This window comes from Elaeis guineensis, chromosome 2, assembly GCF_000442705.2.
Source record: "Elaeis guineensis isolate ETL-2024a chromosome 2, EG11, whole genome shotgun sequence".
Lineage (NCBI taxonomy): Eukaryota > Viridiplantae > Streptophyta > Magnoliopsida > Arecales > Arecaceae > Elaeis > Elaeis guineensis.
In genome coordinates this window covers 88,864,908-88,936,996 of record NC_025994.2, presented here as the reverse complement: position 1 = coordinate 88,936,996, position 72,089 = coordinate 88,864,908, and the positions used below count along the sequence as shown (strand labels likewise).

Here is a 72,089-nt window from a genome sequence, read left to right as displayed (position 1 = left end):
TTTAATGCTAACAATAAAAGTTCTAGAGGTCTCTAGTGCATATTATTTTAGGTGGAATGTTGTGTTGGTTGACAAGACCATGGATGGGTTGTACATTGAACAGAGTTTATTGACTTCTTTTGTAAAATTGGCCAAAATTAAGTACATAGAATACAAGATTTGGTTACCATTTGGAGAGAGATTTCCCAAATGCATTACTTGAGGATCTCTTCCTCAAAGGGTGGAGAAATAAATAAAAATGCCTAGCAAAGACAACTTAAGGTGAATGCAGTGATGATGGAGCTGTTAATTGTTGCTCAATTATCAAACATCTTTGAGATTCAAATGAAAATTCTAGAGATAGTTATGACTGAGTGTATTATTCAGAATGTTGGGCAGCAATGAGAGCTCATGTCTACAAGAGAATGTAGCCAACATTAGGATACATGATAATGATGAGCATGATAGGCTTAGACATATGTACATGAAGGGTTATGACTGGAATGGCATAAGATATGATGTCAAAAGTTATTTGTGGTGGGTTGGAAATGTGCATTACAGTCTATAGATGACTGTATCGCAGGATGTGAATATAAGTTGAAAGGTTAGAGAGGAGGTCCAAGGCTTGTTGACTATGTTTATACTAATTCTTCTTGTTTGCCTTCACCTTTAGCTCTTTTACTATTTTTTCAGAAGTAAATTCAGTTCTGTTAATGCATGTGCCCCTAATATTTTAGTCATTTCTTCTTCTTCTTTTTTTGCCTATTATTGCCATATGGAAATTTGCTTCCATCTGATAACCTCAAAGTTGCAATTGTCCCTACAAATGTTTTCTAGTTACCACTCTAAAACCATCTCTGTTGTTCGAGTTATGTATCTGGCACATGATTATATGAGCTTTCTTCTCTGAAGTTCAAGTAGAGCTGTATCTGTTATAAGAACAGTGCTTGTTTCCATTTAGATGCTTTAAGAGCAATGTCTTTTTTGTTTTCCATCTTTCTTCTGAAAACTCTCTGTCTTGTGTTATGCTGAGTGAATTCATGTGAAAGTTATTTAAACATTACAAATGCCTTTTCTTCATCTCAGAGCATCCTCAATCCTCAACTTTAGTGGAAAAGTGATGCAAACCATATGCACCAGCAAATGGCATGCGAAAAGGTAACTTTATATGCTATGATGCTGCTTTATTATTGGTCAATCTTTTCATATAACTTCTTGCAATCTAGGTTCAGTATGGTTTCAAGTTTCAACTTTAGTTTCAATGCTGTCGTTTTCTTCAAAAGGACCAAACTCGTTGGACAACAAATGGTAGAAGAGTTACTCTAGAACTAGGTTCTCTGTAAGGCTGTAGAGGGATGTTTAGTTCTACAAAATTGTGTCAGTTTATGCCAATAGGATTAATTCAATTAGACCTTGGGACATTTAAAAATTATGCCCAATAAAGAAATTTCAATGCATACTACATACATTTGCCTGCTTGGCTTTCTGAAACATATTCAGTTTTGTATGGTTTATCTATTCATCACAAGCAGCCTTCTTTCCAATCTCACCTCACAACTACTATCCAGATTTTGTAGGTTTCTTTTAGCTGGAAACAATTCTTCCACACAACAGAGCTCTCTTTTAAATGGAGCATTTGACCATTTAATTTCTGGTTCAAATTTCTACTTTTGCAAGAAATGAACTTCCAATAATTCAAATCTGCATTTAGATGTTTGAAATCTCTATCTCAACTTTATCATCTGTGATTTGCTCTTGTGCTTGTGTCGTCTTTGCTGCACAATTTCAGATTGATAAGGGCCTAAGGCATTGCCAGATACTGCCTGCAAAAAAATAAGGTTTGAAAAGACAAGCCAATTACAAAACTAACTTACTATTTTCCTAGGAATGCGATGTTGCTTGGTACTGGAGATTATCGTCTATTTGTGCTATCAAGTGTACTAATATACCTTTTATGTGTTTTCAGTCTTGGCATACTTAAAATAGCTTTCTTGAGACCATGTTACTTTAGCTATGTCATGTGTTTTGCATGGAAGAACTTGCTCCTCTTTTAAAAGGTTTTATTCTAGCCCAGTATGGACGTTGTCCATGTGGGAACCTTCTATATTAAGGGTTCAGTAAACAACTTTGAAGGGAAAAGTCTCTGATGAGCTAGAATTTTGTTGGTTGTTCTTCGTAGAACTTCATTCTAACCACTAGCATAAAAATAGTTGATATTTTTGTTAGATTTTGATGCCTTGAGATTCGGTCTACATTGAGATCACAGCAAGATCCAGGATAACGAATGAAGTCCAACGAGCCCAAGATCAGTTCAAATGGAGTCCAGATGGAGAAGATACACGTGAAAGAAGGTGGCATGATCCATGGAGCCACGGAGGCTGCAGCAGAGCGAGCGTGCGCGGCGGCGTGCGGCACACGGATGCGCGGGCGCGGCGCAGGCCCAGGCATGCTGCCTGCTTGGATTTCTCATGCGGTCCATGGAGAGGCTGCATGGATCGGAAGGTGCTTCCCAGCGGTTTCTCGCGGTCTACCATAGATCGAAATGGTTTCTCGGCATTTTTCGGGGTATTTGCACGATCGGACGGGTGCAGTTGGTGCCGGGTATGATTGCGGTGAGATCCGACGGTCAGGAAGGTTTTTAGAGTTATGATCGGACTCCTGTCTCGATTTTGAACATAGGTTTTGGCCTTTAAAAGGCCTGTGGCCAAATAGAGAAGAACGGTGGTGTGCCCAGTCAATAGTGAACCGAGACGAGCAGCAGTCGTGAGCAGAGCCCGACAGCAGGAGCAGCAGACCCTGGAGAGACGCCGACAAAGAGTAGAAGCAGGGATTTCAAGTAGACTGTCAAGCAGCGGACAACGATCATTTCAGGGGTTCAGAGGGTCTTTCTAAAGAGAGAGCTTTTGTGAGAAAGAGCTTCTTGTTGAGAGAGAGAGATTGGTTGTACGAGAGTTGAGGGTGTGATTTTTTCTTGTAATTTTTTTTTCATAGTGAAGCTTGTATGCCCCATGGAGACGAGTCTTTTGGCTGATCCACGTATTTGATTATGTTTCTGTTTTATTTCTTCTTTCTTTCTGCTATGATGCGTGGTATCGAAAAGGTCCTGTGGAGGTGGTGTCCTGGCTAGATATCCTCAACAAGTGGTATCAGAGCAGGTGATATCACAACAAGTAGTATCAGAGCGAGGCGGTATTAGGATGCAGGTTGTCGCAGTGGTGATCAAGATTGAAGATAGAGAAGACAGGCTCAATCAAGATGGAGATCAACAGGTTTGATGGAAAGAGCAATTTCTCTTTGTGGCAAACACGGGTGAAGGACACACTTATCCAACAAGGGTTGATCGATGTTCTCTTGTGCAAGGAGAAGTCAACTACCATAGAGATGCAAGATTGAAGGCGGCTCCAGATGCAAGCGGTGAGTACGATCCGCTTATATTTAACGGATGAGGTGGTGATCCATATGCTTGGTGAGACTTTCTCGATGGTGCAGTGATCGAAGTTCGAGGAGTTGTACATGGCGAAGTCTCTCACCAACACTCTCTTTGTCTGAAGGCAGTTCAATCAGCTGTAGATGACTGAGAAACAGCGCATGCAGGAGCATCTCAGTCACTTTCAGAAGATCCTCACCGACCTCCTCAATGTTGGCGAGAAAGTTAAAGAGAAAATCAGGACGTTAGTTTTGCTAGCATTGCTTCTTCCTTCTTATGAGTCCTTGGTAACTACTCTTCTAATGGAAAATAGCACCATCAAGATGGATGAGGTCACCATGACGATTCTCCAGAATGAGATTCTCAGATGGAAGAATCCAGCTTCGAGCTCAGGCGGTGGCAGTTCAGCTTTGACAGTTTCTGCAGCAATAGGAGGCGGCAAACGGAGCAGTAGGAGATCGCGAGGTGGGCGGTCTAAGTCCAAAGCAAGGGACTTGAGCAAGACCATATGTTCTAATGTGACTAGTTGGGACATCTAGCTAGAAATTATCCTCAACTCAGGGATCGGACGAGAGCTATTACAGCGACAGCCAATAGCGAGTCAGAGGATAATGTCTTGGAGATATCTAATGACGTATTTATTTCTTTCAAACATTAGATTTTATATTCTGCATGCACCTATCATGTATGTTGCAGTGAGGAGATTGGAGAAGGTCCGATACATATCCGATTTCAGATAGAATCTTTCTCACTGAGCAGACTAGATTCGAGAGGCTATAGGACGGTAGCTGATGGAGGAATCCTGAAGGTGTTACGCGGTGATAGAATTATTCTGGAAGAAAAAAAGAGGACGAGAGGATATTACTATATGGTGGGGAGTTCAGTGTGAGGTGGACCTTCAGGAGCCAGAAGGAGCCCAGAGTGAGGTAGAGCTCTAGGTAGAGGTGGATCAGATACGAGATGTGAGATTTAGAAAGATGAGAGGCAATATCGCAGGATGAGATTCTTGTTGCTGCAGAAGAATACCCCGAACAGGTCTCAGATCAGGAGCACAGCATACGATGGAGATGGGATCGAGCGGCCTGGCTCGACTCTCATATTTGCCCATCATGATCAGCAGACATTTGCCCAGGGCATGAGGACGAGGAGATCCAAAAGCTCTCAGAGTTAGGAGAATGTTGAATATCAAATCGAGATGGAGATTGTTAGGATTTGATGTCTCAAGATTTGATTCACACTGAGCCCACAGCTAGGTCCAGGATGACGAACGGAGTCTAACGAGCCCAAGATTAGCACAAATGGAGTCTAGATGGAGAAGATACGTCGAAAAAAGATGGCACGATCCACGAAGCGGTGAGCCGGCAAAGGCTGCGGCGGAGCAAGTGTATGCAGTGGTGTGTGGGTTGGCTACAAGCATGCGGCCCAGCGCGCGGATGTGTGGGCGTGCACTGACACTACCCAGGCCCAGGCCCAGGCGGATGCGCACTGGTGCGGCTTGTGCGGATTTTTCATGCGATCCACGTGCGGTGTGTGGACCGATGGTCTATGGAGAGGCTGCATGGACTGGGAGGCACTTCCCAGCAGTTTCTCATGGTCCACCGTGGACCGAACATGATTTCTAGGCATTTCTCAAGGTATTTGCACGATCAGACGGGTACATTTGGTGTCAGGTATGATTGTGGTGAGATCCGACAGTCACGAGGGATTTTAGAGTTGTGAGTGGAATCCTATCTCCATTTTGAATATGGATTTTAGCCTTTAAGAGGCCTGTGGCGAAATAGAGAAGAACGTTGGTGTGCCCAGTCGGCAGTGAACCCAGACGAGCAGCAGCTGTGAACAAAGTCCGGCAGCAGGGCAACAGACCCTGAAGGGATGCCGATAGAGGTAGAAGTAGGGGCTTCAGGTAGATTGTCAGGCAACAGACAGCAGTCGTTTCAGGGGTTCAGGGGATCTTCCTAGAGAGAGTTTTTGTGAGGAAGAGCTTCTTGTTGAGAGAAAGATTGGATGTACAAGGGTTGAGGGTGTGATGTCCTCTAAAAATTTTCTCTTTTTCATAGTGAAGCTTGCATGCCTCGTGGAGGTGAGTCTTTTAGCTGATCCATATATTTGATTGTGTTTCTGTTTTATTTTTCTTTCTTCCTGCTGCGATACATAGTATCGAAAAGATCTTGTGGAGGTGGTGTCCTAGCCAGACATCTCCAACAAGTGGTATCATAGCAGGTGATATCACAATAATTTTTTATTAGATCAGAGAGCACAGGTGAATTTGAAGATTCTAATGGTTTTTCTTGTTGTTGTTGATAGTATTTGTTTCAAGTAAGCAAATGGATAATTAGGGTTTTTATCAGGTTTTAGAAGGCAAAGATGAATATGAAGGTTTTTATGTTTTTTTCATGTATTTAAATGTTGAACTCCTTATGCAATGAGATATCCTCGGTTTTCCCATGTTTTATTTCTCTGAAAAATCCAGTTTTACAAATTAAAAACAAGTGTGACTGCTTGGAGCATACCTCAGTCCCATGCATCATTATCTGGAACCATGAAAAAATACTCGGACCATTTTTAAAATTTTTCTGCAAGAGGTAATAAATGATATTGGTAGATGCTGTATGATCTGCTGCTGGAATTTGTTTGCTTTGTACAAGTGTTGAAAATTTTTATCTCCTAGTTATCATGCAACATACCGTTGTCTATCTTGGTTCGTGAAATTAGTGTTGTGCGGTTCTCAGATCCCGTGTGACATACAAGAATGCTGGTCACAAAATAAGTCAGTCTAGAGATCAGTCATTGGTATTTGGTATGTCTGAGGCATTGTATGGCATCTGTCTCAAGTCTTTGCTTAATTTGTTAGACAAGGAACGTGTACTATTCTGCTGACCTCGAGATTTATAGCCAGAAAAACCTTATTGTGAGTTGGATATACATAATAAGAAACATCATTTCTAAGCTGCAATTGGATTTGTGGTTGCATTTTTCGTTTTCCTTTTCATTTAACCTTGCAAAATACTATTTATGGTGCTTAAACGCAACTATCTTGGAGTACTTTGATCTGATTGCGTTCAGGCTTTTTTGCCCGTGTTAATTAGTTTATGCTATGATCTCTGTGCACACCTCTGTGAATTGCCAAATTCCATATCCAACGGTTAAGAAGTTAAAATGACCGAGAACCGGACTATTAGCTTTCCTTGAACCTGTATATCTTTTGCTTCGAAAGCATCGGTGAAACTTCCTGTGATTGAGTCCGAGGGTCTCTTTAATTTCTGAAAAGCCCTGGTTATGTATATTATGGTTGTAGCAGACCATTTCCGCTGGAAATTTGGCGGCAGTGGATATATTTGCCCTTGATGAAGGGGACATTTCTACTGCTTTCTTGTACTAAATGGTCTACAGCAGGTAAGATGACTTGGAAAGAGGAATAACTTTTAAGTTGCATTTGGTGCATTGCCAGGTAGTGAGAATCTGAATTATCTGATAATCTGGATAGATTGTCAGTAATATTGATTACTATATTTAATACGTAAATAATATTATAGTAAAATTGCTGAAATTGTTAATTGACATGTTTGGTATGACAACCATATTATTGGTAATGTAACATCAAATTTTCAAAATATTTTTAAATTAAATTTATTAAAAATTATATTTTATATACAAAATTTTTAATTTTTTAAAATAAAAAAATAAAAATATATTATATATTATAATATATTATATATATATTATATTATATATATAATATATTATATATTATATTATATAATTATTTTTATTACTATTTTTTTCTTTCTTTTCCTTCCCTCGCATGCTACAATCCCCCTCACCACCGGCCACTCCACTCCCAGCCCCCCGGCCGTCCACCGTCGGTCCTTTGGCGATCGCATCTCTAGCACCACCTCCGGCCCTCCGGCCATCCGCGCCACCTCTCGCACCGTCCCCTGGTCTCTCGGCAAACCCACATTCTGCACTTTCTGCAGCCGCCGTCACCCACCCATGTCGCCGCCTTCATTCCTGCCGTCGGTCCCCCGCACTCCACCCCTCGCAGCCATCTGGCACGGTGCTGCCGGTGATGACTGGCGTCACTTGATCCCCGTCGAACCGGATCTTCTCCTTTCTCGCATCAGACAAAAAAAAAGAGGGGAGAAAGGGACTACCGGCTCCTACATGCCGTGTCCTTCTCTGTGCAGTGATTGCAGGCCGCTGTTCGGGGAGGCGGCGGCGACTCCAATGGCAACATCTGGGCAGCCGGTGGTTCGGTTAACCAAACAAACAAAAAAAAAAAAGAAGGAGAGGTCGTCGGATCCTATCTTGACCGACATTTTTTTTCTTGCTTTCCAATGGCTACCGATGATCGATGATTGGAAGATGACGGCGACCTACCGATTCATTGATTTTGGAGCCACTGTCGATCAGATTTTATGGAGGACGTCAGTTTTGGCCCCTCCTCTTTCAGCTGCCCATCATATGGAAGAAGATCCTCCGAATTTTTGAGAGTATTTTTGTTCAAAAAAATTATTACAAGATTATCAAATACATGATAATCTGGATAGCCATCTCTCTTCTTGATAATTCAGATTATCTCATAGATTATCGATCTAAAAAATATATTAAATATAATAATTTGATGAAATTTTTTTAAATTATTAATAATTTGAATAAATTACTAGCTATCAAATAAGTACTACTGAAATGTCAAATACAAAGCGGTCGGTGCACGTCGAACTCGGATCCAGCAAAACTGCACGACTTTCCTCCTGGCCACATGGTGAAGCGTCAGCTTGAATGCCATCATCAACTCTAGAATTTCTCTTGCAAGGTTCTCCTTCCAAGTTGACCAATTTAATGGTCTATGCCCGAAATCTAATAGGATTTGTAGATTAGGCCCATGAGCTAGATCTATAAATAATTCATGAGGTGGTTGGAGTATTTCAAGAAGAATTATAATAAATCTAGATATTTAGAGTTACGAAGGTATCGTAGAGGCACATATTGTATTTTCTTGCTTGTGCTTTTTGGCAGCTATCTGTCGTTGGGTGTATTGGGATGTAAAAATATTCTATGATGAGCGTACGGAAAAATCTTTAGATTTGTTGAAAATTTTTGGAATTCATTTATTTCTCTCAGGGGTGGCTTGCTTTGGCTTTGACGTATTTCATGTAACAGATTTGTATGATCCTGGAATATGGATGTTCGATCTTTATGGACTAACTGAAAAAGTACAATCTGTAAATCCAGCATGGGGCGTGGAAGGTTTTGATCCTTTTGTTTCCGGAGGAATAACCTCTCATCATATTGCAGCAGGTACATTGGGTATATTAGTAGGTCTATTTCATCTTAGTATCCGTCCACCTCAACATCTATACAAAGGATTATGTATGGAAAATATTGAAACTGTACTTTCTAGTAGTATCGCTACTATTTTTTTTGCAGCTTTCATTGTTGCTGGAACTATGTGGTATGATTCAGCAACTATCCCAATTGAATTATTTGGTCCCACTCATTATCAATGAGATCAGAGATACTTTCAGCAAGAAATATATCAAAGAGTTAGCACCCGACTAGTCAAAAATCTGAGTTTATCAGAAGCTTGGTCTAAACTTCTTGAAAAATTAGCTTTTTATGATTACATTGATAATAATCCAACAAAAAGAGCATTATTCAGAGTAGGCTCAATGGACAACGGGGATAGAATAGCTGTTGGATGGTTCGGACACTCTATCTTTAGAGATAAAGAAGGGCGCAAGCTTTTTGTACATCGTATGTCTATTTTTTTTTTTGAAATATTTCAGTAGTTTTAGTAGATGAAGATGAAATTGTGAGAGTCGATGTTCCTTTTAGAAGGACAGAATCAAAGTACAGTGTTGAACAAGTAGGTGTAACTGTCAGGTTTTATAGTGGCGAACTCAATGGAGTTGGTTATAGTGATCCTATTACTGTAAAAAAAATATGCTAGACGTACCCAATTAGGTAAAATTTTTGAATTAGATCGGGCTACTTTGAAATCCAATGGTATTTTTTGTAGCAGTCCAAGGGGTTAGTTCACTTTTGGGCATGATACGTTTGCTTTGCTCTTCGTTTTTGGACACACTTAACATGGCACTAGAACCTTGTTTGGAGATGTTTATACTGGTATTGATCCAGATTTGGATGCTCAAGTAGAATTTGAAGTATTTCAAAAACTTGAGGATCCAACTACAAGGAGACAAGTAGTCTGATATAACATTATTCTGGTATCTTTCGCCTCTATTTTTTTTTTGATTTGATATAAGGTACCGGAGAAATCTTGATTTGAATCACCATTTATTCTTTGACTCTTTACTTTTCTTTATATGGTAAATGATCCCAAATATGGTAAATAATTCCAAATGAATAGGTGTGGAGGCTATAATTGTAAATCACGATCGAATATATGGAAGCATTAGTTAATACATTCCTTTTAGTCTCGACTTTAGGGATCATTTTTTTCGCTATCTTTTTTTGAAAACTACCTAAGGTTTCCATTATAACTAAAAAAATAAAATAATTTGTTATTATCTTAATTGAAGGAGCCTCCCAATATGGGAGACTTGTTACTTCAACTAGTCTCCATATTCTTCGAATGGATCTCTTAGTTATTGAGAGGGTTGGCCAAAAGCAGTATATAAGATGTACCCAGTAAAGCTTACAGGTAAACCAGATATGGAGATGGCAACTAGGGTTGCTGTTTCCATTTTTAGATAATTTCAAGATCACAATAGATCTACGATAAGATCATTTATTTACAACTACAATAGAATAGTATACAAAGTCAACAGATCTCAATCAATGAATAGTATTTTATGGCTACACAAATCATTGAGGGTAGTTCTAAATCTAGACCAAGACAAACTACTGTAAGGAATTTATTGAAACTATTGAATTCAGAATATGGTAAAGTAGCACCGGGCTAGGCGACTACACCACTTATGGAGGTCGCAACGGCTCTATTTGCGATATTTCTATCTATTATTTTAAAAATTTATAATTCTTCCTTTTTATTGGATGGAATTTCAATGAGTTAGGTTCATAAGAACTAGAAAGTCTTAGTTTTTCAATCAAAAAAATTACGTTACTTAATACTTAAGAAAGACTCGAATTTCTAGACCATTCTGATAGTTCGACCGTGAGATTTATTTGTTTCGATATTTTCAGAATATGAGTGTGTGACTTGTTATAATTGATTCTATTGATAATACAGAAAATGGGTCTGTCATCTCCATCAAGATGATTCTACCTCGTCGGATATTTATTCTAGTATCTAAAGCATGGAATATATAAAATAGATCAAGAAAAGAAATACTTGAACTGTGATTCATACCTACTATTTGCTATTCAGACTTCGCAATCAGACTAAAAAAAAAAAATCAAATAGGTATTTCCTAAATCAAATGATTTTTCTTCTTTCAGTTTGAATAAAGGATAAATATTTCTCTAGATTTTGTTGAGTCATTACATCCATTCATTGAATAAGTGATCATCAAATGGTTCTTACTCATAGAACCTTCGAGCTTAGCTTGAGGCTTTGCTTGATTAAATCATCGTGGTTCTAATATGAATTTGAGGTTTCAATTAATTCATAGGCTCTCAACAAGGAAATTCCTATCAATAGCAAAACTATTGTTAATCTGTGTTACGCACAAAAAATAACAAATCAAATAACAAATAAAAAATAAATAAATAGAAAAGAGAAGATTCAAAAGGTCTGTAACGATCAACATAAAGAAAGACGGATGAGCCAACTTGATATTTTTGATATTATCATCACAAAGAAGATATTCTGAATTTTTGTTACTTCGTATCTTTGGGGCTATATTCATCAATATCCGATACTTTTAGAGTTGGCCGGCTTGAACCGTATAAGGAGAAAAAAAAAATCTATTGGGATCTTTTTCTTTCTATGAGATTCGGGTTGGTATGCTTCAAAGATATTTCTGAGTATTTAAAAATATAGATATAGTTCAAGTTGTGATTCAATGAATTTTGTAGTCTTATTGGTTTAATCTATAAATCCCATAGAGTTTTGGGTTCAATCATCCAAAAACAGTCCTATATTCTCTCTGTCATCATTAAATCTTATTACATGTTCTTCCAACAGGAAAGTGACCCAAATGGACAATGGTTTACCTTGTGGGTGCTGTCCAACATGCCATATTTGTCGTGAGATAGGTCTCATTTATCTTCATGAATTATGCCACTGTATGTTGCCTCTGGGGGTCAATGAGCTGAATGCGAGCTAGCTGGGCCTCAAGCTTGGCTAGTTTTATAATTGTGCCGGACTTGAACAGGCTCAGTTAACTAAATTTCAAGTTAAACTTAAGCTGTTCACAAACAGCCCATTTAAGAAAATTTATGGGGGACTAAGATATTACAAGGCTTTCATTTATATAGTTTCAATTATTAATTTTAATTTTAATTTAATATTAGAATTGAAATGCATTCTATTTTACATAACTTACATGATGAGGAATACAAAAATAATTTTATATAAATAATAATAATAATTAAAATTATACATGTATTATATTTATATTTTTAGACAAATCGAGCTGAGCTTAAATGAGCTAGGCAAGCTCTAACTTGACTTGTTAACAAATAAGCAAGCACTGTTTGTGCCAAATTTCGAGTTAAACCCGAGATGGCTCATGAACAGTTCACTCACCTCTACTTGCCACCTTGTCCCGCGTGCGGCAGCTGAGCTTAAAATTATACATGTATTATAGTTATATTTTTAGACAAATCGAGCTGAGCTTAAATGAGCTAGGCAAGCTCTAACTTGACTTGTTAACAAATAAGCAAGCGCTGTTTGTGCCAAATTTCGAGTTAAACCCGAGATGGCTCATGAACAGTTCACTCACCTCTACTGGCCACCTTGTCCCGCGTGCGGCAGCTGTACGTGCTAGGAATGAGTTAAGCAAGGGCAAAACAGAGACCTCGAACTATTCCATATTTTCATAACAGTAAATTATCCAGGGTGGGAGGAGAAAAAATAAAGTACTTATTTTATATTAATCTTTTAAAAAAAAAATCTCTTTTTTTCTTTCCAAGAAAAGTGATTTTTCCGAGGTGGTTCTGAAACGAGTAGTGGGAACTGTTGGCGTTATTCTCCCAAGAATTCAAATGTTACGTGGTTTCTTAGGATCTTTGGCTCAAAAACAGATTCAGAAATGGTCTCTACTAATGCCAGGGCTTTGTATGGATGCAAGAGCTGGCAGCCCAAGTACTTCCTAGCTACAGGGCCCTCAGGAAATGCTTTGGTATGACACATCCAATTTCAGGCAAAAGATATCTGGGTGGAGCATCTGCATCAACCATGGGTTGAGGTCTTCAGGAAAGTGAAACTGGTGGAAGCAAATATGTGTGTATATATGTGTGACTGTACGTAGTCCTTTAATAATCCAGCTTTAAGTTCCTCTTTTTATCAAAACAAAAAATATAGTAGTGGGAACAAAGAAGAATAAATGAGAAGCTGGAACAAATGGCATAACGAGCTTTTCGATCATCTTAATTATTTTCCAACCAAACGCGGCCTTATTATGTGCAACTCACTAGGGACATCTAATATCTATTACAGGAGGAACTTGTATCCTTGAATCAGATAACCGGGGCTTCATAAGCGTCTTCGTTTATCTTCAGCGGGTCCTTTGCTTAGCTGACAATGGATATGCCATCCAAGAATTACAGAAATTTTTTGTGCATTGCAGATGGTGTAGAAAATCAAATATGCAGTACATCATCTTATTCGATTGATTCATCACATAGTCATCATTTTTTAACACGCATTTAATACCTGCAGTTCGATTTTTTTGTTTAAAAATTTTGTATGATGAAAATATTCATATTCTTTAAAAAAATTATGGCATTCCGTAGCATAATATGATTCAGGATATCATAATATGACTTAAGATATCATAATATGAAAGAGATATTTTTGTTCAACAACTTTTCAATGTGCATTTAATGTCTGCAAATCGATTTTTTCGTTTGAAAATTTTAAATGATAAAAATATTCATATTTTTTAAAAAAATTATAACATTCTGTATATATTATGACATTCTATGTTATATTATCATCTCTCGTAGATAAAAATTATGATTTTTTAAATGTAAGATGTCATAATATAAATATAAAATATTATAATTTTTTTAAAAAATAAAAATATTTTTTTATATAAAATATTTAAATAAAAAATAAATTTATAAATATTAAAAATAATAATTATATAAATTAATTAAATCAGATGATATATTTTACGTTGGATTTTCAACGCCACCTGCGGTGCAAAATAGTTATGCCATCCAAAGAATTATTAGTCTTCGTTCATTCTGATGCGGCCCAGACTTTTATGTCGTGTCAATATTGTCACAATCGTCATCATTATTTTGCCATAACTTTTCACCAACATACTAGACTTCCCATTAATAGGCAGCCAACGACCACATGAGTTGATTTTGGACGTGCTTTGTAAAGCTGAGATAATCCCTGGAACGTGGCAGTTTCCATTGTGCCGCAACTCACAAGGCAGGATTGAGGTACGTTAGATTAGGACCAGGAACGACCAAAATAGTCCTGTTGAGAATGATACTTCCACTTGTAGGGGTCGATGCCCAGGCCTATCCATATATATAGTGTGGGAATAAAAATGGATCCGATGTACAGATCTGTTCCCATTTCTTCTACATTGATATTTTTAATTTGGTGACTTTTAGAATTTTGAATATCTGAATTAAATTTATATCTATCAATATCCTATTTATATTCATGTTTTATTAAAATGATATCTTTACTTTTATTGTTTTAATGCTAGAAAGATTTATACTATTATTGGCTTTGCGGCTGAGATGTCGTATAGCTAGGCTTAAAAAAAATTTTAAAAAAAATTATTTACTAAAAAAATGCCTTAGTGACTCAGAATTATAACTCCAGGAAATGCGCCACGTAATGAAGCAAAGTGAATGGTCTAAGGCAGGCATGTGACTTTTTTGAGTGACCGCGGCATTTTCCAAGGAATCCCAATATATAATGGGAGTAAAGAACCCGCGGATGTTCTCTAAATTAAGTGCAGGTCTCCTCAACTTTTAAAGCCTATTTGGATCTTCTTCTTTTTTTTTTTCTTTTTATGTTAATAGGAGGCAAGGCCTCACCCAAAGAAAATAGCTAGAAGATATGACAAATACTAGCTATTCCGAAGTAACATATGAGGCTTCTTCTACCGTGGTCTGGAATTGAAGGTGACAACTAAGATCATCAACAGATTGGATAGGTACATTCAAATTCAGTCGTTGGTCAAGAACGGTGCACAACGTATGAGCAAGGGAACAGGAGGTAAGGACATGATCCAAGTTCTCCATAGTTGTTAGCCAGCGATCGCTACTAATGGAACCCAAATTCATGAAGCCTTTATCATGCAGAAACACTTTTATTGCAAGTTTCTTCCACTTGGAGCCATGTTAGCTTTCCAATCCCACCCAAAGTTCTACAATCCATCTTTCATCCTCATGGTACATATGCCCTCCATACACTCCCCTTGTATGAGCAGCTGGGTTGGTATTAGCTAGGGCCCACCAAAAGTCTATCAGGCCAATTACCTCTTGGGATTGGGACTATCAAATTGTTTCTCCAGGGAAGCAACTCTTGAGCTTGTCATTGTCCCATTCATGTGTTTCACTAAAAAGATCAGCACCCCTAGCCACTTGAGCCAACCATGAAGGACTACGTATGAAGAGGTCGCAAATATTGAGTCTATCACGCATCTATTCATCAAGTGTCCTCTTGTAATTAGAATCCTCTGGTCATCCTTGAAGACACACCTCTAGTTTTCTAGGCTGTCAGCTAATCTTCACGATCTCTGGACTTCTTGGAGCCACCAAAAAATTAAAGCTCCTTTGAGAAGAGTCTGGGGTCAGCTTGCCATTGCGATGTGTCGGCAGGTTTGGTTGGAACGAAATGCTAAAATCTTTTTTGACAAAAAATCTTCTTCTTCTGTGGTCCTCCATTAGCAAATTCTTGCTCCCAATGGTATTGGAGAAATTTTTGTAATGGCAACTCATCATGATATTTTTCAGCTTTTTCTCTTTTACCTCTTGGACAATTTTTTTATACTTGTCTTAACAAAAGTTGAGGGAAAGCATTTTGCTCCCTCTCTTTTCCCTTCCCAAAAAAAAAAAAAAAAATGTTTGAAAAGATTAGCAACTCACATTACCAAATTAATAGGATTCATTTAAAAGTTGAAGAAGAACCAAGCAAAGAATCTAAACAGCCAAGGGCGATTAAAAAACACTCACTTGTAATCCATTATTCATAGATCATCTAAATTGATTCTTGATAACCGATCTTCCAGCGAAGATTACTTGCCAAATACCTAAAGAAACCTTATTTGAGAGTAAAGTCAAGCCAGTTGCATGGAACTTGGTTGCCCATAGCATTAGCTTGCAGCACCACTTCACCGGCAGCTTTCCTCATTAAAGCCAAGCGTCATGTTTTGCAACCCTGGTCCACCTCTTAATTTCAATGGCAAACTCTGTTTCAAGACACCAAATGCAAAGAATGGACCGTCGGAAAGATCCAATCTCCTGTCCAGATTGTCTAAAAGTTTAATAGGGGTGGCCCAACTTGATACACTGGGATAGAGGATTGAACACTTGACCTGCAAAATAGGATAAGCCACTTCCAACCATCAATTCTTGATCTAATCTTGTCAAGAAGTGGATTAAAAATCTGCAACATGAAGCCTTTGCTGGGACAATGTTGTGCCTAATAATTTCATGAACCATCAAAAAAAAAAAAAATCCATACAGATCGCCAAAATAATGTTATGCCTAAATAATTCCAAACACCATCCTTAATAGAGATTGCCAACCTTTGACTAACTTGTCTCTATAATTGAGTTGGTGCGGTTGGATTGAATTAAGTGTAGGATTTCCTCAAATTAACAGCTGGCAGAGTGTATACTATAGTTAGCCAAGATCCTTCCAAAACTACCATTTTCAAAATCACCATTGCAACAAGCAAGCAGTCATCAGCAAATAATAGATGTACTTTGGAACCCTCGTTACGAGATATGAATAGAAGGATGAAAGGAGGCAGTCTTGATGAAACCCAACATTAGATTCAAACCATCCAGATGTGATGCCATTTTCTGGAACATAGAAGAAGATTTTGCAGCACAACGCTTGATCCATTTGATAAATTGATCACGGAAACTAAAATATTATGGAAACCCTCCGGAGATAATCGCATTAAACTCTTATCATATGGCCTTTCATAAGCAGCTTCAAGTTCAGATGGAATCGGATGCATCGTAGCCTTGAATGAAGCACCTCTTTAACAAAAACAGTATTATCCTAGCAAAAAGGCACCTTGGTCCTCTGAAATCAACAAAGACATGGTCTCGGTCTATTCACCAACCCCAGCAGAAATTTATATGAAGTGTTGGAAAGGCTTATCGGACGATAGCCTTCCGGTTCCTTAGGTACCACCTCTTTAGGAATAAAACATAAAAAATGCAGCTTTCTAGCGATTGGATATGGAATGCCAAAGCGTTCGGTACCACAATGAGACTGGATTTGGAATCCTTTGCATTGCCCATTGCGAAGCATGTGACTGGGTGGGTGATGCGGGATTTATATTAAAAAAAATTATTTCCATTTGTCTATGGGCAGGTCATTTCTGCGATTGGACTTGGGGAATAAGAATCACTGTAAAGGAGAGATTTTACAAGAAAATATCGAAGTCCACATCTAATATTTATTTTATTAAATTTAAAATTAATTTTTAAGATCTCAATATTTTTTTAGATTTTATTTGGCATCATTTTCATTTAAAAAAATCAAAAATTTATTTTTTAGTTCTGTTTTTCAAAATTATGCATACATTCTATATAGATAATTATTTTTAAAACTTAAATATCAATGGTGATGGATACAATGAATAGTTGCAACAGTCGTAGTAATGGTGATGGTGGTGTCGATAATAACTAGTGTTGGAATAAAACTGACCTATCTGATGATATGTTCGACCTTTGAAGATATAGCAGACATATGACATTATGATGCGAATAATTAGACGTATGTGCACTGCGTAGCAATGGTGTTATCGACAGATGACCGACCACATGTGGTTGGATCTTGGACGAAGTCAACCTCATTGATAGTTGGAAGAAGTCAAAATCATCGGCTTTTAGCCGATCGGACCTTATCGTCGCCCCGGATCTCTATAAGCTATGCTGTGGTTCCTGCGAACTAACCTACGGATCGAGAACCACTGATAATCATTGGCGCCCAGACGATGATGAGTTGATGTTTTGTTACAATGGCCTTCTACTTTTTTAGATATGGATAACTGGCCTATAATAATCTGCTGACATCTATTACTTCGGCTTTGACAAGCACTACTCTGGCTACAACAAGTGCTAGCTACCTAACAATCTTTCCTATAGAAAGAAATGATGGAAAAAAAAGTGAAGATTCTTTACACTATACTCACTCTCATCATCTTCTTTTATTGTTCTCCCTGTTGAGAAAAATATCTTGAGATTCGATCTATAATAAGCTAAGAATGAGATCTTGGATGATGAACGGAATCCAACGAACCCAAAAATGACCCAAACGAAGTCCAGATGGAGGAGATATGTGTGAAGAAGCAGATCGGGAGCAGTTGGAGGGGCCCACGACCAGCGTGGGCTGGCAGCAGGCCCGTGGCCCAGCTGGGTGGAGTCCAAGCCCAACGTGCGATGGTCGACCGTGTGGGCATGGCCCAGCATGGGCACGCACACGGGAGGCCGCTCCACATGGTCCACGCCTCACCATAGACCGACGGGCATTTCCCGCCCTATTTCACACGATCCACATGGACCGGTGGGCGGTCCGTTTCTCGCGGCTCATGGTGTTATGGTGGACTGATGACAGTCTTGATTTGATGGCGCGAGAGGCTGTTTGACGTGATCAAAGAGGTGTTAGACTTGCTTTCAGATACAGAGTCCTAATAGGACTCCAATGAGGGCCTTTTGATACATTATGGATGAGGATTTTTGAGCTATAAATAAGTGCTGATCCTAAGGTTATTTAGTCACAGTTGGTAGTGAGAGATCCGTAAGGCAGAGAAGTCTTCCTTGGTTCTAGTGAGAGCCTTGTAAAGATAATTTCTAATTGAGAGAGATTATGTATAAAAGTTAAGAGTATGAGAATTTTCTCTTGTACTTGTTCTATTCTCATAGTGAAGCTTTGCATACCCCATAGAGATAAATCTTGGGCTGATACACGTACTTGATTGTTTTCTCTTGTTTTATATTTTTTTCTCTTCTTTCTTTCTCTTACAGTATCTACACATGATCGAGTGCAACGCGAGTGGTATCGAAAAGATCCTAGGTGGTGGTGTCCTGATCAGACTCCCAACAACTGGTATCAGAGCTTAGATAGTACCAGCACACGAGGTTGCTCAGATCGTGATGATATTGATTGAGATTGAAAAAGATGGAGAAGACAAGTTTAATTAAGGTGGAGATCAGTCGGTTTGATGAAAAGAATAATTTTTTCTCCTGACAATCGAGGGTGAAGGACGTGCTCATCCAGCAGAGATTGATCGATGCTCTCTTGTATGAAGAGATGCCGACTACCATGAAGGTGATAGTTTGGAAATGACTTCAAATGCAGACGGTGAGCACGATCTGCTTGTACTTAACGGATGATGTGGTGATCTATATACTTGACGAGACTTCTCCGATAGTGCTGTGGTCAAAGCTTGAAAAATTGTACATGACGAAGTCTCTCACCAATACTCTTTTTCTCTGGAGGCAGTTCTACCAACTATGGATGATCGAGGGACAGAGTATGCAAGAGTATCTAAGTAACTTTCAGAAGATCCTTACCGACCTCCTCAGTGTTGGTGAGAAAGTTGAGGAGAAGACTAGGGCATTGATCTTGCTATCATCACTTTCTCTCTTTTGAGTCCTTGATGACTGCTCTTCTAGTAGGAAAGAACACCATCAAGATGAAAGAAATGATTTCTGCACTTCTCTAGAACGAGGTTCTCAGATGAAAAAATCGGACTTTGAGTTCAGATAGTGACTCAGCTTTGACGGTGACTGGAGGACGTGATAGTAGAAGAGAAGCAACAGAAGATCACGACATAGGTGGTCCCAGTCCAGGATAAGGGGCTACAGCAAGATCAGACACTACCGATGCGATCAGTTGGAGCATCGAGTCAGAAATTACCCTCAACTCAAGGAACAGACGATGGTTACTATGGCGATAGCTAGTAGCGACACTGAGATCGTTGATACGTTTATGGTCTCAGATGAGGTATCTACTCCTTTCTAACAGTGGATCTTAGATTTTACTTATTCCTATAATGTTTGTTACAGAGAGGAGCTGTTTAAGTTCTTGGAGAACAGTGAGGGCACTATTTACTTACCGAATAAATCAAGCTGTGTGATCAAGGGCATCGAAACGGTCAGTATGGAGACACATGATGGAGCAGTGAGGAAGTTGGGTGAGGTCCGATACATACTCAGCTTTTATCTAATTTTTTTCAACAGACTGGATTCAAGCAGCTATGGGTGGAGAGCTGATGGAGGAATCCTAAAGGTCATGCGTGGTAATAGGGTCATGATGAAAAAAAAATATTATGGAGAACACTATCTCTTGGTAGGGAGCCCAGTGCAAGGTGGAGCTCTAAGAACAGATGGATCAGGCACGAGATGGAAGACTCGAGAGGATGATAGGCGACGTCACAAAGTGAAGTTCCTATTGCCACAGGAAGCTATCCTGAGAAGATTTCAGATCAGAATAGATACAGCCCATGAGGAGATGGGATCGAGCAGCCTGATTCGACTCCCATGTTTGCCCATCCATAAGTAGTAGACATTTATCTCATATTATGGGGGCGGGAGATGAGCTCTCAGAGTCATTGTGGAGGCCGAATATCTAGTCGAGATGAAGATTGTTGAGAAAAATATCTTGAGCTTCAATCCACGATAAGTCTAGAACGAGGTCCAGGATGATGAATGGAATCCAACGAGTCTAAAAACAGTCTAAACAAAATCCAAACGGAGGAGATACGCGTGAAGAAGCATATCAAAAGCAGTTGTAGGGGCCCACGGCCGGTGCGGGCTGATAGTAAGCCTACAACCCAGCTGGACGGAGCCCAGGCCCAGCGTGCATGGGCGAGCATGTGAGGCGACTGTGCGAGCACGGCCCAGTGCGGGTGAGTGCGCGGGCATGCATGTGGGAGGTCGCTCCATGCGGTCCATGCCTCACCGTGGATCAACGGGCATTTCCCGCCCCATTTCATGCGGTCCACATGGACCGACGATCGATTTCTTGTCCGTTTCTCGTAGCTCATAGCGTTATGGTGGACCGAGGATGGTTTACGAATGAATTACGGGGTCTATGGCTTGTTTTTGCATGATCGTGCAGTCAGAGTGGTTTGCGGTCTTGATCTGGCAACTAGAGAGGCTGTTTAATGCGATCTAAGAGCTGTTAGACTCGCTTTCGGATACAAAGTCCTAACAGGACTCTAGTGAGGGCCTTTTGACGTATTGTGGATGAAAATTTTTGGACTATAAATAAGTGCTGATCCCGAGGTTATTTAGTCACAGTCGGCAGTGAGAGATCCATGAGGCAGAGAAGTCTTCTTTGGTTCTAGTGAGAGCTTTGTAAGGATAGCTTTTAGTTGAGAGAGCTTGTGTATAAGGTTGAGAGTGTAAGGATCTTCTCTTGTACTTATTCTTTTCTCATAGTGAAGCTTTATATTCCTTGTGGAGGTAAGCCTTGGATCGATCCATATACTTGATTATTTTTTTTTGTCTTGTATTTTTTTTTTCTTGCGGTATCTACACGTGATCGAGTGCAATATGAGTGATATCGAAAAAGTTATATGGTGGTGGTGTCCTGGTTAGACCCCCCAACACTCTCTCTTCGATATGCTTTGACTTAAGCATCGAAGGGTTTCCTCCTAAAAACCTCCACCTTCTTTTCCAACGTGTGCAGACTTTCTTATAGATTCTCGAGGTTTGGATTGGCACATGACAACTCTAGTTTAGCGGATGATCCAAACTGTCCTGCCACCTCATCATCTTGTTGAAGAGGCACGGCAACAATAAAGTACATGATGAAATAGTAGAGATGGCAATGATGGATGTAGTAGTATAGTGAAGGTGTAGTAGTGCTTATGATCGATGTGATTGTAGTTGTGATGGTGGTGATAGTATTGATGGTGAAGGCACCAATGACATTATAAAGATATAGTGATAACGACAACATGGTAAAGATGATGATAGCAATAATAATACTGGAACAATCAGTGATATGGTGAAGTTGGTGATAATAGTAATGATCATGTAGCGATGTCAATGATAACAATGGTCGCGGCAATAATATATGGTGGTGGCTATAACAAAGATATGTTAGTAGAGATGGTAAACATTTGAGTTTTTTATTTTTAAAAAATTGAAGATACGCTTACTTTCATCTTCTTCAATAATAATGAAGATGGATTTTAAAAAATAAAAAATAGTATTGAATATATTTTTTATTTCTATAGTTTTATTTTTAAATAAAAATAAAAGATGATGTTATATATAGAGATTGATTTGGATAAGTTCGATCGAATTTGAGCTTAAATCTTATTAGATCAAAACTGGATAATGAGAGTTCTATATTGATGATCCAAGTCCTTGGATGTAATCTACTATCTCAAAACTGATTACACACTAAAAATCATATGATCTAAAGATCGTTAGTCTATGCATCAAGCAATCAAAAAATATATTTAATTTTATTTTATTTAAACTACTTAATATTTTATTATTTGAATATAAATTTAAAATTTTTAAATTATATAAATTTTTATATATAAATAATTTTAATTTAATAAATTATATTTAATAATTTAAATTATTGATATAAAATTTTATTATAAAATTTTGATTTGACCGTATTTGGGTTCAAAATACAATCAACCTGATTTAATCAAATTTTTTTATCTGTATGTGTGGAGAGAGGGAGAGAAGATGCGATCATGGGTGACGCATCCTCGTCATTCATGTAAACGATAAATGAATTCAACTGCTCCATTCTGTGTTCAAAATAATGGGATCCACTTTTTTCTTGATAAAAAAATTAAATAAAAACATGCAGTTCACATCGCTCACTATCAGTGTGTCGCTCAGTGATGGATACTTCGGCAAGTTCACAGCATATAATATATATTATATTCCGTCAAATTATCGACCAGAACTTTCGTATAATAAATCCCAGACCATCCTCAGTGACTTGAACGCACCCACACATTGATTGCACCTTATCTATATTCTGTCTTCTTGAAAAGATACTGCTTCAATCAGCTATCCATTTCGGGGATCGATGATGAGTGGGTGGTATCAGTCAGGCCGGATATTGTTCTCAGCCGGTGATGGGCGATTTTTAGCATTTTTTTTAAAAGTTTTCATATTTGTACACTCCTCATCATAACTATTACGGTATGAATTCTTGAGGCACGTCCCCAACTTACCAAAAAAAAACTCTATATTTTCTCTTACCAAAAAAAAAAAACACTGTTTTTTCTTACCCAAAAAAAAATCTATTTTGATAAATTTTTATATCATCTTTTTCGACTGCCATGGGCCCTGGGTCGCCGCAACACCCAGTTTTACCTCGATCAGTAATCTGTTGGTGTAAAATCTAGCCCGCTTGGTGGGCTCTCAGGCGGAGAACGTGAGAGAAACCGTTGTGCCCACAGCATGGAAATGCCCACCGCGTTTTTGGTGGAAACCGTTGTGCCCACAGCATGGAAATGCCCACCGCGTTTTTGGTGGCCACACGCGAATTCAAAGGACGAGATGACGCATGCATCGTCACGTGAATGCTTCGATAGAAATATTGAAACAAAACAGCAATTGAAGCATTTGCTGTTGTTTAATAAAACTTATTTCTGATCACACAATCATACAATCAATCAGACCGGACAGAATAGTCAAAAATTTGTATCCAACTCAATTCAAAAAATTCAGTCTCAAAGCTCCACTCGAGGTTGATTAAATCTTGATATTTTAAATTTAAATTTGATTCAATAAAAAAAATAATACATGTGATTGATTCGAATATCAACCAAATTATACTCAAATTCAAATTCAAATTTTATCCTTAATCTATTAAAAATATATATATTATAAATAAAAATAATATTATTAAAAATATATATATAAATCTGAATAGATTCATGAGCTTTCAAATAGAGTATTTTACTATTTAAATTTGATTGAAAAAACTATTCAAGTTGCTTGAGTTCCACTTGAGTTCGATACTAATCGATCAAAGTTAAGTTTGGACTCGAGTTGAATCTAAGTAGCTCACGAGCAGTTTGATCCGCTTACACCTCTAGAGGATAAATCTTTTCTTCACAAAGCCTCTCCTACCACATATTCGATATTAGTTGAAATAGATCCAATGAGTCATTTTTGAACCATTCAACCAATGCTCGATGCATGTAAAAAGGCCTCGATGGAGAAGGGGGGAAATTCTCGTTGTAAAGGCATCCTCCACCAATGATTTACCATGATTTATCTTAGCAACTTTTAAAAAATGCCATGTGCAAACCATGATGACATCGATGCTTACATCATCGCTTCGATAGAGAGTGCCTTCAACTGCACCCTTAAGAAGATCCTCTCCTAACATCTGTCGTTGAAAGAGGTCTTGGCCTCCACTTCACTCATCAAGATCATATGCCATGTCCAGTCCTCCTCGAATAACTATAGAGACATCCACCTCACCGCCGATCACCTCATTTTCGACCTGTCATACTTCGGATCCGATATCATGAATCGAGAGTCATGGTAACCGCCGCATACTTATAAAAAATTCTCTCTATAAGCAAACAAGGTATCTCATCATGATATCAATACATCACAGCAGAATAAAATTTAAATAGTTATTATTCAACTTTAATTCAAATAACTAAATCAAATATCTTACATCCAATAAAGTTTCACTAAAAATAATACAAAAATAAATCTAAGTTCAATGAAGTTGACAATGCTAAATTTCGCCTCTCAAAGTTTTGTCCTAATATTATTATCCATGCTCGCAATTAATTATCTGAATCTGAAAAAAAATAAAAAGAGAGGTAATGAGCTAGACAACTCAATAAGTAATAAATATCTCAACTAGATATTTCAAATATTATATAATATTCAAGAACAATACTGTGGATAAACATAAAAATATATTTTATGTTTATTCAATGCAAATCCAATCTTTTCAGATATTTATATACAATATAATCATAAATCTGATTCAAATCAAAACACTCATAACTCAACAGCCATAACTATGATCAACATTTAACCCTCTATTGGCGGGATCCACTAAATACCAGCACACAACCTCCACTGGTAGGATCCACTAAATACCAGCATACAACTCCTACTGGTAGGATCCACTGAGTACCAACGTATAATCTCCATTGACAGGGTCCACTGATTGCCAACATATAATCCCCATTGGTGGGGTCCACTGAAACATAGTTAGGCTGAGAGCATAAATCCGATCTGTATCAACATACTTTTGTATCATAACATATCATAATTTCTACTGAACATATGCATAATCAATAAATCATAGTATTTTAGAATCACTTTTCATTCAAAATATAATTTCATAAATCATACATAATTTTAAAAAATAATTATTTATTTTCAAAATAAATATAAAATATCTCAAAAAAATGATTCACTACTTATCTTTCACAGATCACTAAGCTAACAGATCAATTAATCTTTAAAAAATTCTTCAGTGCCTATTATTCAAAATTATATTCTTGTATTAATTCTAATTCTGAATTAGATCTAAATAAATTCTAAATCAAAATCTCACTTAAGATCGGATACTTCACTAAACTCGATCAAAATCATCAAAAAAAAAGTCCTTCACTGGGCTAATCTTAGAAAAATAACTTCGAGAGAGAGAAATCCATCAAGAGAGAATCAATTTAGAGAGAGAAAATTTTAGAGAGAGAAAATTTATAGAGAAAAAAATTAGAGAGAGAAAGTAGGATTCAACATAGAAAAAGAGGATAAAGAAGAGAGAGAAACTCTCTCTCTCTCTCTCTCTTTTTTCTTTTTTTTCTTCATGGAAAAATAAAGGACTACACGTCCTCTTTCTTTCCTCTTCTTTCTTCACGAAACAGGGGATCCTTTGATCCCCCTCCTCCCTGTCGGCGATGCTTGTGACTGGAGGGAAAGGTCACAGCGGTGACTGGCAACATAGATCCAGCAACTGGTGGTGGCAAAAATGCACTAAAAAAATTAAGAATAAGATATAAAAAAATAGGAGAATTCGGTAACTTCAATTTTTTAGAAGAAATCCGACAAAAGATTAGTTGAAATCCAAAATTTAGGGAATCCAGGAGAAGGGGAAGAGAGCAAGTCAAAGATTGATGGGTTCTTACTTGATTTTGAAGAGTATTGGTTTGATTTTCGATGGCCAAATCCACTTCAAACTAAAGGTATTTCAAGAAGAAATTAGGGAGAAAGAATAGCGATCTTGGATGATTTTTCGATGATGATGAATCAAAGGGGTTGAAGTCCTTAAATAGATCTCTAAAGGAAGAGTTTCAATTCGATTTCAATTAAACTTTTAAGCGATTTTTAGACTCTCAATCGATGAAGGAGTTCTTTCACATTTTTCTTAGTTCCCACTGAATTTCCAACTTCCCACGTATGTCTATCACGTGCAACGCACATGCTGGTTATTTCTTTTTTTTTTTTGCTTCTTCTTCATGGGACAGAGGACCCACGCAGTCCTCTTTCTTCTTTCCACAAAACAGGAAACTCCTTATTCCCTTGATCCCAATGCTAAGGGGGTCCACCTCCTGGCCGGCAACACTCATAGTCGGAGGAGCAGGTCATGGTGGCAATCGACGACCCCAGTCCGACGACCAGCGATGGCAACGGATAGTAGAAAAACTAAAAATGAAGTGGAGAAAAATAGGAGACCAAAACTCAGCTTTTTGAGAAAAAAATCTGAAGAGAGATCGATTGAAATTCGGGACTTAGGGCATACAGAAGAAGGGGAGGAGATAAGTCATACAAATGTTGGGTTCTTACCTAATTTTTTGGACAACCTGTGGCGATGATTTCCCACAGCCATAGTGCTGGTGGCGGCCGACGATTGGGAAGAAATATGGAGACTTCGACGGCTTGATGGGCTTAGGATCACCGATAAAGAGAATTAGAGAAAGGTAAGGGCTTTAAATAGTGCTAAGATGGCATTGGATTTTGGCTCAAATTCTTAAGAAAAAAAAGAAGAGTTCTATTCGGACTCACCTCCCTCCCATCCACCCTATTTCCAGCACATACGCATAGACCTGTCAATGGATCGGGTTTAGATCGGAACCTAGATATCCAGATCTGAATCTGATCTTAGTTACTAGTACCAGACCCAGACTCGAATATCCGACGGATCTAGCCTTGAAGTACTAGATCTGGACCCTAATGGGTCCCAAGTATCCAGACCCGATTTCGAGATCTGAAACTCATATTTAAAGTCTTAAAAAAAAAATTTAAAAATTATACAATAACTTAGGAAAATATCTAAAAATTATACAATTATATGATCATACAAATAAAAATATAAAAGTTATTCAAATTCAACAAGTAAAACTCTAATTAAAGCATCCAAAAATATAACAATATATAATTATAATATATATATATATATATTATTTAGATCTCGAATCTATCAGGTCTGGGTATTAAATATTCAGACCCTATCCGTTTATATGATGGTTTATCGGATTTGGATCCGGATCTGGATCCGGGTAAATAGGTCCAATACTAATATCAGATCCAGATCCATCAGATAAATACCCATGGGTCTCGGGTCTGGACTCGGTCTATTGACAGCTCTACATACGCAGCACATGCTGGCTATTCTTTTTTTTTGTTAATCGAGTTCAGGGTATTACATTTTCTCCCTCTAAAAGTAAATTTCGTCTTCAATTTTTTTTTGCTTAAGTTCTCAAAAATTCAGATTATTTTTATCATAATTATTTTTTAATTTTAAAATTGAATCTTTCAGCATGGTATCTTTCAGATCAAATTTTTACTTTGATCAATCTGAGAATAATTCAGACTACTATGCTTCCGCTGTGTATTTTAATTCAAATCTAATAATGTACTTGTGTCAATTTTAAGTTCCTAGATTATGTCATAATCAGTATAAGTCATTGTCTCAATGTCTAGAGTATCTACCTATCTACACTCATGTCTGATTCTGTGTATTATAATTTATCCACTTATGCTCTGATACTATATTAATTGTCATACCCCTGATCCGAGATCATGAGTCAAGGATCATGGCAACCGCTGTATACCTATAAAGAACTCTCTCCATAAGCAAGTAAGACATCTCATCACGATATCAATGCATCACGAATCTTATCTCACTTAGCAGACTGGATTCGAGAGGCTACAGGACGGTAGCTGGTAGAGGAATCCTGAGGGTGCTAAGCGACGATAGGATTGTACTGGAGGGAAAGAAGGGGAGCAGAGGACATTATTACCTGGCAGGGAGCCTAGTGAGAGGTAGAGCTTTGGGAGCCAGGTGGAGCCCAGAGCGAGGTGGAGCTCCAAGAGGCGGATCGGGCACGAGACAGGAGACTCGGGAGGACGAGAGGCGATGTCGCAAGGTGAGATTCCTATTACCGCAGGACGATGCCCCGAGCAGGTCTCAGGTCAGGAGGAGCACAGCATACGACGGAGATGGGATCGAGCAGCCTGGCTCGACTCCCATGTTTGTCCATCCATGATCAGCAGGCGACTGCCCCAGGGCATGGGGGCGAGGAGATCCAGAAGCTCTGGAGTTTGGAGGAGGCTGAATATCGAGTCGAGATGGAGATTGTTAGGATTTGATGCCTCAAAATTCAGCCCATATTGAGCCCACAGTGAGGTTCGCGGTAAAAAATGGAGTCCAACGAGATCAAGGTCACCTGAAACGGAGCTCGGATGGAGGAGATACGAGCTTTTGAAGTCGGCACGAGAATCGAGGTGGCGGAGGACCGCCGGCGGGCGACAGCGGCGCGGCCGCAGGCAGCGGCGCGTGGGATGCACGACCCAGGCACGCGCAGGCCCGCGCGCAGGCGCGGGCCGGCCCAGGACTCTTAAACCTAATCTAATTAGGTTTAAACCCTATTTAACCCTTTAAAAGGGTGGATCGATTTTTTGCGCCGTACGAAGCCCGTACGAACTCGAGAGGAGAGAGAGAGGCGAGAGCGTTGAGAGAGAAGGAGCAGGAGGCTCCTGGACAGCGGTCGCCAGGCACTTCAGGGGTTCAGGGGGGTCTTCAAGAGAGAGAGCTTTTGTGAGGGGAACTTCTAGTGAGAGAGAATTGGGTGTACAAGGGTTGAAGGTGAGGTCTCCTCTTGTAAAATTTCTTTTTCATAGTGAAGTTTGCATGCCCGTGGAGGCGAGCCCTTTTGTGGCTGATCCACGTATTTTGATTGTTTTTCCTTTTGTTTTGTTTCTTCTTTCTTCCTGCTGCATCACGTGGTACTGAAAAGATCTTGGGAGATGGTGTCCTGACCAGACATCCACCCAACATATCTCAACTAGATATTTAAGATATTATATAATATTTAAGAACAATATTGTGAATAAATATAAAAATATATTTCATGCTAATTCAATGTAAATCTATTCTTTTCAAATATTTATATACAATATAATCACAAATTCGATTCAAATCAAAACACTCATAACTCAACAGCCATGATTATGACCAACATTTAACTCTCATTGGCAGGATCTATTGAATACCAGTGCACAACCTTTACTAGCAGGATCCACTAAATACCAGCGTACAACCCCTACTGGTAGGATCCATGGAGTACCAACATATAATCTTCATTGGCATGGCTCACTGATTACCAACGTATAATTTTTATTTAAGGGTCTACTGAAACATAGTTAGGCTGAGAGCATAAATTTGATCTGTATCAAAATACTTTTATATCATAACATATCATAATTTTCACTGAATATATGCATAATCAATAAATCATAGTATTTCAGAATCACTTTTTATTCAAAATATAATTTCATAAATCATGCATAATTTCAAAGAATAATTATTTACTTTCAGAATAAATATGAAATATCTCGAGAAGATGATTCACTATTTATCTTTCACATAGCACTAAGCAAACAGATCGATCAACTTTTAAAAAATTCTTCAGTATCTATTATTCAAAATTATATTCTTGCATTAATTTTAATTTAGAATTAGATCTAAACAAATTCCAAATCAAAATGCTACTTAAGATCGGATCCTTCACTAAACTCGATCAAAATTGTCAAAAAGGAAGTCCTTCACTGGGCTAATCTTAAAAAAATAACTTCAAGAGAGAGAAATCCATCAAGAGAGAGAATCAATCTAGAGAGAAAAAATTTTAGAGAGAAAAAATCTGTAGAGAGAGAAATTAGAGAGAGAAAGTAAGATTCAACACAGAAAAGAAGGATAGAGAAAAAAGAGAAACTCACTTTCTCTTTTTTTTTTTTTCTTTTTTTTCTTCACTAGAAAATAGAGGACCACACGTCCTCTTCCTTTCCTCTTCTTCCTTCACGGAATAGGGGATCCTTTGATCCCCCTCCCTGTCGGCAACGCTAGTGACTAGAGGGGAAGGCCCCAGCGATGATCGGCGACATAGATCCGATGACTGGTGGTGGCAAAAATGTGTCGAAAAAATTAAGAATAAGATGTAGAAAAATAGGAAAATTCAGTAGCTTCAATTTTTGAGAAGAAATCTGATAAGAGATTAGCTAAAATACGAGATTTAGAAAATCCAAAAGAAGAAGAAGAGAGCAAGTCAAAGATTGATGAGTTCTTATCTGATTTTGAAGAGCATTGGTCTGATTTCCGATGGCCAAATCTACTTCAAACTGAAGGTACTTTAAGAAGAAATCAGGGAGAAAGAATAGTAATCTTTGGTGATTTTTCAGTGATGATGAATCATAGGGGCTGAAATCCTTAAATAGATCTCTAAAAGAAGAGTTTCAATTCGATTTCAATTAAATTTTTAAGTGGTTTTTAGATTCTCAACCGATGAAGGAGTTCTTCCATGTTTTCTTTAGTTTCCACTGAATTTTCAACTTTCCACGTATGTCCAGAACATGCATTCTAAAGAAAGAGTTTCAATTCGATTTTAATTATATTTTTAAGTGATTTTTAAACTCTCAATCGATGAAGGAGTTCTCCCATGTTTTCTTTAGTTCCAACTGAATTTTCAACTTCCTATGTATGTCCAGCACGTGCAACGCACGTGCTGGTTATTTTCTTTTTTTTTTTTCCTTCTTCTTCACGGGACAGAGGGACCCGCACGGTCCTCTTTCTCCTTTTCACGAAACAGGGAACTCCTTATTTCCTTCATCCCAATGCCAAGGAGGTCCACCTCCTGGTCGGCAACGCTCGTGGCCGGAGGAGTACACCATGGTGGCAACCGGCGATCCCAATCCGGCGATCAGCGATGGCAACCGACGATAGAAAAATTAAAAATGAAGCGGAAAAAAATAGAAAACCAAAACTCAGCTTTTCGAGCAAAAATCTGGAGAGAAACCGACCGATATTCAGAACTTAGGGCATATAGAAGAAGGAGAGATGATAAGTCATATAAATGCTAGGTTCTTACCTAATTTTTTTGACAATCTGTGGCACTGATTTCCCACGGCTTCAGTGTTGGTGGCGGCCAACGATTGGGAAGAAATATGGAGACTTCGGCTGCTTGATGGGCTTAGGATCACCGATAAAGAGAATTAGAGGAAGGTAAGGGCTTTAAATAGTGCTAGGATGATGTTGGATTTTAGCTTAAATTCTTTTTCCATGAAGAAGAGAAGAAGAGTCTTATTCGGATTTGCCTCCCTCCCATCCATCGTATTTTTAGCACATATGCAGCGCGTGCTGGTTCTTCTTCTTCTTCTTCTTCTTTTTGTCAACCGGGTTCTGGATATTACACGACCTCTATTTGGACTCCTAGATATCTGATGCCTCAAGGAGGCCGGTGTCAGCGCCACCTATGTATGCTTTGAGGTCGAAAAGCTTTGGGGCAAGGAGGTTAAGAAAGTAGAGAATGCTTATGGTGATACCAATTTCCAAATACTTAAAGACCCACAATTAGGATTTGGTCGAATAAGTGAGGAAGCGCAACCTGATGGCTGAGATAAGGAGATCCGATGGCTCGTGTTGGGATTTCAAAAATTTTCATTTGGTGGTTATTTTTTTCCTCTATCTAAAATTTTATTTGTGTCAAGTGATGGTTGAGTTGGACTAAAAATGACGTAAAAATAATATGACGAACCTGGTACAATAAATAATTTTTTTAAATGGCAGTGGGCCTGTTAACCCGGCAGGTGTACCTGATGGGCGCCCCATAAAATTCCTAATCGAGTGAAAATATTAAAAAAAATATTTCCTGACTTAACCGCCTGGGGATTGGGATTACTTGCCCCAACCTTTATCCCGCGACTTCGGATAACTTGACGCTGTCCGGTTTACACGCCGACACCGGGACGCGGTCCTACCAGATTTGGACCCTGATTAGTTCCCCAAACTCGGTTCGCTGGAACCAACTCCATCTGAACCGGGCCAAGAATATAAAATACATATAAACCAAGGAAAAATTCTTTGTGCGCCGAAAGAAATGAAGCCAGCAGTCGGGCGAGAGGAGAGGTGAGGAGAGCGAGGGCGAGAAAGAAAGAAAGTGAGAGAGGAGAGAAGGCGAGCGAGAGGGCGGGCGAGAGAGGGATAGCGAGAGATGGGGATGCTAGGGGCGATCATGGAGCACCCCGAGGACTTGTACCCCTTGGTGAAGCTGAAGATGGCGGCGGATCGGATCAAGAGGCAGATCCCGGGGGAGCCGCACTGGGCTTTCTCCTACGCCATGCTCCAGAAGGTCTCCCGGAGCTTCGCGCTCGTCATCCAGCAGCTCGGCCTCGAGCTTCGCAATGCCGTAACCTTTCCTTCTATCTCTGATCCTTCTTGCCCCGCTAACTTCATGGATTTCTTGTTAATTTCCATGTTTCCGTTCATCATAGTGTTGGATTGGTAGTCAATGTGGTTTCTTTATGTAATCTTGACATCAGAGGACTCTGTAACGTTGGTTTGTTGTATTTTTTTTTTCTTTTAATGATGCTCTGCGTTGCCGTAACCTCTCCCTCTATATCTGATCCTTGTTGCCCCGCTAATTTCTCGGATTTCTTGTTAGTTTTCGTGTTTCTGTTCATCATAGTGTTGGATTGGTAGTCGATGTGGTTTCTTTATGTGACCTTGGCATCAGAGGACTCTGTAACGTGCAAAAAAACAAAAAAGTTTTTTTTTTTTTAAATAATGCTCAGTAATGCCGGAACTTCTCTCCACTGATCCTCGTTGCACCGTTAACTTCTTGGATGTCTTTTTGATTCTCGTGTTTCTGTTCATTATAATGTTGGATCGGTGGTCATTATTGTTCCTTTATGTGATCTGGGCATCAGAGGACCTTGTAACGTGCAAAAGATTCGGTTTTGTTTTTGTTTTTTTTGTTTTATTGTTTTGTTTTTGAATGATGCTCCGCAATGCCGTGACCTCTCTCTCCATCTCTGATCCTTGTTGCCCCGCTAACTTCTTGGATTTCTTGTTAGTTTTCGTGTTTTTCTGTTCATCATAGTGTTGGATTGGTCGTCGATGTGGTTTATTTATCTGATCTTGGCATCAGAGGACACTGTAACGTGCAAAAACTTGATATTATTATTATTATTATTATTTTTTTTTTTTTATTATTATTAATGATGCTCTGCAATGTTGAACTTCTCTCTCCATCTCTGATCCTCGTTGTGCTGTTTACTTCTTGGTTTCTTGTCGGTTTTCATGTTTTTGTTCATTATAGTGTTGGATTGGTGGGCCTTATTGTTTCTTTATGTGATCTTGGCATCAGAGGACTCTGCAACGTGCAAAAGATTTGGTTTTGTTTTATTTTATTTTTTTAATGATGTCATGACCTCTCTCCATCTCGGATCCTTGTTGCTCCATTCACTTCTTGAACTTCCTGTGGGTTTTCATGTTTCTGTTCGTTGTAGTGTTGGGTTGGTCATCAGTATTGTTTCTTTATGTGATTCTGGCATCACAGTATTTTCATAATGTGCAAAAGTTTTCATTTTATTTTATTTTTAATGATGGGTTTTGTGTTTTTCTTTGAGTTAATTTGGTTTCTGGAAGTGACCTCTATGAGCTTTGGTGTGCTAAGAATGCTTCTTCCATTAGTGATGATAATTAGAGCCTCTTCTTGTTTATGGAGGATGAAGTTATCTCATTCAGTCACGTTTTTTTAATGGGTCTATATTGTTTATTGATGTTTAAAACGTTCTCTTCTTCCTTCTTTGCTTCTCTCTTTCTGCTATAGTATTGGACTGGAAATAAAAAGTTCTTTCTTGATGCAAAGTTGGCATAAAAGTTCCTTCTTGATGCAAACTTGGCATCCAAAGGACAACTGGAAGAGCAAAAGATTGTTTTTTTTTTTCCACGGTGATGGGTCTTTTATATTTCCTCAAGGTAATTTGAATTTTGGGAGTACTTTTGGTGAGGTTTGTTGTAGGAACAATAATTAGTTCATCATCAAAGATAACAAGATTCTCTTTCTTGTTTATGGAGATATCGGTAGCTAATTTTTTTCTCAATCACATTCTTTGTATCTAGGTGTGAATATTTCATTTGCCCTTTATTCAACTCCCGAATATTTGCTGGTTTATTTACATAGTGGCAACCAACTGATAGGGCCATCAAAGAAGTGAGGTGGTCATGCTTGGATCAAAATTTGGCTCAAATTTGGATACTTCATTAGAAACAAGCTAAGCTACGGTTAGATTTTGCTTGCTCAATTTTGACTTGTTTATTCTCAAATAAGAACAAATAAATTATTAACTTTTAAAATCTCTTGTTTTAGTTTTTAGTATGAACAAATTTTTAATTTTTATTTATTGAAAAGACATGATTTACATAAAAATGTATTTTATCTATATAATTGAGATAAATTCATAGTAATAAACTCCAAGTATATCTAAAAGCGATGAGAAATGTTAGATTCTCTTCAGGGTTATTAAATGAGTTGTTCGTGACAGCCTATATTTGGCTGGAAAGTAAGTTAGCTGTTTCAGGTCTGGCACAATGCATAATGAACCAAGTTGAGCTAGACCTGGCTTACTTGAGGTCAGCTTGTCCACAGACCCACCAGTGAAACAAGTTTAGCTACTTTTCAGGGGTCAACATGCTAATAGAATTTTTTTTTTTTGGCGGGGGGGGGGGTTGGTGGTGGTTTACATTTAAATACAGTAGCACTTCCTGGTAGTTTTTTAGTAGTTATGCCACCCCCCTCCACAAAAGAAAAAAAAATCTTTCTTTTTTATATTTACTTGCAAATAACTTTTTTTTTAGGGATTTACATTTAAATACAATAGCATTTACTGGTGGTTATTTAGTGGTTATGCCAGGAAAAAAAAACTTTCATTTTTATCTTTACTTGCTTCTTGTATCACTACCTTTTTCCCTATATGCAATTCTTTTTTGCTTTTCCATTAGACAAAAATGGGGAATGCTAAGACTTATCACTTTGTAAGTGAATTGATATAGACACTAGCTTCGACATCTATAAAATTGATGTTTCTTTTAGAGTAATGTTGTCACATTTTTCTTTTAAAGTGATGCCGTTACATTCTTTTATTATATTACTTTCAGTTTCTGCCATCATTCCCATGAGTTAGATATAGAAAGCATAAATAAATATGAGACTAACAACCCTGATTTGGCTCTTTTGTTTGTGTAGGTTTGCATTTTCTATCTGGTTCTCAGAGCCCTCGATACTGTTGGTCTGTTTCTGTCATCCCGACTCTCATGTTTTATGGTCAAGTCTATTTCTCAAACCAAGCATTAACCACAATTCATTTTCGGTCCTCACAGTTTTTTAGATCATTGCATCAGGTTACTTATATTGACATGTTTCTTTGGGATGTATTAATTTCTTCTTGCAACATCACAAGCTGAAGCACAAAACAAGTGCGCTAGTGAAAAAAAAAATGTACCTATATGTTGTAGTATTGTCACTTGGTTATTAACAACAAGATATAGTGTTTCAATAGATCTGTTATTTCGCAACTGATAAAGTGAACTAGGCCCGTGCTTTCTAAGTTTTCATTTAGATTGAGAACTTGAAGCCTTTCTTTGAAGGTAATATATTTTTTTCCTTCAAATTAGATAAAAATAAAGATAAAGTTACTGTAAAATCATTAAGGGGCTCAGTTTTCTGATTGGTTTTGCAAATCCAGAACTAGATATCTTAGCCCCCTAAGTAGCTATTTTAAGAATTTGGTTGATATTACTGTGAAAGCCCGGATTAGCATCACGAAACCCTGTAAAATTTGTTGAGTATAAGAACAAATGGCACACTATGAGCCCATAATTGGTCAATTCCCATAACTTAATATTGTACAATCAAATAGTATTATGAATGCTAAATAGGTACTTGGGAGCAGCTAGGGAAATAGTCCTATTGCTCTCAATGCAATTAAATTATCAACACCTGCTTCATGGCCAAATGTTGGAGATTTACTGGTCAACTTCATGGAAGGGTGGCCTCAAGATTGCCCTGATGTCTCAACTTCATTATCAACTTCTTGTTCAATATGATGTCAAGAAGCAGCTTAAAAGGCACCCTGATCTTAAAAATCAAAAAGGATCTTCAAGCTGATGTAAGCACAACAATAAGTACAGTCAAGAAAAAAGGGAGAAGCAAAAGAGATTCTTCAACCTGACAATCTCTTGCATAATCATTACATGTTTCGGATTGCTATATTTCTTGAGGAAATTATGAAGATTGAGCTTCTCCTCTAATCCTACTGTTCTTAAACAAATGGCAGAGGATGATACTAGCATACCTTCAGACATCAAAGTGCCAATTCTGGAGTCCTTTCATCGTCACATATATGACTGTGACTGGCATTTCTCATGTAAGGGATGCAGTCTTTTAAATGCATTTTATCTTATTTTTTTCGTGAACTTATTTTATATCTGTTTTACCAATTTTCAGCACATTGCCTGTAATCTTTCGTATTAGAAACCTTTTTCTTTTGTGTAGATCTCAGATTTGACTGCCTAAATCACTATGGAACAGATTGTCATGCATGATCATTTTTGGCACAATTGCATACACACATAAGCACCTATTCTTCATATCTCATCTTCCACACATAGTCCAATGAGACAACATACAAATTGTGTACTTTGACTGTTCTCTACCACTGACTAGTTAGAACATAGATTGATCCTACTATAGTAATTATTAACGGAATGTACCTGATAATACTGTGTGCAGAGTCATATCAGAATAGATGAATTCCTTATGCCTAAGTTTTTTATTAAGCAGTTGGTCCTCTGATATAGTTTTGCAAATGTTCTGGTGAAACATGAAAAACCATTAGTTTTGGGAAGTAAGATATCTGAATTAATATGCTGGGGCTGAAATTGTGGACAATAACATTATCTGTGAAATGAAATGTCTATCTCTAAAGATTGACATTAAACAAATGGGCACTTTACATTTAGACTTGATACAAATTTACTGTTATTCCAAATATACGAAAATTTTGGGTTAGAATAATTTGTAATTTTATCTTGTTCTTCATTCACTGTTATTCCAAATATACGAAAATTTTGGGTTAGAAAAATTTGTAATTTTATCTTGTTCTTCATTAATGGATCAGATGCCTAAAGTAAACATTGGTTTCTTCCTTGTAAAATAATCTTTGTAGTATAATTCTGGAAAGTAAACATAATCTTCTGCCTCATTGTTGCTTTAAACTGGTTGGTGTTGCTAATCAAGTTCTTATTAATTTGCCTTTTCTTTCTGTAGAATGATATCACTGAAGACTAAATATAGGAGTATATGTTGCATGTATTTTTTATGGATTTAATCAAACAACCAAACAGTGGGTTGGTTTGACTTTTGCTGGCTAAGAAAGAAAGCTTTGTTATGACCAAAAAGGTTCAAATAAGATCAATTTTCAGATAAAAACTAAAAGTAAAATTGGCAGATAATAAGCAACAATATATTATAACTACTGTAACAAAAAAAATGGGGAAAAAGAACAGAGAAATGAGATGTCGGTCTTAGATTTGGTGGCCAACATCACATAGATTGCAGACTCCAGGAGCGTTAAATGTGCTTTTTTTTTTTTTTTTTTTTTTAATGAAAAAGAAAATTCTTAAGTTTTTGGGGATTTTAGAGCTGGGATGGGTTTTCTGTTCTTTACGGTAGACCAGAACTAGTGCTGTTCCTCCACACATGAATAAATGATGTAAGCTGGAATTAGCAGTTACAAAGAGCAGCATGCACAGGTACCCTTGTGGACCAAAAAGACAAAATGATCTTGAAGCACATGTTGGAACTCATGAGGTGTTGCAAGAAACCAGTGCTAAGTATATGATTGTATCAACAGGATCATAGTGGACATAAGTAACAATATCTGTAAAATTTTGGTTGAACAAGTTACTCAAGCATCTGATGTGGTGTGGATGGCTGAGGCTTTGAAGATGAGCGACTAATTTGTTTTTGAGCTTATAAAAGTGGGATCAACAATCCAAAGCACTGGTGGTCGAAAATTAATGATCCAAAAATCTTATGTCCAATGTTTCATTAGTCGAAAATTCATCCTAAGCCAGAACATGGAAGGCCCAATCTGACGATGCAGAATCAACAATTGCAATACAAGTTCTATGAGCCATCTGATAACATCTCCAGACATGCATGATTGAACTTATTTGGAAGGTGATCAACTACCTTAAGAGTTAAGATTGATGATTGAGGGTTGTCCGGGCATCGATCTAGCAGGTTGATAACTACTCCTCGAGAAGGAACAGATTTGGAACTTTAACAAATCATGTTGACCCTATGGTGGAGGATGGACTTAAAAATCTTCCAGATAATTAGCTAGGACCTGAGCAACAGAAGCAAGTTGATGTAATCCATGGTTGGATAAGTCATTCATGTTAAAATTTAGCTTTAATTAATATATATTTGTATTTTATAACATTTGTAATTACATGGGGATAAGCCCCTTTTCTTGGCAGGTCAGATGTACCATGTGAACTCGTTTAATTACAATTATACTAGCTTAGGTTTTCTAATGGAATGATGGAGGTAACAGTTACATAGTTGCTTTGTCTGTTGGTAAGCATTGGTTAGGTGCTATGGTAAGTCCAGTTGAATCAATAGTTTGCATTAAATCTAGGTTCTGAATTGTTCAAGTCAAAATTGGCCTATATAGCCATCTCAAGACATGGAAGAATGTTGGATAAAAGTTTAGTTTGCTTTCCGGCTTTTTCCTTTGTTCTTGATGGTGGATCCTTGCTTAGATCTAGTCATTTTCTGGTTTAGGATTTGTCACTATGATCATGAATATTAGGTATTGAAGTCTTTGTTTTCTTAACTCTTAAATATATGGTCTTGATTTCTTGGAATGTGTATCATGAAGACTTGCTAATTGAATTCTTTTTTGTTCTTTTCTTTCCTAGGTGGAACAAAAGACTACAAAGTTCTGATGGATAAATTTCATTATGTTTCTACCGCTTTCTTAGAGCTTGGTCCAAGGTCTTTTCTTTTTCAGATACTTGTTTTATGCAACTATTGTCCTAAAGTCACAGACTATTTTATCATTGATACTAATCTTTTCTATTACATTACATGGATATATGTATATATGTTACTAGTTTTGGACTGAATCTGTTGTATGTACAATATAGACAGCTGGAAAATTTGGTTCTTCCACCGGTAGAGCAACAATATAACTGCATGTCTTTCATGATTGTAAGAATTAAGGCCTAATTGTTTAAGCACCAAAAGTAAGGTTGTTTATCCTTTTTAACTTTGTTTTAGCTGGGAATGCAAAGATGAAGTTATTAGGTCAAGGGTAGATAGAAAGAACACAATCTCCACAAGAGTAAGAATAGGGGAAGTCTCCTTATATAAAGCAGCAATTTTTCCACCCCACCCCCATACCCACATAGAAACTAAATGAAAGATAAGGAAATGAATCAAGTATGTTTCCTGTCCACTGAAATAAGTATCGTCACAAGTGAGCATTGCCATATGTAAGGAGTACAGGCTAATGGTGGTGCATCTATACCCTTTGCTGCTCCTTTGAAATGCATTAATTTCCTTCTGCCAAACACCTCATGCAGTGGCATAGGAACCTGTCCATGTACCATACAAATCTATACGATACACTGGAAAAGATATGCTATTTTAGTACAACTTCGGGAAAAAACCATTAGCTATCACTGCTGTGAAATTTAGGGTAGAAAGCAAGACAAATCTGTAATTTTTAGCTGTCCCTTCATCCTTCTTAGAAAGGGCAACAATGGATTCTGGAAACCTCAAACTCCTTCCGTCCATGTCGTTTTGAGTAAGATAAACCAATCAACAAAACCTTGCAATTATGGTGAAATAAATGTATTTCAATATTCTTGTATGCAAGTAAGATGTTCATCTGCTTTTGTATATGGAAGGATATCCAGTGATGAAGTTTACGGCAACTTATTTCTCATTATACCTGGAGGGTCCAACATGATCCTAATATTACCAGCCACATAATGTCACTAGACACTTCTTTCTCAATAAGGATTGTCCCTGTCCTGTGCCCATATAATCGGTTGGGCATAAGGTCAGTACGGTTTCAGGATGCTCGTGTACTGACAAAGGATATGCTCTTTCATCTTGGTACAGGCTCCTTTTTTTTTTTACCTATATTTTTCATTTGTTTGATGCTAGTTAATGTTCTTTAGGGTTTTTTATATTTTTGTTTAGGACTACATGAGGTTTCAAGCCCATGATTGGGTTTATTGTACTGGTGTTGATCCCAGCACAAATTGGGAATGGTTCTTTTTCTTAAGATTGTTTTTTGTATGGTGCTTTAGTTCCATCCAAGCTACTTCAGAAAAAAAACATTTCCCTATGTTTATTTTGGCATTATCGGGTCTTTTGAGCATGTCCCTGCTAGTCCTTGAACTTCCTGGTATCGGACTGTCCCAGTATCTGGCCCCTCATAGGTTGAATCTGGAGCACTTGGTATGGATCAGTACTGATTGGGACCTAAAACCTTGCTTTCACATGTTGCAATTAAGGCTATGGAGCTGCATATATTGAATTTCTTGATCAATTAAAGTATTACTTATTTATTATCTGCATGTAAGTATGTGTTAATCATAAGCATATGCATTTCTATATTAATCTCCAGTGCTTCTCTCTATCTGTCAGGTTGGGACCGGAAAATGGGTCATATACACTCCTCCTTATATATGTACCCCCTCATTTGATCCTCTCCCTTTCTCCAAAGAGTGAAACAAGAAGGGAATAAATCAACTAAACATTAGTCTATTGACATCCCACATAAACAAAATATAAATAAAATTTAAATCAAGATTTTGAAAATCAATACCGATGACCGTCTCGATCACCGATCGATTCGGTATGGTACCAATTTGGTATCATATTGACACACGGTACGGTGGCTTGCCAGCCAAACCAGCACGTCAATTTTTTTTTGCTTTTTCTTTTTTTTTGGGTGGGAGGTGTCCAATCAAATTTTTATGGATTATTAAATAATTTCTAGTCCAAATGATATTTAGTGATATTCATTAATGTTCGTATCACTTCGATACATTTTAATCGTGTGTGATACGAATCTAAGCATGACATTATGTTATTTATCATCCTAAATAATCAATACATGGACTAGATATCATTGGATTTAAAATACTTAAATCAATTAAAATATCTAAAAATACTCAATATGTACCGATCATCAGAATCTTATTGATCATCGATGTTCATAAATAGCAGGATCATCTACATAGTCATGAGAACATCAGTCCATGCCTCTAGCCATATAGCATTATAATCCTTTGTACTCATTCCATAAGGTAGGCGCATTGGATCATAACTCATCTTCGATCCCTCACTGAGGTCCTGACTCTGAGAGCTATCGTTGGGCTAATAGCTTGGTTGTGAAGGAGCCCATCCAAATATATCGGTAGCAAATTCCGATCCATAAGACGCTCCAGACTGCATAGGATATTAGCCACTAGAAAACGATGTCTTCGATGCACGATATCCATATTCGTAAGGATCATAGGTTGCTGTAGCTGCAGGTAAGAGGATCCAGAATACGAGGAAAATTTAATATATCTATGGATCCTACTCTATGTGCAAGACTATCTGTAGCTGTATTATATCCTGAATGACCTCACGGAGCTCGTCGTCTGTATGAAATCGTATCATCATGGGCTCTACCAGCTCGTACACGTAGTTCCTATCCTGTGTGGCGTGATAAATGAGACTCACCAGTGAACAGAAGATCACAACCGACTGTGTCTCCTGTCTTCAGTCCCTCCATGATCACCAGATCCATGAATAGTTGAAGAATCATCATCATTGCTTTGTCTGGTGTTTGAATCTGAGTGAACCAAATGCTTACTCTATTGGAGCTGCAACTGCCTTTTCTTTTCTTGTCTCTGTGCCTAGTAGGTCATGCCTTGCTCTGGCTACCTAGACTGTAGGGTGGATGCTGTGGCGTATCGGCTGGAGGCCTATGTGGAATGCTGCTATTTGTCCATTGAGAGGCATCTACCTTAGCCTCACTAGCAACAAAACTAGTAGGTCGTGGAGGCGATCCTGACTTATCAAGCTCTAGTTCCTGCCGCTGACTCATAACCTATCCGATCATTAGATCTTCATCTTCATCAACAAAATCACTCGTAGTCGGATCTGAGTACTTCAGCTTAACTTTCTCAGTGCATTTGAGACTCAGCCTCAAATTATAGTGTACATACACAAGATCATTGATGCGTTCCTATTTTAGACGGTTCCTCTGCTTGCTGTGGATAAGGGCAAAGGTCGATCAGTTGCGCTCACATCTACTCGATGAAACTGTCTAGGAGAGGATCTTGATGGCAAGATCTTTCAAAATTCGTGTGGATCCACCAAAATGCATCCACCATTCAGCTGCAATATCATTAAAATTTTGCAAAATCAAAAAGAAGATTGAATATGTCAATATGATAATAGATTTATTAATATATATCTGGATTTATTTTCGATTTGCTTTTGATCATACATTACTTCCAAATAATTCTGTACCCTCCCTAAATATTTTCGTCTGTAAAAAAATTATTTGTTATAAAATCTTAGTTGTTGAAGATATAGCTAAGTTAATAAACATCATTGAACTTAACCTGTTCAAGACACAAGCTGCGATGTCTGGATCAGGCTCTATTTTGTCTATTACATTTCGTAGGGCGAGCAAAAGATCTTCATCCATGCCAATATCAGGTATGAAGTACTGGAACTTCGGATTCAGATAATAAGTTGCACATAGATTTTCATGATTGATTAAGTTTATTTATACAAATTTTGAAAGTTTTTGATTTGCTGCTTACCTACTAAATGTAACTCCCTACCCATTTGATAGCTCCATCGATGGTTGATGATCCCGATGTACTCATTGCATGATGTGGATCTGCCCATTTGGGAGTATCGCTCACCATCTACGGCCCCAAGCACTTTATATAGAGGCTTGATAGCCGTCACTATCTTCTCAGCCCATTCTCAGAAGACTGTCTCGTCACTAAGCTCTCTACATTGCTTCCTTCAGTGCTTGTTCGGGCATATCTGCTTTGTTGCCACTAAGGACTGACAAACATCTGACGTAGATATACTTTCTTTTTAATCAACTATCAAGTGCTATATAATTAGTAGCAAATCGTATGACATCTGATCTCAATATATCACCCTCAGCAAACTGCCGCATCAATGATAGGACCCATGTATGGTTGTAGATGAATCTAGTGATGCTCTATGCTGACTCCACTATCTTCTACACTTACAAATCTTTTCAATATCCATTAACATTAGATCGATACAATGTGCAACACATGGAGTCCAGAAAATGTGGTCGCTGCTCCATCAATATCTCCCCTGCAGTCTTATAATGTGGTCTGTTATCTGTAAAAATCTGCACGATATTCCGCTCTCCTAACTGATCAATCACCTTCTCCATCAATTTGAGAATGTAGCTGGCATTGTGCACCTCAGTTGAAGCATCAACAGACTTGTGAAAAAAATGTTTTTCCATCATAATATGTCAAGTAGTTGATGATGCTTTGTCTAGTAGGACCAGTCCAACCGTCACACATCACGGTCAACCCATATACTGGCCACTTGCTCTAATATGCGGCAATTCATTTTTCAAAATCCTTATTCCGGTCAAGAAGCTCACCATGGATATCTCTTGGTGCAGGAGGATCTACATCTGGATCGGCATCCTGTATAGATGAAATAGCAGAGCGATAATATGGGTTGTCTGCTGCATTCGCTGAGATGTGACTGAAGTGAAATCAAGATCAATAGCTCGTCACATATCTTTCTTCTTATTTTTTTTTAACATAGTATCAATCCTCTGTTGCTTGAAATCTCTACTAGGAAATGCATATGGATCCAAGTCGTGGATAGTGGCTCCTATTAGAATCTCTTAGAGGATTTCCTTCCACTCTCAAATGCTTCCAACATGGATGCAAGACGGCTAGTGCCTCTATTGGCGGGCTCTTTAACTGAGGATGTCTAAACCGTGACTTAGACTCTACTACAGTGCTCCGTGAGCTTGATCCATCCTCATAAACTGACGGCCCAAATCGAGCTGTGCCTGGCTACCTCCTCTAGCTGCTATTGATCATCCAAGCTCGTCTGAATGGCAGTATCGATCTGTGCTTGCTCATCATCTGAAATAGATCCCTCTGATTTTTTGGAGTGATAAGAAGGTGGTTTTGCTGTCGACGATCCATTTCTGCCTTCTTCATCAAATTTCTTTCTTTCGCTGCTTTAAAATCAGCAAAATATTTTTCATTAACGACGACCTCTTGTGGACACTTATAACACATAGCTACATCCGGATAGCCGCCAGTCAAATGTTGCTTCAACCATATAACTCCTCATTTGATTTTTATGTTATACTATTTACATCTTCAATAATGCCAACCTGAGAGCATCTCCTCATTCTCCCAACCAATATCATGTTTTGGATCTTTTTTCTTTCTTGATGGATCTATTCTTAAAAATTGATAAGCATATCACTTCAATAATTACATAAAAAAAGATAGATTTCATTTATCTAATTTTTTTAATATATTTTTAAATTATTTATTTATTTTTTAAAATTTTTTAAAATAAAATATATTAAAAATTAAAAAATTATGAAAAAATAATTTGATCTTAGATCCATGTAGAATTTACCATGGATACTACAAATAATTTTCTTAGATGGTGGATATGCATGAAATATTTTTTTTTCAAATTTAGGCCAGGCCATTATGCGCAAGATGCGTTAAAATATTGATAAATGGGCACCAAATTTATGTTAAAAGTAACTTGCAAGTCTCTAAATAATAATATGATTTAAGATTATTTTTTGAAATTTATTTTTAAATTTTTATTCTAAAAATATATTTTTAATTTAAAAAATTATATACTTAACGAAAATTAATGATTTTAGTGTCATTGTATAGATCGTCCATAGGTCTATAACATATATAAAATCATGTTAAAAAAAGAAATTTTGACATGGTTTTCCTTTGTTTTTTCATTTCTCATGAATTTTTCAAAAAAAAAAAAGAAGAGAGGAAAGAGAGCATGGTTTTGAGAAACATACATTAAAAATCTTTAATCCACGTATTCCTTAAGTCTTTCTACGCCTTTCGGTGTTAGGGAGTAAGAAATGGAGAGAGAGAGAGATTGAGAAACAAAGAAGTCGAAAGACTTCTTCTCTGTCTCAAATTATATTGAAAGAAGGCCGATTTTGACTTCTTCTCTATCTCAAATTATATTGAAAGAAGACCGAATGGACGGTTCGGCTCGGTCAGTGTACCACCTGGTTCACAGCAAAACCATCCAGTTTAGGGCCGAATTGGGTGGTTCTTTTTTTTTTTTGGTGGGTGCCAAAAACCAGGGCCGACCAACCTGGTTCAGCGCCGATCCTGTTCGGGATACGCCCTGAACCGGGCGATTTGGTCCAGTTTTGAAAACCATGATTTAAATTGTATTATTGGTTAATAGGATCACATCCATCCCTTAAATATTCTGTAGTTGGGCTACACATGGGTTGGACATTTCTTGATCTAGTAACTGTTGTATGTTCTTATTTCCATTGTATTATTTGATGCAGTGCATCACTTGATATATTTCAATGTGGGGCCAGTGAAAATATTTTGTAGTTCTTCATAGGCTATGTTACCGATCACTCAGATTGGTTCTGCTAAATTACTTCACAAGACTTTCAGGCTATTTAAACTTCTTTCTGTATCCAAAATATATCAATCTATAACTAGCATAAGTCCAACTGTATGAGCAAAAGGAAGATTATCTAGGATATTTGAAGCTTCGCATTCCACAGTGAAAAAATGACTTGAGTTCAGAATCTAATGTTTCTATTCTTATTGCATATAACAAATTAGGATGTAAAAAACTATGCAAATAGTCAAGTCTTTCAAAATCAAGTAAACGAATTTGCATGCTTAAGTCTGTTCTATATTTTCAGTGTCACTAGTAATGTGCACTGTATTTTATCTGAATCATGGAGTTACATCTTACCATACCTTTGGTACTTCTGGAAAATTCTCATCATGATAATTGTTGCTATCAATAGAATCATATGAAATTATTTATAGCGTCACGAATATGGTATTATTTCATTGCTTTATTTGCACAAACCTGTGCAGATTTGTTCATAACTATATGTGTGGAATGTCCTAACTCCCTGGAATTTTCTGATACAGTGGTATTTTTGGGTATGAAACACTTGATTATATATATATTTTTTCTGTTGGTTGGTTTGATATGAGAGGGGTCTTACAGAAAACTAGGCTACTATGTTAAGTTGGTCCTACAAATTAAATTAAATAGATTTAAATTTATTTGATAACTTTAACATTTTAAAATAAATCACCTGACTGTCAATAGCCATAGAGACCAATGCAATGTTTATTATCATATTCTAATTATGCAATGTGTTTCAAAATAAAATATGTTCCCTTTTTGATCTCTTGTCAGTTTTTAGAATCTCTCTTTCATTAAAACAAATAATTTCCAGTATGTGTTATATGTATAACCAATGTTTTAAATCCCGTAGGATGTAAGTGTCCCGGTTTTTCTATGGAATGGGATGCCCCACTGTCCCGTCCCATCCCGACAGTAGTCTCTGTCATATATTCTGGTAAATATCCTCCATCTCTCTCTTTGACTTCTTTTTCCTTCTTTCTTTCTTTCTTTCTTTCTTCTTTTTTTTCCTTTCTTTTTTTCTTTTCTTTCTTTTTTCTACCTTCCTTTCTTTTGTTTCCTTTTTCTTTTAATTTTTCCCCCCTTCGTTTTTATTTTTCATTTTTCTTCTTCTTTCCCTTCACTTTTTCCTTTTTTTCGTCTTTCCTTCATTTCCTCTTTCTTCTTCTCCCCCCACATGGGCGGATTTCAGAGTCCCAAACCCATCTTAGTCCCGTTTTCTCATAGAAATGGGCCGGGACCCTCTTGTCCCACTAGGATGTAAAACCTTGTGTATGACAGTAATGTAATATTTGCCTGGACATTGGCCATTTTGCTGTCTAAGTTTAGAAAATTCTAGATGGATAGATTCTTTGTCAAGCATATGTCATATTTGTTTGGTCCATTTCTAAACTTGTTTGAGGCTTATTTGGCCTTTCTTTGCAATTGTGAAATGACAATTGTAACTGGATTTAGGGGTTTGGGTTGAAACAATGGTAGGACTGGACTTTTAAGGATAATGTTTCAGCATTGGGGAGATCCGTTTGAAATCATCATTAAAGTTGTCATATTAGGTTCTTTTACTTGAAGAATGTTTTGCTTGAAAGCTCTATTGGTGGATTTTTTTGTCTTCTCCATGTTAGGAACCAACCATAAAACTCTAAACTGCAACCTCAATCATATGTTCAACTAAGATATAAACTTTGTGGATCTTGGTGTCAAAATATATTACCATTGCAAAAATCCTCTTTCTATGCCAACCTCATTGATGAAAAATCAAGCAATATAGTGGAATAGCATGTTTTAAAGGAAGTTATAGTCTTGTGAAATGTCTGAATTAATATGATTGTGAAAAAGGCTTTCTTAAAATGCCATTGCTTTGGCACTAGTTTGGTCTTTGATAAGCCTAATAACATGTAGTCTCTAATTCAAATCTGGAGAGCAATATGAATGTGTCGGTCCAGCTCAAGGTTCAGCAAATCATGCGGAACCAGCTCGTCCAGGGCGTATTGAACTAGACCGGTCGACTACCGGCATGGTTTGTGGCTTTGATTCGAGGAGGGAGAGGGAGAAGGAGAAGGAAAATAGAGAGAGGAAGGATTGAGGGAGAGGGAGGAAGAGAGCCAGGGAGAGAGGCTGAGAGGAGAGCTCTCCAGGCTCGGAAGCCCTAATTAAATAGGAATCCTTTTTAAGTGAAGTTGACAAATCATTCAGCAACTTCAGTTTGAGTTGGGCAAGCAAATAAAATTGGTAAATGGTTTGCCAACTTATTAGATGATGAAGTTGCAAATTGCCAGAAGTTGGCAAACCATTTGCCAACTTCAATTCAAAATTGTCAAAAAAGGCACATTCTAAAAAGGCACGGTATAGACCTGTATCATTTCATACTGCCCATCGACCAGTATGGGTCTGGATACCAAGTCAGCAAATCTTGGTTCTATTCCTTCCTTTTAGGAGGTGGAGAGCTGCTTGTACATCTTTAATGCAATCCCATGATTTTGTATTCAATATTACCATTTTCAGGCTTTCTTTCCTTTGTATACTATGTTAATCTCATCTCTAACTAATTTCTCATGTTATTAAATGAAAAAAGTGTCAGTTGAAAACATCATAAGTGCCTTGGCAATTTGTCGGTATAATAAGTTGCATTTTAGAGTGTGGGTTGAGAGAAGGGGAGGCCTTTGATTACCCAACCATGGGACCAATGCTATGTTTGGTTCACTGGAATGAGCATTGGAATGGAATGACTATTCCAACTCTGAGCATTGGAATGGAATGACCATTCCAACTCTAACCTCATTCTGTTATTTGCTATGACAACAGAGGATGGAATTACAATTCCTTCATTTGAATGAATAGTGATTCCGCTTGGACGCGGAGGGATGGTCATTTCCAAGAAAATGGGGATGAATGATATTTTTAGTAATGAACTAATTACAAATTTTTATGTATGAAATAGTGACAAATGATATATTTTATATCAATCAATTAATGATGATTATGTTATATAATAGAAAATAATATAATAAATACATATTTGAAAATGTTATTTAATTAGAAAACAGTGAAATATCAAGGAGCATGCATTGCAATTGTGTATTAAGTATTAACTATTACTTAAAGGTTTTTACTATATATTATGTACTAGCAAATGGGTATTGTGCAATGCTTGCTAAAGAAAAAATAAACATAGAAATATAAATTGTTAATTTTTGTTTAATAGGAAAATAGAAATAACTTAAGAGAAATATTAAAATATGGCTAAAATAAATAACAATAATATTACAATAAAATTTCCAATAAAAATTATAAAATATGAATAAAATAAATTTGAAAATATAAAATATAACTGATAACTAAATTGAAAATAAAATTTTTATTCAAAATATAAAACATAAACTAAAAAAAAATTGATCAATAAAATATAAAAGAGGAACAATATATTAATATTAATGATATCATGTTAGGGAAAAGTTAAAAAAATTAAATTGTTATATATGAATAGAAAATATAAAAATATAAATAATTAATATTAAAACTAAAAATAAGATATTTGATTTAGGATTCAAAATATAAATAAAAAAGAAACTTAATAAGAATATAGGAAATAGAAAATGGTGTTAATGCTTATATAATTAATATAAAATTGAATACATTCTAATCTGTAACAAGTCAAATTAAATATTTGAATTTCACTGTTGTTTTTTTCCATGCTTTCCTTTGTTTCAGATCTAAACAAGGGAGTGGGAATTGTGGTTCTGATTCATTGCATTCCATCCCCAGTCCACTTTGATTTGCATTCTGTTTCTCTTTGTTTAGTGCAAGGGTTCAAGTGCCAGTTTTTACCATTTTGTACCAGGTGTAGTGTACCACAGAGGAGGGATTACTTGTTATTTCCCTCAGCACTATATCGTGCAGACACATGGTAGTTGGTCTCACCTTTATCGTACCAATGCCAACTATCATACATAGTATATTGTACTATCAATCTCCAGCTAGTATGGGTACCAATACTGGTACCTCAACCCTTCCATGGTACAGTCTTGATGGATTCCTTCTGACAGACTAGGAATCTGTCCAAATCAGTTGTAGACATTTTTTTAGACATTTTTTTAGCAAATTGAATTTGTTAGCTGAGTTCAGTATTGTCCTTTCACATAACAGCTGACCTCAGGATTTTGACAAAGAATTTTAGGCTTTAGCTTCCATTAGAATTCAATTTCCAGGCAATATTCTAGATAGTCAACCTTAGCATTCAATATTTTTTTCAACACTTGCTGCCTCTTTAAATTCAATGTGCTTCATTTTGGATTCATTAAAATTAGTGCTGCTTTTGTGGCATTTCAGTTATCAAGTGGCAATTGAAGATATCACCAAGAGGATGGGTGCAGGAATGGCAAAATTTATATGCAAAGAGGTCTGTAATTTCAACACTACTATATCACCAAATTTGCATGATCTCACATGGTATACACAATTAAGAAGCACACCTGCATTAGATTTATATTTGTCTGCTCTTTAGTGACCATTTGGCTATACAAATCATTGTTAGACAGTTTCTTGGCTATTGCCCTGACAATGGAATGCAACTTTAACACGATTATATTTCTGAATGTGTTTTTGTGGTTATCAATAGAAAAAAAGTTTTTGTCATCATGCTGAATGCAGTGTTGCCAAATCATAGAGCCCAGACTATTTTGAAGATGTGTTAAATAATTCTGCTTGAACACCTGTTGCAAATAAATTTTTCTTGGGCATATTGTAATCTAGTGGCTACTAGTCAAATAAAAGAAGAGTTCATACTTCTGAACCTCCTCGTCATGCATCTTCACTAAACTTTTAATTGATTATATAGTATGACAGTTTTAACTTGGGGCTTTAGGCATTCATGGTCACTTATTATGTATATCTGTCCTTTTAGGGCATTTTGGAGAAGAAATTGCTAGATCCCATGATATCTGGCAGGATGTGCCAGAGGGAGCGAAGGAAATGAGAGATTAAAGGGGGGGAGGGAGACCTCCATGGGATTGCAGACTGGGGGAAGCTAAGGACCTTAGACATCTTTCTTTTCATCCCCCTGGTATCAGGGCTTGCCAATCGACCTGCACTCTCTCACTCCCTTCCTGCATTCTCCCATCTCTTTGGCTTGTGCTACTGGATCCTGTTGGATCCAGCAGGTTCTTCCCAAACAGATCCTTAGTGACAGGCCAATGGCTTCTTAAAATGTTTCATTTACTTAACCTATTAAATGTCTGGTTACAACTGAGTGATGGTTTACAAATTTTATCTCCTCATGGACATGGAGATCTCATTTTACCTTATTAATGCTAGCCTGCAAAAAGAAGTAAATTTTAGTTAGTGTTTTCTCAGAAATAAAATGATTGTAAGTTTTTGTAGTCTTTTTTTTTTTTGTGGCATACAATTGGATTCTTATAATCCTTCCTCAAGATGTCAATTCATATTTTCAATATCCATGTCGTGTTTGTAAGTTTTTGTAGTCTCTTTTCTTGTGGCATAAAATTAGCTTCTTGTATACCTTCCTCAAGGTGTCAATTCATATTTTCAATATCCATGTTGTCTTCCAAAGGGCAAAAGTTTTGCAAATGATGTATAGTTCACTTAATTTACTGGCCAAGAGACAATATTTTACTTTAACTTCTGTTTCAAATTTGTCTTGATGCTTTTGTTTTGTTTATAACTGATTCCTTTTTTTAGATTAATATTAATATCAATTACTGAAAACTTATTTTTGCAAAATAAGATTAGGATTTTAACACTTTGTTTATGATATATAAGTATATCTGCAATTCTGAGGGTATCAACTACTGCAGACAGTAATGCCAATGGGGGATGGACCATTGGGTATCAATGAAACTAAATATTTATACTATTACAATAAGGTTTAAAACAATTTTCTTTTCCTTGTATGCAGGTAGAAACAGTCGATGACTACGATGAATATTGTCACTATGTAGCAGGATTAGTTGGGTTAGGCCTGTCAAAGCTCTTTCATGCATCTGGGTTGGAAGAACTAGCTCCAGACTCCCTTTCCAATTCAATGGGTTTATTTCTTCAGGTATTTTAAGTTAATTGGTGATTTTTTATTTCCTTCATTGGTGCTATTTATGTGCCGATTGTTCACTAATTAATAGGTCCACATTTTCCTTATTTTAATACACAGAAAACAAATATAATTCGGGATTATTTGGAAGATATAAATGAGATACCAAAGTCACGCATGTTCTGGCCCTGGGAAATATGGAGTAAATATGCCAGTAAACTCGAGGTGCATCCATTGTACTTTTATGTTGTTTTTTTAAATTTATTTTTCATCATTTGACCTTTTCTTTTTGTTATTAATTTCTAAAACCATTACTTTGATGGTTAACATGTCTATATGTTGTACTCTTCCTGTTTGTATCCACTTAGTGGGAAAGATTCCTTTATTTTTTTTTTTCCTTTCTGTTTGTATCCCACTGTCTTTATCATCAAAATCGAAATAAATGCAGGTGGCTCTTCTATTTTTTTTTCCCTTTGCACAATTCAGTTTTTTGTTGGTTTTTATACTTTAGCAGCTAATTCCTTGTTTCTGTTGATGCAATGTTTTCAGGATTTGAAATATGAGGAAAATTCCACAAAAGCTGTTCAATGTTTAAATGACATGGTAACCAATGCTTTAATGCATGCTGAAGATTGCCTTCACTACATGTCTGCTTTGAAGGATCTTGCCATCTTTCGATTTTGTGCTATTCCTCAGGTACATTAGAAATGTTTGCTTTAATTTGAAGTAAGAATAGTTGGGTGAATATCATGGCCAGCAGTAATGTTTATTGGTGTTGGAAAAGAAGATATGCTATATTGTACGTGTTCACATTATTATTTCTCTTATTTTTACCTTTTCTTTAATGGCTGTGCGCTCTCTGTCTCTCGATCTTTTTCTGTCTGTCTGAAGAGGAGGAGATTTATGGAAATAAAGGCGGTAATTGAAGAAAGTCAAGAAACCCCAACCCAAGGAAATATCCAAGGTATCTTTATGGTATCAACAGTGACAAGCAAAAATATGAACTTTAAGAAAGTCAATTTTTGTTGCAACTTACAGCCTAATTGGCTTCTTTCAGTCCTGAGTATAAAATCTCCTATCCCCTCCTCTTTGCAAATTCTCTAAATGTTGGCCATTTCAAGTGTCAATACCATTGCTTCGAAACCATCAGTTTATTCGGTTTATAACCCTCTATTTGGTATGAAGGATGGGTGATGGAGGAAGGAAGGATGAGGGAAAGGATGGATGGAAGAAGGTGGAGGAGGAAGGATGGACGAGGGAGAGGATGGATGGTGAAGGAAGGATGGATGAGGGAGAGGATGGATGGAAGAAGGTGGAGGGGGAAGGATGGATGAGGGAGAGGATTGATGGATCTTCCATCCATCCTTTCATATGTTTGGTGAAACATAGACGGATGGATAGAAATGATTCTCTTTATTTGGTATAGGAGGAATGAAAGGGAGGATGATATTTATATAACATTTTTACTAGGAAGGATGAATGACGGAGAGGATGGATGGAAAGTGGAGGAAGGATAGATGAGGAAGAGAATGGATAGAAGATCCATCCATCCTTCTATATGTTTGGTGAAATATAGACGGATGGATAAAAATGATTTTCTCTGTTTGGCATTGGATAAATGAGAGGATGGATGAATTTTTCATCTATCCCTTAATATGTTTGGTGAAGTATAGATGGATGGATAGAAATGATTCTCTCCTCGGTTTAGTATAGGAGGAATGAAAGCGAGGATGGATAATATTTATATAACATTTTTATTAGATATCCTTTTATAAAAATATTGCTATTATCAATTTATAATACTTATTTATACTAAAGAAGTAAATTATATATAAAATTATAATCGTTATAATCTATAATTATATAAAAAATTATATAAATATTTAATTTAATAAATAATTTAATAAATTAATTATTAATGAATTAATTATATATATTAATTATATAAATAACTAATTAATTTAAAATTTAATTAAAATAGTTACTTAATATTATACAAATAGTCAATTAAAAATAGTAATAAAAATAGAGAAATAGAAGATAATTCTAATAATTTAATTATAATTGTCGAATTTATGTACCAAAATTAAAATAATTAGTAATAAAATTTAATAGTATATGATTAATAGTATATATATATATATATAAATAATATAAATGAAAAAGTAAAAAAATATTATAGTTTTATCAAAAAAATTAATGAGGGGTAAATTTGTCAGTGCAAAAATTCATCTATCAATACCCCATCCATCCATCCTTGCATCCTTCCAAATTTGGAGGGTGCAAATTGGTGGGCCAGGATGGATAAACGGCCTCTCCTTTTTCATTCATCTTTCTTGTAACTTTTTGAATTAAACGGTGGATGGAGGCCATCCATCTTTCCAACCTTATCCATCCAACCTCTTATGGCCCCAACCAAACACATGGTAAGAGTATCTAGAAACATGTTTTGAGGGGGGGGGGAGGTGTGAATGAGTCTTCACATATAATAACCCTTTCTCCTTTTTATGTTCCAGAAATCTACTTGGATGAGATGTGGACTTTCAAGTGTCTAAGACTTCAAAACAGCCCCCTCTACAATTAATATCTCCTTGATGGTTAAACAGCTGATATGTCCTATAAGAATTCTCATCAACATTGGTATTTGATACTCCTATTCAGTTTATCTCTTTCTTCTAATCAAATAATCTCTTGTCTGCAAGCTGCAGATACTCATGTTCGACATTCAACACGATTTCACAAACTTTAAGCATCATTCAGTAACTTCTAAGTTAAAAAAGTATAATCTGCAGAACTAGGATTGAAACTTAATGGATGATTGGAAGTAGCAAAAAGATCACTGTTGGTAGAGAACAAAATCCTACCTTAATCCTTGACTGCAAGAAAAGAAAAGATTTTCGCTATTTTGTGCTCAAATGGATCATTCCTTGTGTTGTAGGAGGATGATGAGATAGTCTTGTAAAAACAATATAGTTTGAGATATTCCAGAGTAGTTATGAACTCGGCAATGCCCTAGTTGTAACTCTTGTCTCCTTGGGTATTGCACCACTGCTATCCCCTCCCCAACATTTCTCTCTCTAACTCTCTCTGAGAAAAAAAAGAAAAGTCAGAAAATATTCCATAGCAGTTATAACTTATTTACTTTTTTAAGGAAAAAATAGTTCCATTTTTTAATATCAGAAAACAAGGTTAATAAATCATTTGCTATTTTTCCTCTCAGTTTAATTTCTAGTGTAGCAAAAAAAAAAAAAAAAAAAGTTCTTGATGTCTTTATATTAACATCTTCCATATCAGTATAAATAGGTACTTTTGAACAAAGGAGGGAAAATTATGTACAGAAACTAACATGCTGACCAAGAAAATAATCTTTAAAGTTCTTTGCCACAGTAAAACTAAACTCTAGCCACTTAGGTAAACAACATGAATTATTTGTATCTCAATTCATTTCTTGATTCTTAGTGATGCATGTTTGAAAATGTAAGTTTTTCTTTTCTTTTCTTTTCTCCTTGTGGCTAATTGTAAGACCTGAATTATAAAATGTAAGATTTTAATAATTCCTCTCAAAATGATGAATACAAGTTTGAAATTCTGAACTTACAACAATTCAGACTCAAAATCCTGAACTTTTCTGTAAATTTGTAATAGCAAATGAGTCAAAACTACAAAAAGGTTTTAAAATCTACTCAAGCTTGCAAGCTTTCATTGGTGATGGGAAATCCATCCTTGAGGATGGTTATCCAAGATCATCCCAACATGGTGATCGTGAGATAAAATTTTGGGACAATCTTGACCCTTGATACAGTAGTTGGGTATTGGCCAAATTCCCGCATCTTGGACATGAGAGGCTTCAGGAAAGTGTCATCCAAGAAAGAACTATCTAGCAAAGAGCATCCGTGAGGAAGCACTGTCTATGAGGGATTTGGATTCCTATCTTATTTCCTTCTTCATCCCATTTTTGGCTGCAATGATTTCTTGATTTTGTGAGATTGATTCTTTTATTTCTTGATATTTTGATCTTTTGATTTTTTATATTTGATTGAGTTCATTTAGTTTCCCTAAATGTTTATATCTATTGAGAAAATCATGTTTTTTGTCCTATCTGTATATTTGAGATGCATAGATTTTTTTTATTAATATAGGATTTGAGATGCATAGATATTTTTCTATAGATCTGTCCTACAGATCTATCTATTTTCTAAGTTCTTTGATCCGAATTCTGAGCACAAATTTCTTGGGAGCTGTGTCTATGCATTGGATGTGGGTGTGGAGCATAATATGATAGAGAATAGCTTCATGGAAAAGGAAGAGCAATGGTGCCTTACTTCAATCTATGCACATGTCATGTTTCCTTTCCTTTGGATAGCAGGCCAATACATCTCTGCCACCTCATGTACCTAATCACTTGTATATAAGCTTCATTTAATAGTAAGAAAGGTGGCATCTTGCCTCCTTTATCATCATATATATTTATGTGTGTGGTGTGTGCATGTGTATTTATATATTTGTATATATATACACATGTATGTATATGTGTGTATATATATAGATATGTATATATATGTGTGTGTGCGTGTGTATACATATATGTATACATGTGTATGTGTGTGTGTGTGTATACATATATGTGCATGTGCGTGTGTATATATGGATATGTATATATGTGCGTGCGTGTGTGTGTGTGTGTATACATATGTGTATATATGTGCGTGTGTATGATATACCTGTTGTTACCATCAAGGTTTTAAATTATGTGGGACAAAGGTGTCTCGGTTTCTCCATGGTACGAGATGCTCCGCTGTCTCGTCTCATCCCAACAATAGTCCCAGTCATGCATCTCGATGAATATCCTCTATCTTTCTTCGCTTCTTCTTTCCTTTCTTTCTTTTCTTTTTTAAGTTTTTTCTTTCTTCTTTTCTTTCTTTTCGTCCACCTTCTTTTCTTTCCTTTTCTTTCTTTCTTTTGTTCTCCCTTTCCTTCTTTTTTTCACTTTTCTTCTTCTTTCCTTTCATTTTTTTTTTCTTTATCTTTCCTTCCTTTCCTCCTCTTTCTTCTTCTCTTCCTGCATGGGGTTTCAAAGTCTCGAGCCCATCTCGGTCCTGTTTTCTTATAAGAATGGGTCAGACGGTCGAGGCACCCTCCATGCAGCTGAGACCTAAAACCTTGGTTACCATATAATTTATTAAAAACCATGGGTTTGCATTAAGAATGAAGACCCATGCTCCTAAATGGTGAGCCCTCTTGCGGGTAGAACAATCGGCGAAAAATAGAAAATTGTAGCAGAGATTTTAAAGTTGGTTGCCGTGGTAGCTCTAAATTTATATGCAGAAAAAAATAATAGAATGATAAGGATATGTTGCAAATGGTTGATGCTGCATGGATTTAACTATGATATCATATGTCCAAACTTGACGTCAAGGAGAGTATTTTTGATCTAGCCATTCCCACCCCATGTGGGGGGTTGAGCTTAGTTTTCCTTTTTGTCTATGGTGTCATGCCAAAACACTTGATATTGGTGTCAAGGGAGATGTTGTCATTTGCGCTTTATTATATCTTAGATGCATCATATCTAGAATCAGAACATAGTCTAATTTTCTAGAGGTAGTGGCCACTAAGAGTAGAGTTTGTACAAAGTAATAGGGTAGCTATAAGAATTAGTATATTTGCTTATATTCTTAATTCATGAGACTTGATAATACAAAAAAAATATCTCTTGGTATTATTAAGGGTATTTTTGGTATTATATGGCTAGTGATTTTGGGTTCCCATGGCATGCCAAACAGGTTACTCCTGAATATCAGAGATCTTTAATCACTAGATCATGACATACCAAATATAGTGATCTTAGATCACTTGGGATCAAATTACCCCAAGATGAGGATCGCTGGTGATTTCGTGTAGGTCACCAAACACCCCCTATAGGCTTTATACCATCGCCTGTGCATGTACTTGCATGTTGGCATTTTTATTTAAGCATTATAGGAACCTATACATAATGTTCAAACAAGAAAGATATGTAATATGCGCGATCATTCAATGTTGAGTAGTATGCATTTTGATATTTGATCGGTCTCAGTAGTATTATGACATATTCTTTATAAGTTAATAAAATCAAAATTTTGTGCATGGCTGATCAAGGATCACCGACTCAGAATTGGACCACATGCTGGTCGGCCGGTGGTATAAGTTGGTACGTCCCTGTATTAGATTATATCGGGCCCAAATTGACACGGAGATGAGGGATGAATCGGGAGGAAAAGAGAGAGAAAGAGAAGGGGGAGGGAGACAGAGGGAGGCCGACGGAGACGCTAGTGGTGGCCATTGGAGGGCCGTCGAGGCCTCCCGGACTTCGCGGTCCTTTACGAGAGAAAAAGAGAACAGAGAGAGGGGAAGGGGAGAAAGATAAGGAAGGGGAAGATGATGGGGAGGCCGTCAGAGGGCCGTCGGGTGGCCATTGTGGCCGCTGATGGCCCAAAATAGTCCTACGGCTGCCGTGGATTCGAAACAGGGGTGAAGTCCCTGTTTTATTGTATTTCTTAAAAAAATACGATACACAGTGAAGCCGGCAATGGGATTGCCGGCTTCACTGGTTGTTTTGAGCTGTTCGGCAACCACAATGGCCACTTGGCGGCCTCCCTCTTATTAATGTTCTCTTCCTTCCCCTCTCTCTCTATCTCTCTCTTCTTGCATCTCATGGAGGACCGCAGAGCCTCAAAGGCCTCGGAGGGCTACTGTTGGCTTTTTTCTTTCCTTCTCTCTCACTTTGTTTTCGCTGGTGTTTCAAATCGAACGTCTAAACCACACCGGTTAGCTGTCGATACGGTTCGGCATGCTCCAAACCACTCAGTTCAGGGTAGTAGAGTGAACCATGTGGTTGATGGTTATCATGGTCATAAAAGTAACCTTCATCAAGTGTAAAAGAAAGTGGTGTATTTGCTCTTATTAGGTTTTAACAAACAATACAGGGAAATTTTGGCACATTACCTTGTATTAGCTGATATAAGTAACAATGCATCTTATTTGACCGGAGTCTGATGGCCATATCATTTTCATCCGATCTGATATCTATTTTGTTTGCTGTTCAACTTTGGCAAGAAGTGCAGGCTCATCCTGACATTGTCTAAGACAAGTGTTACAATAATTGTTATTTAAAATGCAGCATCTGTTATTTGATGCCTAGCTTATTTTTTGCTAATTTTCTTTTGTCCTGTGTACATAATTAATAAAATGTTCTATGAACTTTTATTGCCGTTCTCAATCTTCCATTTTTCGTTGCTGTTCTTTATTCTGCTTTTTATATCTCATATTTCCGTCCTAGTAACTTTGTCTAGTTTGAATGTTTATATCAATTCCAAAAACACATGTTAGTTGACAATTGTCAGTTGCATCAGATCATGGCAATTGGAACCCTTGCTCTATGCTATAATAATGTGGAGGTTTTTAGAGGAGTTGTGAAGATGCGACGTGGTAAGAAAATTGTTCCAAATTTTTTTTTAACCATAATCATGATTGCTTCATGTTTATTCAATTTACAATTGATCATAATATCCTTTTTCATTTTCATGTTGGTTTTCTTCTCTTTTTCTTTTTTGGTAACTTTTGTTTCTCCACTCATTTCAGTTTAACACCAGTTCTTGTTCTCTTTCTATAATATATATTGTTCAAATAGAAGATATGGACTATGGGCATGCCAATTGCAGGGATGTTTTGTTTCCTCATAACTCCTTTAAACGGGATTTGCTTTCCCTCTTCACCATGTCTTTGCCTTACCTTTTATGTTTCAAAATCTATGTCACAAACTCAGTGTCATTGATTTCATTGGGAATCTTTTACAAACTATGGTAAACTTATCATATGTTAATATGAATTCTTGTCCATCTCAAGTTTAATTAGATACAAGTGTTCTTGTGATAGATATGTGGCAGGTATGTGATATTAATTAACATGACATCATTGTAAGGCTTGATTATTTTTTCCCACAAATTAGCATCTTATATATATACACACACACACCTCAAGTAAATCTATCATGCCCACACAATTCCACTATTGCTTAAACTTGTGTCCAAGATTTTAACACCAATTTACCAAGGGTTGACATCAAGGAGTTACTGTAAAAAGCTTTGGAGCTTGATGAATCATAAATTGATCCATAGTCAACCTTATACAAGTAATAATGTTTACCAGTTGATAGGAATGTCAATAGACTGTCATGCAAGACTGCCATTATATTGTTTGGGGCTATGTCATTGGCTTAGGTCTGTTCAAAATTTTGATTATGCTCAACTCAGAGCTGGCCTATTGGCATCCCTAACAGTTGAGCCTCTATTGTTCACGTCTAAACTTGGTATGGTGTATTTTTACCATTACTTGCTGAGTTTTAGCATGCAGTGGCACAAAAGGATATGGGACATTGCTTGTGAATGGGAAGAAGTTATGCTAATATATGATAGGAAACTTATTTAAAGTTTATCCTTTGAAACATCTTTAATTGCTTTGAACTGACAAATGGAACAGCTTGTGAATATTTATACATTAGCCTGTTCAAACATATCTAGGGTCTTGAATGTAATTTAGCAAGCAAGTTATAGCTGGTTAGCATAGCCTGAGTAACTAAGATACAATATATAGATAAATCTTACCCACACCTCAACATCAATGGATCCAAGTTTTTCTTTTTTTTTTTTCTCTCTATTTGTTTTGTCTAATTACTTCAAAATATATGCAAGTTTGATATGGATATCGACTTTTGCATTATTAGCTGAAATTTTATCATGCAAAGCCAATCAACCAGTGATCGGCAAACTAAGGTAACTCTTGATCTCGAGAATCTGTCTTGTTCATGATGTTTTACAAGATATTCCTTGCAGCTGTGGAGGATGAAACTAGGCATAGGGTATGCTCAGAAGTCTAGTGGATAAAAGTGTTCTCTGTGCTTGACTTGAAACCATATTTGTATTAGTGACTGATTTGTTTGGAGTAGTTCAGGTTTGTGACAAACCCCAATATGTGAAAGAAGGCATTAGCAGTCACCTAACTTGCTTTCCTACAAAACAACATTAACAGATGCATTTTATAGAGAAGGGGCACACTGATTATTATGTTACTATTAGTAAAATATGTAATGAATATTCATCAATACTATGATTTTGTTGATGTATTTACTTTTTACAATTTCAGGATTATAATGGTTAATTTTAATTTGTATATGTTTTCAGATCAATATCATGAAGTATTTTATGTCATGAAAGTAAAATATACTGATGCAGTAGTTAGTGTTGGAAAGTACCTTTTAACCATGCTCCTTTCCAGGACTTACTGCTAGGGTTATTGACCAAACAAGATCAATGTCGGATGTCTATGGTGCTTTCTTCGAATTTTCATCTTTACTCGAGTCCAAGGTAGTGTTTGCTATTAAGTGTAGATTTTCTTAATATACTGTTTGGACAGGTTCAAGGCATCTTTCATGAGAGTGTTTATCCACTCAATTGCACATCTGTCTTTATGTGGCATATACTTGTTTTTTGTAGTTTTGTTATGAAGCAGGACAATTATTTGTGCATCTTATGCAAATGCATAGTCGATTATCATCCCCAGTGGTGAGGCAAAACCTCTGAACTGTTAAATTATGCTAGATATCTACTTGAACCAACACCACCCATGCACAAATACCCTTGAAATTCCTTGACAACCCTACTAAGTGGAAGGGGGAGATTGGAAAAGATTGTACATTGGCCTCCCCTGAGGGGGCCCAACCCTCGGGGATCAGAATATCATATGCCAGTGGCGTGTTGCCCTAGCATTAGTTCAATTCATAGCACACAAAGTGTATTCTGCTAGTAAAGCACCGGCTTGGGTATATATCAACATATCATGTCATGTTGATTGGCACTTAAATCTTTGCTAGTCCTTTAAACTCCTCACCCCTTCTTGGCAAGTGGCTAGCACCCTTGAGATGTGGTAAGGCTACTCCACTACTCTGTCACACTCTATAGGGGTAATGTAGCTGTTCCGAGATTACGCATACTATCAAGCATCCTGACCCAGTGGGTCTGAGCCTCCCACTTCTAAAATAAGACTATCCAATATATAAGTTCATGAAATCATGCAAGCAAGCAAAGATGGGATTCCAATTTGAGCATGGTTGGATGCATAATTACTAAAAACTTAATTAATTACATATCATCCTAGAACCTAAGTTTGTAAATTATTTGGGAAAGTTATATTATGGGGAACTCCGAAGCAATTGAACGTCATGAGATGAGATTCTTCATGACAATGCACTTATGTGCCTTGAGGTCTCTCAACTAAAATAAGAAGCCATATTGTTATTCAAAATAATTTTTTTTTCACTATTTGACTGATCATGTATATTCACCATTGGATTTTTAGGATTTGTTAAAACATTGGAGGAACACTTCTTTTCTCCAAGGCACATTACAGAATATAAATTTCACAAATTGGTAGTGTTTATCTTGAATAGTTTCGTCAGTTCTACCTACCCAAACTAGCTACTTCTTGAGCATCTTTAGCCGCAATCAACTATATCCAGCAGATCTCTAAAAGGATTTGCTAAAGTATTGGAGGAATACTTTCCTCCACGCAAACACATTACATAATATCAATGTTTCACAAATTTCTAGTGTTTAAGAATAGTCTCATCAGTTCTGCCTACCCAAATTAGCTACTTGCCATGCATTGTTGGCTACAATCAACTAAATCCAATAGATCTCTGATGATAAATCCTTGGCTTGTTTTATGTAATTTGATTATCAAAATGATGATTATCAATTGTAGTAGACATGGGTCCCTGAAGAAAGGTAAATGTAGGGATTACATAGTGTGCACATAGTGTGTCTTAAAAGTGTGCTTTTAACTAGGCATGCTCAGGTCCAGAAGTATATAATCACAAATCCAAGTATTGATATGGATTCAATGCTCAATTGTGAAAGGTTGCAACTATCTCAGGATCATCATGTACAATTGTAGAGAGCCACCAAAACTTATACCTAGCTGTAATTGCTTGATAAAATAAGAAACTGGTATCTCGGTTTCCCTTGATTGCCCTAGCAACATGGTGTTGTACAACATTCCTATGCATATTAAGTATGTTATACCCACATCAACCATTTCATTTCTAAATGCAACACCCATAATGTGTAGAGAAAGGAAAATATCATCTGATTAGAGCCTTGAAGAGTATCTTTTACTTGGAATTGCCTTATTGTAAACCAAATTGTTTAGGGGCTCTTTTGCAAACGGGTAGGCTGCAAAACTAAATGCAGAAAATGAGTTGCAGATGGCTATTTGCAACTGTTTGGTTGCCTGCAACTTATTTGCAAGTCGCAATTGGTGTGGGAAAAAGGAACCCAAAAATTTGCAGAACTCATTGCAACTAAATTAACTGCAAATGAATTTGCTGCTTATGTTGGAGGTGAGCAACCCAGCCCATCAAATCTCCTTGCCTCCCACTCTATGGGCTGTTGAAGAGGTGCCCGCATACTTACAATCTTATAGCATAACATGAAAATAGATTGTTAGAATATATAACATTCTTTGTATAAAAGTTAATATAATATTGTATCTATATTTGGTTGTGTAAATATTGATATTATATAATACTAATGTATTGAATATTAGTTAATTACTATAGTAATATATATTATAAAATCTATAGCATGCTTACAATCTAATGATATATTACATAATTATCAGAATGATGTATATCTCTCTCACACACACACATGTTATTAATATTTTACTATATGAGTTTAATTTTTCTTGAAAGTGGGTTAGGTTTCTTTCTTTCTAAAAAAAGGATTCTATGAAATATATAATTAAAAATATATGAGTTTAATTTTTCTTGAAAGTGGGTTAGGTTTCTTTCTTTCTAAAAAAAGGATTCTATGAAATATATAATTAAAAATATATAATACTTTATATTATATATAATATATAATATTGCATATGTTAAAATATAGGATATTATGATATGAATCTTGCTTCTCTGGAGAGGAGATGGTATCTACTCCTCTCAACTCCAAATCTATAATGGGGATTCGAATAGAACATCCACACTTTTGATCATGATTTATGCTACTATAAATATCTAAAAATCACATATTTTGATTATTTCTGACATATGCATTATGTGAACATAAAATAGATGGTTTGCGTTGTGCTAGTATGATAAAGTAATGCCAAAGCATTTAAAATGAGAATCAACCTGATCATGATCTACGTATGTTAAAATATATACATTGAAAATCAACAGGTTGTAATACTTAGACTAGGATTTGCCAAGCCATCTTGAATCCGACAGTTTAGGACGTGTCGAACCATACCAATGGCCTATCGATATGGTTCTGGTGTGAAATTCGGAATATTGGCTGGAGGGGGGAAGGAGAGAGGAAAAGAAAGGGAGAGAGATCCTCTGGAGGGCCGCTGCACTCGTTGGAGGGCCGGCGAGGGGGAAGGAGGAAGAGAGAAAAGAGAGAGAGACAGGGAGGGAAGCAAAGGGGAGAGGGAGATAGAGCCTCTGAAGGCTTGCCGAGGGCTCTAGAGGCCAGAGTTTGCTGATCAAAAGAGGGTTGGAAGCTCCTATTTCATATTTTCTTTTTGGGGACATCGGGTGAAGTCTGCAATGGTGTTGTCGACTTTAGTTAATGTTTTTAATTTTGCCGAGAAACAGTGAAGTCGGCCAACTTGTTGCAAACTTCACTGTGAGTTGGCAAAAAAAAAATTTGCGATCAAAACAGGGGTTGTCGGCGGAAGGTGGGAAGGAGGATTCGGGCCTCTGCAGCTCTGGCCATCGTCAGCTTCCACTAGCCTCCCCATCCTTTCTTTATCCTTCCATCCCTCTCCTTCCTTTCCCCTCTCTCTCTGCTTCCTTTCCTCGGTTCAGAGTTTCCCACTCCTTCGATCATCTGAGGGCCTCTACGGCCCTTTGATGGCCACCGTCGGTGTCTTCGTCATCTCCCCCTCCTACCCTCCCTCTTCTTCTTGCCTATCTCTGGTTCTCCCTCTCCACCCCTATTTTCTATGTCAATTCGTGCTTGGTACGGAATAGTACAGGGGCATTATCGAATTATACTGCCGACCGACATGGGTTCTGATTCCGGCTTGGTGAACCTTGGATTAGACTGTCACTGGCAAAACGTAGTTTTATGCAAGATCTTCAGAACTGTCCCAAACCGGATGGTTTGGGGCGTGCTGAACCCGACCGGCGAATCGGGATGGTTCCGGCTTGGAAAGTGGCACACACCGGTGTTGAGGGAGAAAGAGAGGGAAAGAGAGGAAGAGAGAGAGAGGAGGAGAGGGAGAGAGACCATGATGCCGTCGGAGGCTGGTGGTGGCCCGTTGTGGCCGTCGGACCGCGGCTCGATTCGTCCGATAGGACTTTTAAATAAGAGAGAGTGAAGGGGGGAGAGACTTATCGGAGGGAGGCATGGCCGGCGAAGGGCCCACCGGAGCTTGTTGGGTGGCCATTGTGGCCATTGGCCGGCGGAAACGCAGGGGCGGATCCATGGCTATGGAACAGGGGCTACCGCTCCTATTCCTTCATCGCATTTTTTAAAAAAATGCGATGAATAGTGAGGCCGACAATCGATTTGCCGGCTTTATTTTTTGATTTTTTTAAAAAAAAGATAATAAACAGTTTCTCTTCCTTCATCGCCTCTATTTCTCTCTCTCTTTTCCTCCTCCCGGTTCACTTCCTTTCCCTGTGTCGATTCGTGCTGGTCTGATCCAGTCCGGACCTGTACCGCCGGCCGGCTGGCACGGGCAGCAGTACTAAATCTGCGAACTTTGGTTTTATGTCATTTTGACTGTTTATTTTTGTGTTCACATGATGCATAGGTTAGAGACGACCACAGCATGTATTTTTTAGTTTTTAGGCCTTCCTTTTAGAGAAGGTTTCTAAGTATTTTTAGTGTTATAGATCTTAATTAATGGCGTGGATCTTTGATGTGCATGTCCCATTATTGATTTTTAAGTCAATAAGAGTAGATATACTCTCCTCTTGAGAAGAGGAAAAAATCCATCTCATAATTTATTATATCATATCTTAAAAATTATACAATATATTTATGTAACTAAAAATGGCCATAAAGTTATTGCACCTCTTTCAGCATTTGTATAACAAAACAGCAGCAAATACAATTGCAATTCTCAATTCAACAAACCAAAAAAATATCTATTTCAAATTGCAGATTCTTCTGCATGCAAATTTACTCATAGGCAACTAAGCAGCCTTGTATAGCTTTGCAATGGCAATCTTGAAAGGATGAACAGTTTTCTTGTGTTGGTGGTCTGATATTGGGTTGCGGTCAAAATTTAGTATGAGAAATCAATTTGAGTAATAAATAATAATATCAAAATCTTCAAAGTACGGAGAAAAGACTCAGGTTTTCAAATTTCTTTTACTACCAGTCCTATCAATACAGTGAAGATTACATTACATGACTCTAAAGGAAAAAGAAAAAACAAAACTAAGCGTCGATTCAAATGTAATATGTCTCACTTGATATGAGTTGTTGCATACACCATGTTGGGCTTATGAAAAGAGACTCTTCATTGGGGTGTAAATGTTTTTCATGTAGGGCCTGTTTGATTAGAGGTAAGAGAAAAACAGTCTAAAGGTTCAGCACAAAGAAGTGGTTTATCAAGGAACTATTGACCACTTCAACTGTTTGTTTGTGAATGGAAGTCTACTTATTTCAACTTTCAACATTTGTTGTGGTGTAAGTTGTGGCATTAAATTATTAATGAGGTGCAAGTACTCAGACGTACCACTTCCATGCCATTCAAAGTCAAAAACTTAACATGTGGGGCGCTCGAGGAACACTTTTTCAGGTCTCTTCAAACCACATGCTAGACTCCAACACTCACTGACCCCCAACCAAAAGGACTCTCCCATACCAAGAAGATGCAGCATACCTCCAATTGACCAATAACGAATGCCTGTTGGCTGCCTATCCATATTCAAGAACTCTTGTAAACAAATCGATTCAAAAATTTTAACTTGTCTAGATTCATTAAGTATTGGTTGGTTTTGAATATAGTAACCTAGATGTTATATATATATATATATATATATATATATATATATATATATATATATATATATATATATATATATATATATATATATATATATATATATATTTATTTATTTGTGTGCTTTCCACTCTTGCTCAGCTTTTATTAGATTTGGCTTAACACATTTTTTTGCTCTTTCCCAAATAAGTTCCAATCTAGCTTTGAGATTATTGTCCTAACTCCTAAGGATTTTATATGAAAGAAATTGTATTATTAAAGGATTAATGAAACATGTAAAATGGCCATGCAGATTGACGATAATGATCCAAATGCCAGTCTTACTCGTCATCGTGTGGAAGCAATACATAAGGCTTGCATATCCTCAGGGTTTTTAAATAAAAGGTTTGTCATTATTATTCTTTTTCAGTGTTGATTTTCGTTTATTGCATAATGATCAGATATGTGCTTCTTCAGGGGCCGTCACATGTATGAGAGCAAGTCATATAATTCAGTGCTGGTAAATTCTTGCTCCAGATGGTTTAATGCACTGTTGCTTCAAATATAAAACTTCATCTAATTTTCCTTGTCAACATGATGCAGGTGTTGGTGGTGGTCGTCTTAGTATCAGTCTTATTTGCTATTCTATACACTAAATGATTAATTTTCCGGAACTTGGTAAGGGCGTCGGCAGAGGTTAGCCCTTCCATGCTTCAACCCCTTCATAATACTTTTTGTTCTTGGTGAATGTATTCTACCCCATCTGAACTAGAAAAAATTGTTCATTTCATACCGTTCTGGCCTTGGTGGTCCTGAACATGTCAGTGGTAAATGCAGGGTTCGTTCTTGCATTCCAATTTATCTATTTTGAGGCCTGGGTAGATAAAGTAGACATCGAAGTTTTTCTGCCTCTCTAGTTGCAACTATTTATATTCACATCACATACAACTGCAATCGGATGATTTTGCAGGTTCATGTGTGCGGAAATTTGTGCTCAGGGCCTTATTAGCATATGTGGTCATGGATAGAAGCTCTCTTCTACTGTTGTCTGATCTTTCCAGAAAAATTGTATGAATATGAACTTCCAATATCAAAGCAAATAGTGGTGAACAGAGAGATTCCAATCTAAGTTGCAGTTCTGTGCATGTGAAAGATGAACAAGAGAGGAGATTGTGTAAAAATATGCATTAGTAAACATTCCGATTATCTGCATCTGACCATCTGTTTTTCTTTCCATTAACAGGAGTTCACACACACACACGGGAAAGTTAATTAACCACCCTAGGTTCGGTTCCTGCCTGGGAAAAGGATTCTGCGACGTTTCCTTTTGCTTGAGTTCCTGATGGAGGGAGGGAGCATTCACCAAGGGAGGATGCAAATTTAAAAAAGTGAAAAAAAAAATCAATTAGCCATTTTACATACGTGACATCTATGAGAAATACCTAAGAATTGAGAAGTTAAGGCTGTATTTGGCATCGTCATCACTTTTCTTCTTTAAAACAAATAAAAAGATGAAATCTATTTCTATTTTTATAAATTTTAGACAGCAGAAACTTTTTTTTGGTATTCATTTTTTTATTTTTATAAAAAAATGGAAAAAGAAATTCATTTGCAGTGTTTTTCTCATCATAGATGTTAGGCATGCCCCTATCTGCGATCATCTGGTGCAGGATATATGGGACACTTTAAATTTTTTGTAACAACACCAGCGAGATAGCAAAACCCTTGACATTTACATCATGATCTCTCTCACCGTCACGGTGTGGGATATTGTTGTTGACAACATTGTTATTTTCATCATTAGTAGAGTAGCCATTGATTTGCAGGATGGTAGGGTGGAAGAGAGGAAGGAGAGAGGAACTTCTTGACGAAGTAGGTTGGGGTTGCCAAGGGTGGAAATAAATCATGTGAATTGAGACTTAGATTTGATTACATGGCGCAAAATATTATTTTTAAAAATATAGAAAGTTTTCACTTCCACTTTTTTCATAAATTATTGAAGTTATTTTAAAGACAAAAAAATAAAAATGTGTGAACTAAATATCATTGTTGCATCAGATTTTATGTTTTTATTTTTAAAAATAAAAAAAGAAAAAAAAAATGATGCCAAACAACGTTTGGGGAAAAATGTGATACTAAATAAGACCTAAGGGTAGTTTAATTTTATAAAGAGCAATTTTTTGTGCACGGTGTGCGGTGCAGAGAATCGCACGCACACCGTGCATGGTGATTCGCTCACATGTGGGTTTGGGGATGTCGGTGAGGAAATTTTTTTTTTTTAGTCGGCTCCGTGCAAGCGCGAATCGCCGTGTATGATGCGTCGTTTTCTACGTCACGTGCAGTGCACACACAATTTCGCTTTTATAAAACAAAAGTCCCGTTAAGGAAGCCCAGGAAGCAAATCTCACAAGCTTTCGAGGAGCGATGTATGACCGAGGTAACCAAGATCTTGGAATTTAGAAACCATGCCTTTCGCGAGGAATGTGACCATTGTGGCACAACCTTGTCCGCTTACTATCCCAATATTCAGTATTTTTTGGTATATCATCCAGTATTTAGTATTAGATTCATCAAAATTTTGAGTATTCTCCATGCATCACTTTGTGCAAGCCTTTGCTCATCAAGCTTGGTATGGCTTTTAAGCACAATTCTTAGGTCAATAAGACTTTGTCCAAGGATGTATCCAATTTTTATGACCAATAAAGATATGTTTGTGCCATATAAAGACAGGCATGAAAAATAACTAAAGAATTAATTAACTCAACTACTTGATTGATGCTCCTGCGAAATGCCCAATAAAAACATAATCTCGGATTATTGCTGTTTAATGGTTTGCATGCCCATATATATTTTTTAAATTTAACGTCATCAAAATAAAGGAGCCGACTGTGGTGGTGTCATTGACTATTTCTTAGTGATGGTGCAATGATAGATGGTGATGATTAGTGATGGTGGTAGTGGTGGTGAATGGATGAAGTGATGGAGGTGATTGTGGTTTAGAGAGGTGAAGATGGTGACAGAGGCTGTATATTGATTGTGATGGTCGTGTTAATACTTCATAGTTGGTAGAATATTCATCAGGTGATAGCCAAAATAGATCAAAGTTGGTAGGAGCATACTGGTGCTTATAGGAAGGGAGAAGTTGAAATGATTAAAAATTAGTGCTATATAATGCTCTCTTACATTATAAATTAGTGTTATACATGTTTAGGATTTTTGATGTATATACATTTATATAAATTTAAAATTATGTATATACTCTTCTACATGTATATCTTTATATATTATTCTTTTTGCATGTGTACTTTTATAAAAAAAAAATCTAAAATTATGTGTGTACCCTCATAAATCTGTTATTTGTATATATATACCCCTATAAATAATATGTTTTTGTATATATACTCTTATAAATTATCTCTTATTTTTTTTGTGTATGTCCATATATATATATATATATATATATTTTTTTTTTTTGTATATATGTATTTAACTCACTAAAGGCAAATGTGCAAAAAAAGTAATTTACAAGGATGTACATACAATTAGTAAATTTATGAGGGTGGGTGGGTGGGTGCGTTTGTGTATACATATATACATACATATATATACATACATATACATACATACATATGTATGTATGTATGATGTATGTATGTATATACTGACTAAAATCCATAGTTGTAGGATGGGACAAACAACTGTATAAGCAAAATCACCCCATAGACAAAGTTGTTTAGCAACAACAGGACCTAAATTTAGCCAAGTGAAATTTAAACCTAAAATACCATAATCAAGTTATGAAAAAGGACTATTCTCCCCAAGGATGTCACCAACCTATTCCTAGATGACTGATTCAGAAATCTATACAATAACATCACTCAAATCAATAAAAAGATTTTAAAAGAAAAATTTTATTCTAAAAAAATAAATTAAAAAGACAATAATTTTTTAAAAATTTTGATGAGCAACACAAAAAAAATAATATAAAAAAATTATTATTTATTTATGAAATTAATTAAAGCACATATTTGCTTCTTTGATTGGTTCGAAATGAAATCCTCTCAACCCAAAGAAGCTGGTATGATTAGAAACAAATCAATAATCTCATGGCAAGATGGAAAAAGCTAGATATTGAGAAAATCCATCCATTCTTACAAGAAATTAAGATATTAGTTAAAGATACTCAATAACTGCGTCCTTATTCAAAAGAAAATCTAATCCATTAGAAACTCCAAATGAAAGAGATATAAAAAATATTATTGGACAAAATAATTTTACCAACCAAAATCTTAAGATAATTGGAGATCAATTAACCAGAATTAAGGATACAATTAGAGAAGAAAAAGTTGAATCTTAATCTGTGAAAGAAACTGTTCTCATTTTTAAACATGTTGAAAATTTTAGAAAACATCATATTCAGTTACAAGAAAAAGATCTTTTGGAAGAAATCAATAAAAAGCTAGACACATTAGAACTGATTCATTTTGTTTTAGATTTAGACGGAAGTCTATTGCTAGTCTGACTTAAGAGGATTAAGATAAATTTAAATGAGTCAGCCCAGTCAACCCAATGAGAAATTGAGGCAAGCACAAGCCTTAATAGTTCAAGACTCTCAAGCCCAAATCGATCTTTAAAAATTAACAAGATTCGGAGATGGCCAAACTCACAAAGATCCTATTGGCCAAGATAAATAATACTTGATATACGTCTAGAAGAAAAGCCCATGATCCATCAAAATCAGTACTCGGCCAATGCCATTTATGAATAAAATGTAGGTAGCCTAACAAAATATAACATCCTTAATGTGTTACAAGAAATGACTGATATTTACGGCCTATAAAAGCAAGGGTAATGTCCCAGATAATGCTTTAGTCCAAGCATTGGTAGCCGGTTTCACGGGCCAGCTTACAGGATGGTAGGATTATTATCTGAATGATGAAGATAAAGCTCAAATATTATTTGCAGTCAAAAGAATTACAGATGGCCACATCCTTAGAGATGAAGATGGGTTTGAGTTACAAAACTCTATCACTATTTTAATTTTTGCTATCGTCAAGCATTTTATGGGTGATCCATCAAAATTTAAGGATGGAACCTATGAAATCAAATCCTGACCAATCTAAGATGCAAAAAAATTATAAGATTTTAAATAGTATAAGGTTGTATTTTTAACAAGAGTTATGATTAGGAACGATTGTAACGAGCCA

The 72,089-nt window shown here is 36.7% G+C and overlaps 2 protein-coding genes, 1 long non-coding RNA gene and 1 pseudogene across 5 annotated transcripts in view; 3 read left to right on the top strand and 1 right to left on the bottom strand.

The window, feature by feature from the left end:
- Positions 1-1,145, top strand: part of LOC105054504 (uncharacterized) — a 14,018-nt gene extending 12,873 nt beyond the window's left edge. The window contains exon 2 of the mRNA XM_073252096.1: positions 1,066-1,145. Within this exon, the coding sequence (XP_073108197.1) occupies positions 1,066-1,089 (24 nt within the window). The 3' untranslated portion in view covers positions 1,090-1,145. The remainder of the gene's footprint in view (positions 1-1,065) is intronic.
- Positions 1,146-2,342: 1,197 nt separating this feature from the next.
- Positions 2,343-9,812, top strand: LOC140855298 (photosystem II CP47 reaction center protein-like; annotated as a pseudogene).
- A 14,521-nt stretch (positions 9,813-24,333) lies between these two features.
- Positions 24,334-31,637, bottom strand: LOC140855694 (uncharacterized). Its single transcript, XR_012138649.1, has 2 exons — positions 31,101-31,637; positions 24,334-24,520 (listed from the first exon to the last, which is right to left on the bottom strand). It is a non-coding gene; the product is annotated as an uncharacterized lncRNA (long non-coding RNA).
- A 451-nt stretch (positions 31,638-32,088) lies between these two features.
- On the top strand, positions 32,089-68,094 carry LOC105054520 (squalene synthase 1). Of its 3 annotated transcripts, none has more exons than XM_073252094.1 (14): positions 32,089-32,417; positions 35,259-35,301; positions 36,349-36,438; positions 39,002-39,077; positions 50,136-50,205; positions 51,721-51,864; positions 51,970-52,074; positions 52,399-52,545; positions 59,238-59,313; positions 61,159-61,247; positions 67,196-67,287; positions 67,360-67,402; positions 67,486-67,560; positions 67,853-68,094. In XM_073252094.1, exons 1-13 carry the CDS (start codon positions 32,223-32,225, stop codon positions 67,540-67,542), a joined length of 1,227 nt encoding a protein of 408 aa, XP_073108195.1. In that variant the 5' UTR covers positions 32,089-32,222; the 3' UTR covers positions 67,543-67,560; positions 67,853-68,094. The 3 variants fall into 3 exon arrangements, with proteins under 3 accessions (XP_073108195.1, XP_073108194.1, XP_073108196.1); XM_073252093.1 differs by having other exon boundaries at positions 67,486-67,578; XM_073252095.1 differs by having other exon boundaries at positions 32,362-32,417; positions 35,259-35,336; positions 67,486-67,578.
- Positions 68,095-72,089: the final 3,995 nt, after the last annotated feature.

Bases quoted from the DNA above. Each gene is read 5' to 3' on its own strand.
- LOC105054520 (XM_073252094.1), top strand. From the start codon at position 32,223: ATGGGGATGCTAGGGGCGATCATGGAGCACCCCGAGGACTTGTACCCC. The intron at 35,302-36,348 runs GTCTGTTTCTGT...AACAAATGGCAG, and splicing joins CAGAGCCCTCGATACTGTTG to AGGATGATACTAGCATACCT. The intron at 61,248-67,195 runs GTAGTGTTTGCT...ATGGCCATGCAG, and splicing joins CATCTTTACTCGAGTCCAAG to ATTGACGATAATGATCCAAA.